General features: G+C 42.5%; 2 protein-coding genes and 1 pseudogene across 3 annotated transcripts; 1 reads left to right on the top strand and 2 right to left on the bottom strand.

Annotated features, from left to right (window-relative positions):
- The first annotated feature begins 3,914 nt into the window (after window positions 1-3,914).
- LOC127755652 (uncharacterized) lies at window positions 3,915-7,002 on the top strand (annotated as a pseudogene).
- A 1,958-nt stretch (window positions 7,003-8,960) lies between these two features.
- On the bottom strand, window positions 8,961-10,597 carry LOC127759885 (E3 ubiquitin-protein ligase SINA-like 7). Of its 2 annotated transcripts, none has more exons than XM_052284102.1 (3): window positions 10,479-10,548; window positions 10,197-10,397; window positions 8,961-10,076 (listed from the first exon to the last, which is right to left on the bottom strand). In XM_052284102.1, exons 2-3 carry the CDS (start codon window positions 10,389-10,391, stop codon window positions 9,372-9,374), a joined length of 900 nt encoding a protein of 299 aa, XP_052140062.1. In that variant the 5' UTR covers window positions 10,392-10,397; window positions 10,479-10,548; the 3' UTR covers window positions 8,961-9,371. The 2 variants fall into 2 exon arrangements, with proteins under 2 accessions (XP_052140062.1, XP_052140061.1); XM_052284101.1 differs by having other exon boundaries at window positions 8,963-10,076; window positions 10,498-10,597.
- A 5,297-nt stretch (window positions 10,598-15,894) lies between these two features.
- LOC127764613 (putative E3 ubiquitin-protein ligase SINA-like 6) lies at window positions 15,895-17,476 on the bottom strand. Its single transcript, XM_052289513.1, has 2 exons — window positions 17,092-17,476; window positions 15,895-17,019 (listed from the first exon to the last, which is right to left on the bottom strand). The coding sequence occupies exons 1-2, from the start codon at window positions 17,362-17,364 to the stop codon at window positions 16,264-16,266; spliced, it is 1,029 nt and encodes a 342-aa protein (XP_052145473.1). The 5' UTR covers window positions 17,365-17,476; the 3' UTR covers window positions 15,895-16,263.
- Between the last annotated feature and the right edge of the window lie 43,851 nt (window positions 17,477-61,327).

The following is a 61,327-nucleotide window of genomic DNA, read 5'->3' as shown; positions in this document are numbered from 1 at the left end:
ATGGCACGCAGCAGCAATTCTTTGTCCCCGCATTACCTCTTTAATTATATTTTCAGATTATTTTCGTCACTTCAGTCTACTCCTCATTATGCTTGTTCATCACTTCAGTGCTGTTGCTAGGGTATTTTCTCCTGTTTAACACTGTAGATGCTGCAGAATACGGTATCAAAGACTCAAAATACTGTTTAACACTGTAGATGCTGCAGAATACGGTATCAACACTCAAAAATACTGTGCTACTCTGCCTTTCCTTACCCCCACCCAAGTCAGAGTATCCTGATCCTACGTTTGGATCTTCAGGACAGCAAACATACAACGATCACCTACTATATTACTATTCCTTCCGTATCATGCTTGTGTTTATTTTGAGACCGAAGATGCTTGTTCATTTTGAGATCGAAGGAATATGTAAGAAGCATTAATAATTTTCTGAAAAAGAGAAATATAATCCCTCGCTTTCCTGTCATGGAGGTTTGGTGCAGGAGAAAATTTATTTTGAGATATACAACTCCGTCAAAAAAAAAACGAATTCCTAGCTACGAATCTAGACACACATGTCTTCTCGTAGGTAGGATTAATCTTTATTGAGACGGAGCCACGGAGGGGTAGAGAATATGCAGGAAGCATTAATAATTTTCTGAAAACGAGAAATATAATCCCTCACTCTCCTGTCATGAGGTTTGGTGCAAGAGAAACCGCCTCGATCGGTAAGGTAAATAAACATTTTGTGACCAACCCGAGCGTGAACACCCTTTATATTTCTCATGTACATATCTACCATAAAAGACAACTAGTGCTTGTCATTAGGTCTCACAGTACTACTTTTACACACTTTAACAAAAACAATCTCTAATATTTTTTGTTGATATTATGGTATAGGTTAATATTTGTTTTAAACAGGTGAATAAATATATTCAAATAAAGAAATAAGTGATACTTCTATATTTGATTTATTTTTTTTATTAATAACATATTATAATATATTTTCTGCTCATTTGCACAGATGAAGTCATGTTTGCTTCATTGTAGTTAGAAAGCACCAAACTAAATATACCCCCCAAATATTAGTGTGAAATCGAGACTGTTAGAAAGCAACATATACCCCAATCGTTCCTGTAAACCTTCATAGGAAAAAATAGAGAAAACATAGGAACAAAAATCCTATGGGATTTGGTACTGTTTTTATCTTTGATTTGTAGGAATTGAATATACGAAAAGCATGGCAACATTTCCTATGACCAAGATTTCAAGGGAATTCCATAGGAAAATTTCCTATGAGTAGGATCGAGGCAAAATACTATTGAAAGATAATATTTATCCTAGTTAAACCATTCAAATTTATATTGCTACTAACTTAATAATTCCTATGTTTTTCCTTTATATCAATCAAAGGTTCATTTCTACAATTTTTCTGTATTTTTCAATCATCTATTTTGCCTATAGTTTCCTATACTATTCCTGAGTTTTTCCTTTTCCTATGTTTTTTAATCTCATGTAACTACATACTACTCTTAGAACTTATTGATAACGCCCTAAAACCAAAAAACAAGGATCCCCATATTCCTTTACCTCATTAAAATTTGAGAAGTTGATAATGTATTTTTCAACAAATAAAAAACGCCCCTAGTTACTATCACCTGGGACTATTGGGCCTTTTTGATTCTTCGGGCTATTAAATATCCATTCGAAATCTTGCTATTTAGGAGTATTAAACGTAGATTACTGACAAAACCCATTCTATAACCCTAAGCTATTTTGCGAGACGAATCTAACGAGGTATATTAATCCATGATTAGAGGATGATTACTGTAGCATCACTGTAGCAAATCATGGATTAATATACCTCGTTAGATTTGTCTCGCAAAATAGCCTAGGAGTTATGGAATGAGTTTTGTCAGTAATCTACGTTTAATACTCCTAAATAGTAAGATTCCAGTGGAATATTTAATAGTCTCTAAAAATGTTACTACTAAGACTACTGTACTACTTAAGACTAGAACATCACAAGGTTAGAAAAATTGCGATTTTCCTCCAGTAGCTGCAATTCAATTAGCTAGCAAAGGCTACATTCCAACAAGTAGTAGCACAAGATATATAGTAGTAGAGCATTGCATACAAGCTGGGTACTAACATGCATTCGTGCAAGCTTCTATTCTTCGTTGCATCACATAAACCACGTCGTGCAAGAGGCAAAGCAAAATTAGTCGTGGAAAAGGATTACCATCTAGTACACAAGAACTACTAAACCTGAAAGCTAACACTAACACTTCATAGATAGAGACTCGAGTGTGGCCCAAAAGCAAGATCCAACCGAAGCATCATCCGATGGTCACCGTGACGTCGATGGTGCCGGACGAGCCCCAAGTAAGCATCCGGCACGAACAGAAACGATTTGGCCTCGAACCCCTCTGCACGCATCGGACGCGCGGAATGGTGCCCGATATCGACAGATGATCGAGCCCGTCCACGGCGCCCACCTTAATGGCGTACGGTGTCCCGCGTTGCGGGTGGCGGCGGCGGCGGCGGAGGGCCGACGGTGACCAGCGACAGCGAACGTCCCATGGGGACGTCGCCGCCCGTTGAGCAGGACGAACACGTCTTTTTATCTTTTTTTTTTATAAAGTTTTTACTCTAACAATTTTTTCGAAGCGTTTTTTATAAGGTTTTTTTTTTCTCGTGCGGTTTATATAAACTTTGATCTCTTTAGGTGAATTTTGATATATGATAATTTCTATGAATAAAAAAAGTAATTCGATTGGGGAAAATTGAATTTGCTTTTAAGTTTCCAAATCTACTTTGAAGAATATTTGGAAAAGCTAAAAATGCCGAACCGGTTTCTTTAACTGGTTTTTTCCCACCAACCTCTTCTTTTTACGAATTTTTGGAAAATCAATCGGTTCTCATGAGGTCGGACATTTTTTTTAACGTTGCACGGGAATTTTTTTTCCAATAACCTTTTTTTAGGAGGACCGGTTTATACGTACTACTTTTGTTAAAATCGAACAGAAATCTTTCTTTCGCACTATTTTTTTCCCTTTTTTTTACGGAAAACGGAAACCTTTTTTCACACTTTTTTTTAATCGGACAGAACAAAATGTTTGCGCTTGTTTTTTTTGGCACTGAAGACGCGATTTTCTTTTTAAATCGGACAGAAATCTTTTTTTCGCACTATTTTTTTTCCTTTGTTTAACCCTTTTTTCCCACTTTTTTTTATCGGAAAAAAATATCGCACTTTTTTCGCGTTTTTTTGCCGTACAGAAATCTTTCTTTCCTTCTTTTACGGAAGAAGGAAATTCTTTTTCACACTTTTTTTAATCGGGCAGAAAAATGTTTTCGCACTTTTTGCACGGACGACGGAAATTTCTCAAATTTTTTAAAGTAAGTAGAGATAAAGATAGAGATATGGATGCATGTTTTAAACGTTCGATATGACATGGTGAAAAATTTTAGGGAGAGATTTAAACAGGACCCTAGTGTAAAATTTTGAAATGTCACACCCAGTGTCGCATGGGGTGTTTGGACTCTCTTCGTCTCAAAATATAAGCACTTTTAGACTTCGACACGGACATGCTACTTTGACCAATGATATCTATAAAAATAAAATGTTTTAAATAAAGTTAGTTATATATTGTGATAGTTTGTTTAATGATAAATATAGTAACATCAATTTTACATAATTTGATCTTTTTTATATTTTTGCATGATCAATTTTACATGATTGATCTTGTATATGTCTACAGATTTGAGGAGCCAAGGTAGCACATCCACCGTCCAGCGACGCCGACTCAGATCTCCATCCGTCCGTCCGTGTCCCTGGGCCCGTGGGCCGAGGATTGGCGTCCGTGTCCAGATCTACAGACGACAAGAAGGAAGGAAGGAAGGAAGGAATTCCCCAAACCCTTATCGCCTCTTCTTCTTCTTCTTCTTCTTCTAATCTTGCTGTTGGAGCCGACGAAGCAAACCCTAGCCTCCTAACAGCAATCATGGCAGACCACCCCAGGCCTCCTCCCTGTGTGTTGCTGGAACGCGTGGTGCGTTTCGTGGAAGCAGCAGGGTTAACCAGCGGTGGCGCGAGCAGAGACGCAGATGTTGCGGCCACAATCGAGGCCGGCGGATGGAGCTGGAGTAGAGTGCAGATGATGGGTTCCGCGGAGGGCGCCGTCCGTGAAACCCGTCGCCTTCCTCGCCGACCCACCTCAAGCAAGCAGCCTACACATGCTGCTGCCGCCGCCGGCGAGAACGACTCTGCTTGGGATCGGCGAGATCTCCGGCACCCACAAGGGCATCGTCGTCATCTACGCCCATCGATGCTACCTCCTCTACGACGCCTCCAACAACCACCTCACCGCTATCCCCCCAGTTCCGGATTCGGTCTTCGTTCCCCTCGGTCGCAGCGCTGTCCTCGTCTCCGCCGCCGGCGCCGATGATGATGATTACATCCTCGCCGACATTGTCACCTCCTGCTCCCGTAGAGGGATCAACCCCGCGCTCCCCAAGGCCACCATCTTCGCGCGGGTCAAGAACGGCGGCGAGTGGATCCAGTCGTCGATTCCTCACCTCCCTCTCCCTCCACATCTCTGTGGCCCGACCTACTTCTTCCACATCGACACGGCCTTCTCCTTCGCCGGCACCATCTTCTGGGTTGATCTCCTCAAGGGCATCTTGATTTGCGACGAAATCTTGTCATCACCGCAAGGCCCCAGGCTAGTGTTCGTCCCGTTGCCACACTGCATCGACGCCCACGACAAGATCCGCCATTGCTTCAGCCCAGATGGACACCGTTCCATCGGCCGCGTCTCTGGTGCCATCAAGTTCCTCGCCTTGATCGGCTACTGCGAAGAAGCTTCTTGTCCCGCCAACGAGGTGAAGCTCAAGACATGGTCACTGTCCCCAGATTTCAAGCACTGGAAGGAGGAAACGACATTGACTGTCGGAGACATCTGGGCGAGCGAGAGCTTCAACCAGATGGGGTTGCCACATGTTCTGCCCTTCTCCCCTCTCCTCGGCGTCAACGAAGATGGCATCATGTATGCCGTCCTAAATCATGTCAAGGAGGAACCAATACCGCGACTCAATGAGTTCGGGGATAGTCTTGGGATTCAGCTGGTTCCCAAAGCAAATTATATGATCCGCTTCGACATGCTGCAGAACAAGGTCCTGTCCTCCACCAAGATTTCTAAAAAGCCCACCTTGCGGTGGTTTACAATGACCTTCCTTGCTTCTGACTTCAGTGCATACCTACAAGATCGCCAGGTACTTAATTTACTAACTACTGCTACACTCATCGCCACCCACTCTACTTCTCGTACTTAATTTACTAACTACTGCTACACTCATCGCCACCCACTCTACTTCTCTAGCTGATCATCCCAATCGTTTGTTTTACTGCTTTACTTTGTTTCAGACTCAATTGACGCTTATATTTGTCACATCAAGTTAGTTTCACTTGTACAACTAACTAGTACTAAAAAATATTGACATCTTAATTTGGCCAACCATTAATTTACATTCAAGTATTGAACACCGCTTAGTGTGTCATATGTGCACCAGCTTTCCCTTCATGAACCAACGAGCATTACAAGGCTCATGTTAAACTTTGCTAGTAATAATTTTTTAAATTAAGAATTGGTATAAGCCTAAGTTCATTCGATGATTGTCTAATTAGTTACTTAATGAATGTAGAGGTTCCAAAATCAATTTTCAAATATATACACTGTTGGTGTTATGTTTCCTTTGGTGTAGAATTATTTCATAGTGGTTTCACTTATCCAATACAAGCTTCCTTCTCTTGTCTTAACCAATGAAAAGTACCTGGCTCATGTTGAACTTTGATAGTTGTAATTTTGAAATTAAGAATTATTTTCAGAGTCTCTCAGTTTGAGTATTATTTTCAGAGTCTCCCTGAGTGAATTGCCTAATTAATGAATATAGAGGTTTTGAAATCAATTACTGAATTCACTATTGGAACAAGCCTAAGTAGATTCTAAAAGATGCAGCATTCTGAAGTGCAAGGTGAAAACCAACAGTGGTCTTAACTGCTGCTGGCAATAGTAACAACCTTTGTAGATTTACCTATAACCACGTATATTGATGCCATGGCTACTAACCTCATTAATTAGCAACATGCCTTGAAGTACTGCTGACTGCACACTACCCCTCTTCGTATAAAACTAGGGTCAGATTTAAATCATAATGTTTAATTGACAGTCATCTTTATTTTATTTTGGCAGAATGCTGAAGCAGCAGGCAAGGTTCCTGCGTAAGCGGATGAGCAGCAGGCAAGCTGGTAGGAGCAAGCGCCAAGGGCAAGCGTAAGCGGATGGAGGAGTCATGTGTGTGGGTTCTTTATTATTTAATGGAAACTTTTAGATTTATGGAACTTATATACTCCCTCCATCCTAAAATGTTTGACGCTGTTAACTTTTTTAAAAATGTTTGACCGTTCATCTTATTCAAAAAAATTAAGTAATTATTAATTCTTTTCCTATCATTTGATTTATTGTTAAATATACTTTTATGTATACATATAGTTTTACACATTTCACAAAAGTTTTTGAATAAGACGAACGGTCAAATATGTTTAAAAAATTCAATGGTGTCAAACATTTAGGGAAGGAGGGAGTATATTTTACATGCATACAGGTCCCAATGAAGTGGTAGGCCTACTTTGGCGTAGAGCAAGCCAGTCACATAGATAGGGTACTTCCTTCGTCTCAGAATATAAGTATTTTTAAAGTTGGATATAATTATTAACGAAGTATGTAGAATTAAATATGGGAGGTTATGACTTATGATTGGATATGAAGTGGAGGTTCGTGGGAAAATATTGAATGGTGAAGGGTTTTTGATTGGTTGATAAGAGAATGTTGGGTAAAAGTTGCTATATTTTGAAATAAATTTTAAAGGCTCGAAATTGTTATATTTTAAGACGGAGAGAGTAACATATACCCCTTCCAAAAAGTATTACTAAAAGTACTACCTTTATATTTTAATGTATGACGCTGTTGATTTTTTGTCCAACGTTTAACCGTTCGTCTTATTCAAAAGTTTTTTTTGTAATTATCATTTATTTTATTGTGACTTGATTCATCATCAAATGTTCTTTAAGCATGACATAAATATTTTCATATTTTCACAAAAAATTTAAATAAAACGAATGATCAAACGTTGCTTAAAAAGTCAACGGCGTCATACATTAAAATATGGAGGGAGTACTACTTGTATTATCTCTTCTAAAAAAATAATTTTGAGGATAAATCAAAAGAGGAAATACATACTCCATAATACTATATACTACGGTGTACTCCCTTTAAAAAAAAAGCAAACTTTTAATCTTGAATCTGAATATAAGTGGTGTCTAGTGTCTACACTGACACTGCTGTCGTGTCACTCTGGAGTACTCCCTCCGTCAAAAAAAAAAAACTTTAAGTTTTTAGTTTAACTAATTTTATAGACAAATATAGTAATATTTATAATACTAAATTAGTTTTATTAAATTAATAACTGAATATATTTTCATAATAAATTTGTCTTGGGTTGAAAGTGTTATTATTTTTTCTATAAACTGTCAAATTTAAAACAGTTTGACTTTACCAAAGTTAAAACGTCTTATAACCTGAGAAACGGAGGTAGTACTATACATTAAGTATCACGCCATGAGTAGACACTATGCATCAAGCATTTTTGTGTAGTATGGTACTCTCTCCGTCTCCAAAATCCCTTGTATTTTAGGACCGGTAGCTGAAAGATTCGTAAAAGAGAAGATAAAATACTTCTGCAGGGAACCAGATCCTCTGACGTCAGAGGGACGTCCAACGGCTCTGGTCCGTCCATTCGGCATCAGACGGAGTCGAGCGAGCATAGCGGATAGGCTCGGCCCATATGGCAGAAAAAACAGCCCACGCGGTATCGACGCCACCTCCGAGCCATAGCAGCCGGCGCCGCTAGGAAGCAAATGGGGGAGGGGAGGCCTCTGCGCCGTCGCCGCCACCGCCGCAGCCTGCACCTCCCGAGCGAGGGCCCCTTCGTTGCCACCTTCCTCTTCCCGCCCAGCAAAATCGTGATGGCTCATGTTTTCCCGTGGTCTTCAGCCGCTCACTACAGCTCGTCGTCTCCTCCGGCGCATGCACGGGTGGAGTGGAGTAGAGGACCACGGAAGAAGCCCCTCCCCTCGTCGCTGCCCTCCTCCCCATCCCTGCCGGCATGTTGCTAGCTCGCTGCCGGCAGTGTACGTCAACACTGAATGTGAAGATTGTAATTGCATCACTGAATGCTTGCTGCCAGCAGTGTACACCTAGATCGAGACCGTAAATTGATATAAATGGATGTTTTAAATTGGTGTGAATTGGGATTGTAACTCAACACTGAATGTGAAGATTGTAGTTGCATCAATTTTTCGTTTTCAAATCAGTACGTCTAAATGGATTGAAGCTTCAGTACAGCAAAAGAATGTCACTTGTGTTGATGATGCTTCGACAGTAAACACTGAACATTACAATTTGCTGTTGTTGCTAGATTGAGCATTTGATTGTTGCACATCTATAGATTTGGTCCCATACTTTAATGTTTGTTGCAATTTGAGAGCAGAGCTGACATGAATACAGACTTAGATCAAATTTGTGTCGAAATTGCAGCACTCAGGATGCTCTTAACAATAAATCTCACAACAATGCATTGTTGCTTTGGACAAGTTGCTTCTTTCCTGCTGCATCTTCCATGACATGTTGACCTCCAACCAGGAGTCATGGTTTCGTCGACGCACACGGTCCGCGACCTCCACGACGGGACGCCGGACGCAGCGGAGGCTTCCGCTCGAGGGAGGACACGGAGGCGGGCGGGGGACGGGGATGGGGAAGAGGAGGGTGGCAACGAAGGGACCTCGCTGGGGAGGCGCAGGCTGTGGCGGTGACGCCGACGGCGACGACTTGCTTCCTCGCGGCGCCGGCGGCTGTGGCTCGGAGGCGGCGTCGATGGCTGATTGGCTGTAGGTCGCGTGGGCCGATTTTTCTGCAACATATGGGCTGAGTCTAATCGCTATGCTCGCTCGACTCCGTCCGATGCCGAATGGACGGACGAGAGCCGTTGGACGTCCCTCGCTACGTCAGAGGATCTGGTTCCCTTCCGCAGGGTAGCAAAGATACCATGAGTAGTATTCCTTGTGTTGAACAGAGAACCACCTCGACACACGGCAAGTCAATTTGGGCATTTCGCCGGTCACAATACATGCTTCATCGAGTCGGACCATGGGTGAACGGAACTCGATCTCGCACCACTAATCTACCAGAACTTACTTAGTGCTACCATACATCCACTCGTGCACTACTAATTATAATTAAGAGTTGATCACTGCCATGTCGTCATGTTATTAGGGTTTATGCCGCGGTGGTGTCCTCCTCGAGCTCGGGCGGCGGCAGCTTCTTGACGTGGACGGTGACGGAGACGCTGCCGCCGGAGGCGCGCCAGTAGGCGTCCGGCACGAACAGGAAACCCCCCGTCGGGTACCTCACCCACCGCCGGACGCGCGGCACGCTCCCGGACGCCGACAGCGAGAGCGCGCCCGGCGCGCCGCCGCTCACCGCCATGGTGTAAAGCTCGGCCTCCCCCGCCGCGGCGACGCACACCACCGACAGCGACCTCCCCTTGGGGACGTCGCCGCCGTTGAGCAGCAAGAACACGCGCGAGTCCTCCTCCCGCAGCAGCACGTGGAACGGCATCCCCCTGGGCAGCGCCACCGGCGTGCACCGGATGGAGCTGACCGCCGACGGTGAGCCGGCCGCGTGCGCGCCCCTGATGTGGGCGAAGAGCTGCGCGGCGGCGCCGGCGTAGGAGCAGCCCGGGAACGGGCAGTGGCACGGCGCGTGCTGGCAGGAGGCCTCGTGGCCATGGCGCTGTGCCCTCTCCGTGTACCTGACGCCCTCCTGGCAGCCGAACCTGGCGAAGGCGCAGGGCACGGTCATGCCGGCGAGGACGTTCTCCAGCGGCCGGCAACGCATGTCGCCGATGGGCTGACGGCAGATGTGGCACTTGTTGTTGAGGCCGGCGAGGCATCTCTTGCACGATGGGTGCCCGTGCTTGCACTGAACATGCACAATGCAGAAATTAGTTCGATCCCCCATGCACAAATTAGTTAACTAACTAACCCAAAGTTTTCTTTTGTCCTAGAGTTAGAGAGAAAAGAGTGATGAGTGCATGCTTGCCTGGTAGATTGGTGGTTGGAAGGGGAGGAAGCAGATGTTGCACTGCAGAGTCTCTGGGTCGAGCCTGACATTGCTCAAGTCAGGGATGGTCGTCGCCGCCGTCTGGTCCTTCTCCGGCGCCGCTTTCTTGACGACCGCCGTCCTCGGCTTCTTCGGTGGAGTGGCGCCGCCGTTCTCCCCGCTGCTTTTCTCCATGTCGATCTGCTAACAAGGAAAAGGAAGGTCACACACTCACACCACATGCACATATATCTATATACGGAGTAGTATATATGTACAGACATGAAAACCAAATAGAAACCTTTAATTTGCTGCTGCGAGCAAACTCTCTGGAGCACGTTATACAACGTTGAACACAGGCAGGGGGCAGGGCAACACTTTAGTTTGGTTTTTATAGACACCAATATGCATGGAAGAACATACACAGATGCATGCATTGAGGTCGGCTGGTGAGGAGGTGTAAATAATGGAGGAGTAGGAGCTACTGTAGCTAGCTAGCTGGAGTACGTTGTGATGAATGGCGAATTGATGCATCGTGTAATTAATCAAGTTTCACCAAAGAGGTTCGCCTCGGAGAGGAGCGCCGGAAAAGGATACCTTAATTCTTCACTGCCAACGCAGGCGTAATTAAATCCATTGTGCTACTGCCTACTTGCAGCCTTGCAGTTGTTGGAGGGACGCTAAAATTGAAAGTTTGGTTGAAATTGTAACGATGTAATGGAAAAGTTGAAAGTTTGTGTGTTTAGGAAAATTTCGATGCGATGAAAAAGTTGAAAGTTTGAAGAAAAAGTTTGGAACTAAACAAGGCCCAAGTTGATTTTATTTACTGTGTTTCACATCTCTTTTAATGTCTCACATCTCTTTTAATGTTTCAGTGATGTTTAATATTTTTTTTTCCAATGTTTCAATGATCAAACATTTAGTTCCATCTTCCTCTTTATTTCGGATATGAATTTTTATCCCATGAGGGGATATCCCCTCGTTGTTTACATATCATCTACTCTCTCCGTCCCAAAATAGAGCAACCTTGTACTGGATGTGACACATCCTATCAGATTCGTTGTACTAGGATGTATCACATCCAGTACAAGGTTGCTCTATTTTGGGATGGAGGGAGTAAATAGTTATTAAAAAATTGATAACATAGATTAATATAAAATATATCATTCCACAAACATGTAAGGCCAAATTCAACTTCTATAAATTGCAACAAAAAAATTAAACTAAAAATAATTATCGTACATTCACAGCTATATTTGTTATTTTTATTGCAATTTGTAGAAGTTGAATTTAAACTTGCATGTTTGTTGAGTGATATATTTCATATTAATCTATGTTGTGATTTTTTTAAAAATTTTTGTTGACTTTTTAGGTGGCATGCATGAAACGAGGGGATATCCCCTTGAGAGATGAAATCACTTTCACCTCTATTTCCTAATAATATTATTCGTAAAGGGTTTGTTATTTGGGTCGAGCACAAACACCTCAAATTTAAAGACAAATTCTGTGAAGAATTCCTGCCGAGGCCAGTGAAGCCCTCCCTAAATCCTATAGCTCAACAACTAGCCTTCCGTTTTATCACAATAACTAGCCTCCCGTTTTATCGTTTCGTAGAGGCAACCAAAAGTAATTATTGGTTCGTCAAGTGGTGAGCATGTTAAATGAGACCCAAGGATACAATCCTCACAGTAAGGCCATATCTCCACGTTGATTTACCTCTACAATTGTTTGGTTTCAATAGGAAGTGCGACCTTAGTGATGGACCGACTCCGGTGGTGTTTGAATCTCTTAAAGATAAAAATAAAGATTAAGTGTTTCACGCAAAACGAGGTGGTAATAACATGTGATTAATTAAGTTTTAATTATTACAAACTTGAAAAAGGGATTAATCTGACATTTTAGAGCAACTTTCATATATAAAGTTTTCGCACATAGTACACCGTTTAGCAGTCTAAAAAACGCCACAAGTATCCAAAATTTATCTCCTCCGTGGACATCACCAATGTATATGATAAAAGTGATCCATATAAATGGGATCCACATAAAAAAACTTTAACTATAGCAATCTCCACGATATATATAGATACAAGGTAACATTAGGAGATGAGAGAGATAGAAATAGATAGTATTATTTATTTCATATGGTTAGTCCATATGCTTATGGATACTTTTTATTATTTTCTCCATATAGACTAGTTGCACAATGTTTATAGATAGCTGAACGGAATATAATATTGGCTATAGACTACTTTTACTCCGTACTATATATTGTAGAATGCTATTATTGGAGAAACGACCCAGGCCTCCATCCAGCGCTTGACTGTACTACTGGAGGGTGTTGGAAATGAGAAAATGTCTACTGCTGCTGCTACTCCCTCCTACTATAGTATTTTCTCTATTTTATAATATAAGATTTTTTTATATTGTACTTCGTATATATTTCTATAAATATTAATATATATATATATAATATCTAAATTTATTAGCATCTATATGAATATGAGCAGCAATATTAGAAAGTCTTGCATTCGATAACGGAGGGAGTACTGTACTATGGCTGCAGCTATAGCTCTGCAAAGCAGCACTGTCTTCATGTCCGTGTCAAACTGTCAATGGGTGTATGATCTCCACTGCCACACGAAATGCAGCAGTAGAGAGAGGGTCAGCGGGCGGTGCGGTGTGCGGTAAAAGTCCCTCGTATATGCTCCTCTCTGTCTTCACTCTCTGCTCCTATTGCAGGCTTGCAGTCTCGGTCTTAGGTCTTCAATGAAATTTCGGTCATCAGAAAGTCAAGACCGAGGCTGTGTTTACATTCAAACTTTATATCTAAACACTTTATATCTAAACTTTCACCCTTTTTCATCAGATCAATTTGTTATACACACAACTTTTCAGTCACATCATATTAATTTTAATCCAAACTTCTAACTTTGAAAGGAAGTAAACACAACCCGAGTAATTCGGACTTTTTCTCGATCTCCTCAGGTCACGACCGAGATTCTTGAGATGAAAAATATACATATAGCCTGCGTTTAGTTCCAAACTTTTAACTTTTTTTATCACATCAACATATCATACACACACAACTTTTCAGTCATATCGTACCAATTTCAACCCAAACTTTTAACTTTGGAAGGAACTAAACACAGCCATAAACAATCCACAATTTCAGATAAGAAAAAAAACACAAAAGTGTCTTCTGAATCTGATCGGAGGGGAGTTGAGGGCGCGAGAGCAGCACGTAGAGGATGGGCGGGCTTCGGCGCTGGTACTAGGATCTTGACGATGGGATGCGGCACTGGATATAAGAGGCATCCCCAACAGTCTCTTTAAATATGACTCTCTAAATATCTATTTAGCTAACTATTTATCTAATTTGGTAAGTCAAACTAGTTGTTTACTCCAACAGCCTTTCCATTCTAAGAGTATGACAGTGGGACCCACGTGTCAGTCCCTACAACGCTTCCTTCTTCCTCACCAGCGAAACAGATCAACCCAAGCCCTTACAGAAAATGCAACCACGAATGCCTCACAGAAGCAAGCAGCGGCCTCGCCGGATCTTGCCAAAGAACATCAAGAACCCCCATCCTTTTAATCAGGACGGTAAGCACGAGAGAGAGAGAATAGCTCTCACCGATTGGATTGGATCCAAAAAGAAACAGCTGCTCCTACGCGGACGCCACAGCTTCCGCGGCGAGGTGTGTGTCAGGATTCTGTTGGGGGGGGGGGGGGGGGGGCGGGGGGTGGGTTGGCGATTTCAGTCCACGAATCCGCCGGGGCATGGACGGCGGAGGCCTCCAGACGACTACGGCTGGCGGCGGCGACGACCTCTGAGACGACAGCAGCGGACGGCGACCTCGGCAACAATAGTGGATCTGGCGACGGCGGCGTTCGTCAACGACGACCTTCGACAGCAGCAGCCGTGGATGGCGATAGCATCTCGACGACGACGCTAGCGGAGAGAGAAAGGGGGAGAGGGACGCGTGTCGGCGTGGGGCCCACGATTGGCTAGCATATTTTGGCTGGCCAAATTTGGCCAACGCGAGTGGGACTTTAGCCAGCCGGACGGCTTGGCCATCTAGTTAGCCAGTCTGTTGGAGCATAAAATTAAGATAAAATTACTAAAATTTAACTTGGGGAGTGAGATAAGGAGGCTGTTGGAGATGCTCTAAGCAAGTGGATAGCGGTCATCGTTCATTGGGCTTTAACATCGATTCGGTCAGCTCAGTTATTTCGTTTTAAAAGACAGTGTTAAATTCAATTAGTCACAACTGATGATCGAATTTCTCGGTCTCTGTTAATTCAGTTCGGTTTTTGGTTTGGTCTTTTTTTTTTTTCTGTCCAGCGCAGCCAACGCCTGCAGTGCAGGACCTTTAACCCTGGAACCAGCTTCTTTCCCATGTGTATTGTGGATGTGTTTAGTTCACGTTAAAATTAGAAGTTTGGTTGAAGTTGAAACGATATGAAAGGAAAAATTAAAAGTTTGTGTGTGTAGGAAAGTTTTAATGTGATGGAAAAGTTGAAAGTTTAAAGAATAAGTTTGGATCCAAGGACTAAACTTTAGTCCATGTCATAACGGATGAATTTGGAGTATTAAACATAGACTATTTATAAACATAGACTATTTATAAAACTAATTACATAAATAAGAGCTAATTCACGTGATAAATTTTTTAAGCCTAATTAATCCATAACTAGCGCATGTTTACTGTAGCATCACATAGGCTAATCATTGATTAATTAGGCTCAATAGATTCGTCTCGCGAATTAGTTCACGGTTATAGAATGGGTTTATTAATAGTCCACGTTTAATATTTATAATTAGTATCCAAACATTCGATATGATAGGAATTTTAGTCCCATCTAAACAGGGTCTAAACTTGCCATGTGTCCAGAAGAGTATTGGTGAAAGGAAAACAAAAGTAAGGATCTATTTAGTTCCTACATAAAATTTTTACACCATGTCATATCGAACGTTTGAATATCTGCATAAAATATTTAAATATAGACTAAAAAATAACTAATTACACAGATTGCGACTAATTTATGAGACGAATCTTTTAAGCCTAATTGCTCCATGATTTAACAATATGGTGCTTCAGTAAACATTTGCCAATAACAGATTAATTAGTCTTAATAAATTTGTCTCGCTATTTACTGACAAATTCTGTAATTAGTTTTTTTATTAGTATCCAAACACCCCATGTAACACCCTATCTAATATCCAATTTGGCACGCAAAAACTGATTTTACACTCTTGGATCTAAACACTCCCTAACTACTGCTTTCTTTTGTACCAGTATCATTTTGTTGTATCTTGTATGTACTGTACTGATATAGAAAATTATTGACAATAGAAATGCTGAATTTTATTCTAAAAAAAAAAGCTGAATTTTATAGGATTTTTTCGCCTAGTTTAATTTCCCAAAAGTACTTGCTACCTAAATACTACTCCTTCCTCTGTTTATTTCTATTTCACTGATCTTTACGTGAGTTTAAAACTTGAGTAACTCATCTAGAAATACGTGAATTGTTTAAATGCATGTTAATGACCACTTTTCCCATGTATTGAAATATGCAGTTTGTTTGGCATTTTCAGTAAGGGGAATATCCCTTTGTTTTTTTTTTCACATCATGTAAACAGTTTGTGAAAAATTTCAAAAATTTTAAATGACAGATTAATCTTTTGGTACTAATAATTTGGGTAACATGCAAAACTTACCCAACAGGTCCAAACAGATGTGATGTGATCGATCTTGTTTATCGGAGTATGTTTCTTGCCCAAAACAATGATCATTCATTCATCAATCCCGTCAAACCTCAAGCAAATGATGATGATCAAACACAATGTACTCCAGTCAGCTTAGTATCCAGCTAAACTAGTACTACTAGTTACTATTGCTTCTACCTTTGTATGATCAGACACATGAACAAAATTAAGGCCAAACAGAACGCAAATTAAGCTCCTCCTAATCACACATTCTTTCTACGCTAGTACGCTACTACCACTAACCTTTTAGCTTGTCTTTTATGCATCGCCCTGATCCATCAAATGAGCAAGAAAGAATTACTTCTTTGTCTGGGCTGCAATGGCGGATCGGTTGGTGGCGCCGGCGCCGAGCTTGTCGATGCGGACGCGGAGGGGCATCTCCATGGACGCGCCGTGGAGCATCCTCGGCGGCACGCACAGCACCGTGCCGTCGTCCATGGCGACCTCGCCGGGGACGGAGAAGCTCCGCACGTTGGCCTCCATCATGATGGTGTCCTTGACCCCCGTCTCCGCGTCCGGCGGCGCCTGCGTCCACACCTTGCACACGTACCGCGGCCCCGCCGCCGCGTTCGCCCGCACGCACGACACCGACACGGTGGCCGCCGCGCCGTGCGCGCCCACGGCGAGGAGGAACACGCGTCGCTGCTCGGCGCCGCCGTCGCCGTCCCCGCGCACGGCCAGCAGCAGGCGCCGCCGCGACGCGGACACGACGAGCGGGTGGACGGCGCGGTAGGTGATCTCCTGGGAAGGCCAGGAGTGGTCGGCGGTGAGGTGGTCGAGGAGCGCCGGCGGCGCGGCGAGGAAGCCGCAGCCGGGCTCCGGGCATGTGCAGGGCGCGTGCGGGCACGCGCGCTGGTGGTCGGCGACGTCGCAGTAGGTGACGTAGCGGTCGCAGCCGTACCTGTCGTTGGGGCACCGGATCTTGGTCGAGCGGGCGATGGCGTCGAGCGCGGGGTTGTGGGCGTAGGCGGCGCCGCCGCCGCCGCACGGCTGGCAGTGCACGTCGGTGAGCTTGCCATGGCAGGCGCCGCAAGCCAAATGCCCAGCGACGCACTGCACAAACACATGACAAGTCTTAGGCGCAGAGAAGACGAAGACGAAACGAATGAATGGATGATTGGTCACCTGGAAGATTGGGGGCTTGAGCGGGAGCAAGCAGAGTGGGCAGTGGAGAATCGCGGCGTCGATCCTCACCGCGACCTCCACTCTGGCGGCGGCGGCGGCGGCGGCGGCGGCGGGGGATTCGTCAGCCGCCGGAGGAGTGGGAGTTGCTGCTGCTAGCTGGGTTTCTTGGTCAGCTGCTTCTTCTTTGACACGCACGTTCGGGGTCGGCGGAATGGGGGAGTCCGACTCCATCCGCGCCTTCTTCTTCCCGCCCACGGGAGCCGCGCTCTCCATCGTCGACCGCGGCAACCACCAAAATCTCAAAGCATTTTTTTTTTTTTGGCGAGTAAAGGAAGTTTTTTTTTTTTCGAAGGAGAAAAGGAAGGGTTGGGAGAGAGACGGAGAGGCTCTGCCTGAGGAAAAGGAAACAGGCGACGAAGACCAGAAGGAGAAGACAATCAATGCCTCAAACTTTGGCTGGTAGAACAGTAATTTTTTTCATGTACATGATAGTAGACTGTTTTCTTTGTAAAAAAATAAACAAACAACGAAAGAGTAAACTTGAACACAGTGGCCACCAAATCATCAATCAATCCAAAGAGCTGCAACAGTACATTATATCCCGTACAACTCATCTTTCTTGGTCAATCTACCTTACAGTTCAACAAATGCTTTCACTCATTCTTTCATTCATCACTCAACGGTTCAGATTATCTGGTGAAAATCCAACGGTCCAGATAGATCACCAGCCTCCCACCTCCATCGAACGCGTCATCGCGCTGCCCCTAATCGCCTCCCTCAATCCCGCGCCGCATCCTCCTCCCTTCCTCTCTCTCTCGCCTATCGCCTCGCCTCCCCCAGACGCCGCCGCCGCCGTCGCCTCCCCCAGACACTGTCGCCTCGCCTCGCCCGCCCTATCGAGCCCAACCCCTCCCTTCCTCACTTTCGCGCCTCACCGGGGGGCGGGACTGGCATCCTCGCCGGCGACGGCGATGGCTACTCGGCCGCCTTCTCCTGGTGAACAGTGGGGGCCCACCTCGCGTTTAGGAAGCCCGTGGTAGTGCTGGTGGTGGTACCATCGGTAGGCCCTGGAAGCGTTGTAGAAGCGGTGGTCGCTGCCATGCCTCCGGCCGAGCTCCACGGCGGTGCCCATCATCCCTTCAATCGTGCCCACTCTCCAGCATCAAAGCTCCATCATCGCCCCTATCCTCGCCGCGTTCTACGCATCTTTTGCTAGACGCGGCATGCTCTCCACGAATCCACCAATGGCATGCCTCGCCTCACTGGCTCGCTTCTGAGAGCAGGTACAATAGCAGGCTATTAACCAGCTATAAACATATTTTAATAAGATAAACGATGAGAGAGAAGAGTAGCGGGCTACAGATCTGTAGCCAGCTGCAGCACGGACTCCAAGACACACTGTGTGTATGATAGGTGGGACCATATATTAATAGTATAGTAAGCAACTATTGTATAAATTGACTATTAGATTGGCTATAGATGAATTGGAGCTATTAGTGGGCTGTACTATTAGACTTGCTCTGAGTCATCGTCCTGACTATGCCGGCTTTGCTCTCCATCTTGTTGAGATTTTACAGGTTGGTTGGCGGCCTTGGACCTTGGTCATTTCTTTTGTTGATTCTTCCCTCATGTTACATGCATATGTGGTTATTCATGCTTTCTGCACAACTTTTCTTGATTCTTCTATCATGTTACATGTATCTGTGGTTATTCATGCTTTCTGCAATCTGCAGATCTCTGATATCCAAATACGACATGTCCGCTTCCCACTATACTGCCAAATGTGGCTAATAGTTTTTTTAAAAAATTTTGCTAGGACTATTACTTTATTTGTTAAGTGATCAGATTTACATAGTATGTTATGCCTGCAAATTAATAGAGAATGCACTGATCAACTTAAATTCCCGCTTTTTTGTTACAGAAAATATCTTCTTCATTTGAATAGAGATGTGACCCTGTATGCTCTTGCTTCGTGCTAGCAGTGCATGGCATGCATTTGACATTTTTTTTTAAAGCGGGCAATTAATATATGGATCCTCTAATCTTTAGTAATTTTATTGGTTTCTTTTCGAGAATAAAAGAGATTGGGCACACTCCAGGACTGATTCACGCACATACGGATTTATGTGGTTGTCTGTCCTCGTAATGGTAATTCTGTGCATTGCACTATCGCAGTTCTTCTTTTTCGAAGCCTTTTCTAGGTTGCCATTATCAAAATATATCTAATTTGCAGAATATATACTAGGTGGTGGAGATTTTATTTCCTTCAGGGCATAGATGTTGCAAGCTATTGCAAAAGCTTATGCCTCTAAACAATCATATTCTTGCAGAGTGGAAATTTAATCCGGGGGTAAATCTTGCATATTTCTTTGTTTCAGCAGCAGTTATTATGCTCACATTTTTTCTAGCAATGTTGGTTCCATGTGCACAACTCACTATTAACTTTCAATATGACAGTTTTAACATATTCGACGACGCTGAACGTAACATCCCAAATCATGAATTGTTGATTGTTCTATGTGCTGGTGGCCAGGTGAAGCCACCTAATGGTTCTCAAATCTAAGTTGTGATGTGGCGGTGATGAGCAAGCTTGGACAAGAGCCCAAATAAGATATGACTTAAAGTGGTGCAAGTTAATCAGGACAGCAAAGACGCTTAGTCTTATGAAGAAATGTCACATATACAGGAAAGGATGAGATTGGCCAAAATGTTTTTTTAGTCTTCTGATTTGCAGATGCTTGATTGGAGTTATCCTGCTCCTGCCACAAACAGGAAATGGTAAGAACTAAGTAAAGTGTATACTCACATGCATATATATATCATTGAGTTGGGTGATTCTAAATTAATATTTGGCACATTGTAGAAAATATTGGTTTCAAGCGTTTTTTTTATCAAGCATACATGACCTAAAAGGCATATGGTTTCTATCGTAACGGTTGATAACTCCATATTGATCTGTTCTTTAGAAATTCATGAAATAGACATTTGCATGACATCTGGAATGGTTATCTTCTTTGTTGAATGTTCTTTCAAGAACTTGCACCTTTTTGTATAATCTTGTAAATTTGATGTGTAATTGAGCTTGTAGGGTGAGAGAATCAAGTGTGATTGAGCAGATCTATACTCTATGTACTTAGATTGTGTAGAGTAAAGACGATGTAGTATTTCCTTTTATAATACAATTTGTCACGCTTCATTTATTTTTCTTATGGAGCACATGTTGATTTCAATCATTGGAATTTGTTCTACCCTTTTGGTATGGAATTTCTCTTACTGATTAAATGATCTTTGAAATACCTGATGTGATGTCCACTGCTAGAGTCCTACTATTTAGCAGAAAATCAGTGAGATAATTGATAGTCCCCCTTGACCATAATGGTGTATCAAATCTGTTCTGGGACAAGGTAGGCAACATGGCATCAAGCCACTCCAAAGGACAAAATGTTGCTTTGTGACAAGTGAATAATACAGCCACTTTCTGGTATCGAGTCTAGGTTGCCCATGTTTTATTTTTCTTGATTTTTTTTCATGTTCATAAAAAAATGCTTCAAAAGAAGGATCATTTGAGATTAAGAAATGATCCTTTGAAGATTTTTGTTTTTTTTGCTGTTAAAGCCTCATCATATATCTTGCTAATTATGCTATATGAGCAATCACACAATCAATTATTTATGCAAAGATGATTAAGTGGGACATTCAAGATTCAAAGTGGTATATAATTAAGTATTCTTGCTGCCATTGCAAGTATATTAATTAGATCACTGCTGGCAATTGGATGTCGAAAATGCAATAAAAATGTTGAGGCATGGAGATTTATGGTATTTGACATTATGGCCCATTTGTTTTATTGGTCAATGGCATGTGTCTTGCCCATCATCACTGTAAATTTGTAGGTTGCGAAACCAATAAACTAATTAGTTGGGCTATTTTATTAGTTACTGAAGTGTGCAAAATGAGCTACAGATCACTTTTTTTTTTCAGGAGCTGAACATCATTTTATAGATAAGCATAAATCTTTTTTATGAAACAACACTGAACTATTTTATGTTATGTGCAAGTGCAACCCCCACAAAGTGATTTTTTTTAAAATATTTTGGTTCCAATATATTAGGTTTAATTTGTATGTTGATCATAACGTGCATCGGTGTGCAGAGGCTATACTGCTCAAAATGGATTTTCTTATGTTCCAAAGAAGCGCTTAAGCTCAAAATGATAAGTCGGTGAAGTGCATATTGTGTTGTTCAAGAAACCTGGAGCGTTTGATCTGCATATGTAGCTGTTGAGCTCTTTTTTTTTTATGTCGAACCTATTGAGCACATATTTCACTCTAAATGGTTTTGGGAACTCATATGTGTGACATGACTGTTCTTTTATTTCCTTCAATTAAGCCTAGCAAGTACATGATTAAAAAGATTGTTCATATTATTCACTGCATATTTATTTCATCAATTCTTTTGTGCTGTTTCTCCTCAGGAGAGAATGAGTTGGTGTAGATGCTTCTTTCCCTTGTCATTATGTTTTCTTCCCTGAATTCTTTTTCTGCTCTTCCATTTCATGCCATGCTGATACCATCCCCATGTGACATGGTGACAATGTTTTCAGTATTCTGCCATTCACTTGTTAAGATTTAGAAGATTAAGGTATTTTTCGAATATCTATTCATCGGTTGCCTTGTCCCTTGAACCTCATAGATGGGAATCGTTATCAATCTATCATTCTAAATATAAACTACTCCTTACTAGGCATGATAGCCATTCTATTTTGAATTTTATAGAGCCATGATACGTCTGCAAGGAGAGAAGCGACGGATACACCACCGCCGCCATCTGTCAAGGCCTCGAGAGGCCGAGAACATTCTCTCTCGGTATTACGAACCAGCTCAGGAACATACTCTATAATGTCCATTCAAAAACATACTCTGTAATTTCAGAGAGGAGTAAGTGCCAATATAATGGTTTTAATTAACATCCAAACAATATAGACAGAATGCGAGCATGTGATACTTCTTTGTTTATAACAATTCTGTGTATCAATCTTTTTTTGCGAATTTATCTCATTCTAGGCTTGGCAAAACATGTCTTCTTTCTTACGGTTGTTCGATATATATCATTAAACATTGCCGTAGCGTTAGCACGGGCAGATTACTAGTACTCGATAGTAATAAAAAGGATACAAGAATGCAGGCATGACATTTTGCCCCTGCTAGTTGAGCTAACACTATTGATGACTTAATAATAGTAGAAAGGCTTACCGGAAATGCTAATGGGCGGGTGATCGCTACCCCGCCCGCCCAGCGATCACCCGCCCGCCCCCTCCCCTATACTACAGTAAACCACAAAAAAAATTTAAAAAAAATAAAAAGTTAGAAAAATTTATGTATAGAAATACTATATATAGAAAATATTTGAATTCAAATTCAAATTTGAATCGGATATAATTCAAATTCAAATTTGAATCGGGTATGTAAACTTTTGACTTATAAACTTTGGATCTATAAACTTTAGGTGTATAAACTTTAGATGTATAGAAATACTATATATAGAAAATATTTGAATTATTTGAATTCAAATTCAAATTTGAAACGGGTATATAAACTTTTGACGTATAAACTTTAGGTCTATAAACTTTAGATGTATAGAAATACTATATATATAAAAAAATTTGAATTCAAATTCAAATTTGAATCGGATATATAAACTTTTGACTTATAAACTTTGGATCTCTAAACTTTAGATGTGTAAACTTGAGGTGTATAAACTTTAGGTGTATAAATTTACTAAAATAGGAAAGTAATGCGGTGCCAAAAAGGGAAACCAGGTGGAGGAAGGGAGAGGGGGGAGGGGGGCGTGGGGCGATCGCTACCCCTATCTTCAAGCAATCGATCGCCCATTAGGATCGCCCAAGGCTTACTGCCCTGATGTTTATATCCAACCATAAAATGATAGCACGACAGGAGGCAAAATCAGATAGATTTCGTAGTCGACATGCCCCAACAATAATTTCAAACGTAACTTCATTCAGATGTCAATTGGCACCTTCAGATGGTAGCAGCAGAGTACTCCTAGATAAAAAGGATACAAGAATGCAAGCATGACATTTTGCCCCTGCTAGTTGAGCTAACACGATTGACGACTTAATAATAGTAGAAAGGCTTACTGCCCTGATGTTTATATCCAAGCATAAAATGATAGTAAGACAGGAGGCAAATTCAGATAGATTTAGGGGCTATGACAATAAGCATTTCGTAATCCACATGTCCCAACAATAATTTCAAACGTAACTTCATTCAGATGTCAATTGGCACCTTCAGATGGTAGCAGTAGAGTACTCCTAGATGTCAATTGGCACCATCAGACCAATACTGAAGAGAGCATGCTACAAAAGCTGAGATACAATTGGTTGCAACAAGTATTTGCCCACTTAAACAGAGGTTATTCAACTATCATGAGTTAAGAACTATCTCTACCATCAGGTACAACAACAGCTACAGAATTGACTCTAATCCTATGCTCAGCAATTCAGCTTTCCTGTCTCATTTTAGTGATATTACCTTCAGGGCACCCATATGAAGTCAAAAAATCTTTGCCCTTGAAGCAAAGAAGCAAATCCCTTTGAGTAAAATTCTCCTCGGCTATCTATATCAGATGTTGAACAACACATCGGCCAAGATAGCCGCAGGCTCAGTAGTAGGTGCAGGTGGACCATGGTGGTTACTGCAAACATGGCTTAACTTAGTCGCCATAAAAGCTGTGAATCGGCCAACTCTGTCAGTCTCAATTTCCAAGACTAGAGCCGATCACAAGTGACGATGGGGAAGAACTAACCCATCGCCGTGCTGCATCGTCGTCTACGGCGATCGCCTCTTGTGTGTGTCCTTGTTGACTGAAAAATACAACAGCATGAACAAACAATCGGTGGTTGGTTGCAGTTTGCAGTAGACGACCAGAGAGAGATCAATGGAGTACTAGAGGAAGTACTATAGAGAACCAAGAGGCATGAACCAGGGGGTCATTCAACAAGCTCCTACCCAATTGTAAAACTGTGAAAAGGCATCAGCTTTGTTGTTGGTGCCTTGGCGAGTAGCAGTAGAGTGGTGGGAGGTGAAGTAGTAAAACTGTATAAAACTGTTGTAATAACTGGCAATGTTCAGTTCACTTTAAACTTTTAAAAATTTCGTCATTATGGACACATACATAGAGCATTAAATATAAACGAAAAAAATCAATTGTATAGTTTACATGTAAATTACGAGACGAATCTTTTGAGTCTAATTACGTCATGATTTGACAATATGATGCTACAGTAAATATTTGCTAATGATGGATTAATTAGGCTTAATAAATTCTTCTCGTAGTTTATAGGCGTAATCTGTAATTTATTTTGATATTAGTTTATGTTTAATACTTTAAACGTGTGTCCGTATACTTAAATTTTTTTTTGCACACGAACTATACTTAAAAATGTAGAGTACGTTCTTTCCAACGTTCTGGGTTCACTCCACGTCAGCAGGGCAGCACTGCTTTTACTTTAGAGTAGTACTGTAGCAGTAACACTCTGAACTCAAGTAAAAAGATAAACCGAACCATTTGTAAGAAAAGAGAAAAAAAGATCTTTCACGAGAAGAGATATGTGTAGGAGTAGGTTGGCACTGTATTAAAGCAGAATTGTGACATCCAAATATGAAAAGAGGTGGCGGTTGCAATAATTTACTAGTAAAGTAGTAGCATGTGTATATTTCAGTGAGGTAAAATGTTCTGAATAACAAGTACAGTAGTAATACTGCAACAAAATTTTACTGCACACCAGCATTGGCTATTGAAGCCTGTACACGATATTTCTACTAGGATGCAACTTGAAGCCTGTACGTACATTTCTGCCACGCTAGAAGCCTCTATACGACTATACGCCCCTTTTGCAGATATCGACCTGAAAGTTGAAGCAAGCTTTGGACTGCAAGTCCCCCCTTCTCTAAATAAGTTTATTTAATTTTAAAATAATTAAACCTTTTAAAAAACATATTTAGATATTAGAAAACTATCCAAATTTCTAGCACTAGCCAATCTGATATTAGGATACGATATATTCTAAATATATCTAGATAGATATATATGTCTAAATAGATATATATGTCTAGATTCATTTAGATAATATGAATGTGAAAAATGTTAGAATGACTTACATTGTGAAACGGAGGGAGTATCAAAGATTCGACGACATTATTTCTTTGCACGGATGTGCAAAAACAAAAGAAACAAATGAAATCAAGAGAGGAATCTTGAATTGAATGAATAATTGCAATGAGGAGACTCAGAAGTGAGACCATGAAGACGGGAGGTTTGAGGGGGAGGAGGCAGGCATGGCAGTGGAGCAAGCCGACGGCGATCCTCACGTCGATCTGCGGGTCGTCCATGCTCATGGTGGTGGCCACCACCAGAGGTCCAGTCTTTGCGCTCTCTTCTTCTTGGCTCACCTCTCCTTCCTCCGCCTCTTCCTCTTGCCGCTCCTGCTTCACCTCGCCGTTGGATATGGCGCGATATTTAATTTTCTTGGGCTCATGATTACTGCTGTCATCCAAGGTAGTCTCTTTGAAAGTAATATGCTTATTGCATATACTCCTGCATAAGCTGGTTTGAACCAATTTTGTTGTGCTTATCAGGGTTGTCAAGTACATCAACTATTTAAACCATTTAACTATTAGTAGCTGTTTGGTAATAGCTTGAGACTTTTCATAATCTTTTGACTTTTATCTGATATACTGGTTCAATAAATGATTAAACCTAGAGCCTATTAGCCTAAGATATCCAACTCTTAATCAGCTGATTGAAAACTTCCCTTTTTTATTTTGTTTGCAAGATTTCCGTCCATCAGTTATTCTGGATTACCACCATTGGGCAACATGCACCGGAAACTCTTATGACCTGATGTTCCAAAGACTGAAAGCTCTTGTGACTGTATCGTGTTGAAATCTTGCATGATAAACACTTACATGGAATTTATTATACTGCTTCGAGGAATCAGCTATTGTGTACATTTTTCAGGGCCCAGCAGCTTTAACATTTTGGAAGGACATTCGAAAGCCACAATGTTTCTTATTTGTAACAATGCTGCACAGGGCATACTATCATCATTTTTCTTCAAATATGCAGGTATATTACCCGCTGAAGGAAAAGGAACTCCTTAATTCTTGTTCGATGTGCTATTAAAATGGCGTTAAATATCGTATGCGTATCTTTGGATGCTTCTCATCCCTTGCACGAGTAATTGATTCCGCATCTAACCAAAAATGTCTCACATAAAATTCAATATGATATTTGAATATTGAGTTCAGAGATTACAAGATCAGTGACACATGCATGTCGGTTGCTCCAGTAATTTAACCAGATCAATGTTTTTTGCAGATACAATTTTGAAGAAATACTCATCAACAATCGCTACAATCTTTACTGGCGTAGCTTCTGCTGTATTGTTTGGTCACACACGCACTATAAATTTTATTCTTGGAATATCAATAGTAATTATATCTATGCATCAGGTAACTTGCTTTCATTCTTGTAGTGAATCTTTAGTGTTAGTTTCCCTTCTCCTAATATTTCCGTTTCCTTTTGTTTGTTCAGTGTCTTTCTAACCAAATTAAGGACGAAGTGCCAAGCACCAAAATTGAGATGTCAGATGGTCACGAAAACAGGTTTGGCATTCTATAAATATCCACTCTGTCATCTACCCATACACCTTCAGGAAACTTGATGTGGTGCATTCTATTTTCTTAAGAGACTTTCAGTTATGTTCATAACTTGTTTGATGGTGCTCTTGGACAACGTTACTTCAATTAATTATTGGTAGTCACAGGCCAACACTTCGAACATCACATTAAGAAAGTCCAAACACAAACATTAATTCTCTCCCAGCCATTTTATTAATGTGCCTGCGCAGCACAAAACACAAATTACAAGCATCCACACCAGCATCGCATGCATGGCGGACCATCTTTGCCAAAGTTGGTGCTGAATATATATGGCCCCTAATCTTTGCCAAAGCATATAAAGTTTAGGGGTTCCATTTCGCACCAACTGTACTCACACCATCCAGATCATTCACAAGGAAGACCCTCGCCCATGCGATCACCCACATCATCACACAGAAAATAAAAAGCAAATCACACGCAGCATCTAGTATGGCTGGGACCTAGCGGACAGCGCGGCGGCTAGGCGGTAGCGCAGGAGGAACAGCACCTACTGGTGGACAACAGGCGCGGGAGGCCCGGAAGACCCGCCGTCGCCGCCATAGCTGCCCTTGCCGTCGGGGCCGGCAGCACCCCCATCTCCACCTCTTCCTTCGTCACCACCCATCTTGCCAGGACCACCGATGCCGCCGTCGCCGCCATGCCCACCGTCCCCACCGGCACCACCTGTACCTCCTAGGCCGCCAGTGCCGCCCTGCTCACCTTCTTTACCATCGGCTCCCTTACCGCCTCTGCCACCCCGGCATCCCCGCCGTCCCCGCCTTTGGAGGCCTTTTTGGGAGGTGCCATCGGGTGGTGGTGGAAGGAGAGGCGAGTAGGGCTTGGAGCGTCGGATGTGGTGAAAGGATTGAGGTGAGCGTCGAAAGAAGAAGGTTTGGGGGTTTTATAGCGGAGGCACCTAGCCCGTGTGTCGTCCGATCCATACCAAGATTCGTGCTGTAATTTACTCCTACCTTGCACCCTCCCCCATGTCCCTCGGTGAGAGTGTTCGATGTACAGGAAGTGGTGGGGCCCATACACGGGGGCTATCCAATTCCAGCCCATCTCTCTCCCGACCAGAAGATTCACAAAGCGGGGGATTTGCAATTATGACATTGTAAACATTAATCATTGCAAACATTAATCCAAACTTGTATCTTTACATCAACGGCTGCCCCTTGTAACTTCTCGGCAAATAGCCATTCATCCATGGCGATGCTCGACGGGATGAGTGGCTTGTTTGCTCCACCGGGATGCTTGTCATACACAGACCTCCTTCGCCCGAAAGTTCGGATTTGTGAGTTGCCCCATTGTACTGTGTACTGCATAGTGGGGGTCTTGGATTCTTGTTTCTTCCCCAATCCCCAACCCCCAATCGAGCAGTACGGCAGCACCGGCTACCTTCTCGACGACGCCCTCGACAACCTGCAGTCCCACATCTATGGCGGCACGGTCATCGCCGTCGCGCTGACCGCCTCCGAGAGCTGCGACGACGCATGGAAGGGGCGAGCAGAATGTCCCCATTCACGGACACGATCCACGAATATGTACCAATATCCCCCAAAAAAATAATAATATGTACAATATAGAAGTATGATTTGTTTGTCCTGTACATCCTATCCAGATTTGAAGCTTCAGCTTCTGTGTTCTAGCAAAGCCTCTATATCCTCCTGATAATGCTCGAGTCTGTGAAATAACACTTGGAATTTTTGAGTTATTTTCATTGATTTTAGCGCTATAGCGCATATCGGTGCTTGGTGTGTTTGCATTTTAATTCTTCATGTCTTGAGTACTGTTTGATCTTAAAATTTCTGTCCTCTTTATTATCTTTTGGCTTTTTCCCTGCTATTCGTTCCACAACTTTTTTTTTTCAGTGAAGCTACAAAGCTAGATTGCGGCTGAAACTAATTTGCTTCGATTTTGTTTTCACTGAGATGGGCATTCATGCAAGGTTGCTCTTGATTCTTGAGGCCAAATTAAGGCATGAGGTCGTTGGATCTGCAAATTCTCTTTGTACTATGTTTCCATTGCCTTTCCTGTCCTCCATAATCCATTTGTTGTGTTTTCAATCTTTTTTTTCCATTTTTTGGTTCACAAAGGCTCGGTCTCGCAGGTCTCGTCCAACTCAACTCTCTTAGAGCATCTCTAACAGTAGTTCTAAATCTAAATCTCCAAATATCTATTTGGCTAACTCTTCATCTAATTTAGCAAGTCAAACTCATTGTTTGCTCCAATAGTCTCTCCATCTACTATCTCCATTATTAGTCTAGGATAAATGGGACTCATGTCATCCGCTACTATCTTCTTCCACCATATTCCCACATACACCTCCCATCTTCCTCCCCTCTACGGCTCTACTTTGGATGCGGTCATGCGACGGTGGACGTCGACGGCGATGGCGACTCGCGGAAGGCAGGCCGCGTGAGGTGATGGCGGACGGCGGCGGCGACTCGTGGGTGCGCAAGGCGACAGTGGCGGACGCGGGAGGCGTGCCAGGAGACAGCAGCGAGCGGCGAGCGGAGCGGCGCTGAGCCGGCGGTGTCACGCCCCGAACTAGTCCCGAGCGGAACTAGCCCGTGACGCTCTAAATTAACCTGTTAGTCGATACCAGTCCCAGGAAACAGTGCTGGTATCACAGGAAGACAGAATATCATAGCAACAGAGGTCTCTTTATTATAAAGTAGGAGTACAGTCATGTTGGGCTGCGGACAGATCCCGAGCTCACAACTGCATTACAAAAGGGAAACGGAAGCCAAGACTTGGACCAAACATCACAGGCGTGACTTGGGAACTAGGCCGAAACCCTAAAACTCGTCGTAGCCGGCTTGCTCCTGGAAGAACTCCTCGTCAGCGGGATCCGCTTCATCTTCTTTAGCAACTGGGGGGGGGGGGATTATTTATATAGAGCAAGGGTGAGTACGGGAGTACTCAGCAAGCCATGGGAAATAAGTGTTTAATGCAGGCTTCAAGGAAAGGCTGTTGTTTTTGCAATTGATTTCATTTTGAACTCCTTTCTGAAACGACTAAGTGGGTGCTTCTCAAACGACACGGATGAGACGGTGCGTCTCGTCCGGTCGGAGTATGTGCAATGTATCAGTCTTTTGAATTGAACAAGATTGGCACCCGGCCAACAGCTTTCAAACGGCCACCCGGGCCTAGCTGATCCCAGCAGCCGCAGATTTTCCAAACATCAAACCCATTCCTCAACAACCAATTTTTCAAGGCAGTAGTCAAACAAAACTACGCTAGGGATCACCTCACATCCGCCCATGACCGTGGGCACGGCTGTTCGAATAGTTCAATAACCTCTGCAGAGGGGGTACACTTTACCCACACGACATTACTAACCCGGATCATCCAGCCCGTGCAGAACGGCCACGACTAGAGACCTTAAGGCTTTCATGACAAGGCATTTCGAAAGCCGACATAGGTTCACCATATGCCAACGAGAGGGGTCCCAGACCAACACCAGATTAGGTCTCAGACCATACTGTGCCAGGAAGCCCAGGGGTCCTCCCCGACACCACCCTGGCGAATCCACATGTCTCTTGGCATCAAGGCTCCCCCGATTAGCTAATTACTCAGCCAGGGGTGTCCCATTCCACCCATGTGGTTGTACTTGTCTTATGTTCAGATGAAATTCGAAGGAAACGGTCCTTAAGTGCAAGAGCGGGAAACCGTACACCCGGTACGTTTCCCCGGTCCGTGATTTGGAAATTCATTTAGTTCGCAAGCACCGACCCAGGTGTCGGGTTTTCCAAGTCTTTTGTAAAACCCCAAGTTTTACCCATCATTGGATATTTTAAATTTGAGGGGAGGTGTTCCGATGCCCGTGCCCGAAGGCCCATGCATCGAAGCACAACAGTCGACAAAGGAGGTTTAAGTGTTCAATAAATCAAGGAGGGTAATTGCAGCAATTAGGGTTGGGGGCCGGCAGGCTATCTCGCGAGCCGCGGCCGAATTACTTGTGTAAATCCTATTCATGCAAAATTTGCGAAAATAAATACTTAGATTTAAATTATAGGTGCAAGATGATCAAAGGTGACTTGCCTTGCTCGAGATCTGGAGCTTGATCCTCGAAATCCTCGCACTGCGGGTCTTCGGGCTCCGAAACTACACGCGAAATGGAACAACTCAACAAACGGCGAAAATAAAGCCCTATTATTGACCTCTAAGCGTGCCATTGGATAGATCTCGAGATTTGAGGAATTTTGGAAGTTGAACGGAGTCAAACGGACTTACGGTTGGAAAGATATTGAATTTCTAAGATTATTGGATTTTTGGTCTAAAGGAAAAGGATTTATTTAAATCCTTTTTGAAAAAGAAAAGAAAAGAAAAGAAGGAGGGAGGGAAGTTAGACTTCCCTCGGGCGGCTAGGGCGCGGCCCGAGAGAAAGGGGCGGCTCGGCCGAGCTTAATGGGCTGGCCGGCCCAAGAGGGCGGCCCAAGGCGCGCGCGCGGGCGGGGAGGGGAGAGAGAGAGCCGGTGGGCTGGGTCCATCCCGCGTGGTCTCGGGTGGGACCCGCTTGTCAGCGACTCGGCTCACCGTGAGCGAGGTGCACACGGGGCGTGCTAGGGTTTGGGGAGGGAGGCGCGGCGCATGCGCGCGGTTCGCGGAGGACGTGGTGCGACGGGCCCATGCGCAGCCTCACGGCTCGCGGTGGACCGCGCGCACGGGGAGGGAAATGGAGGGAGCGGCTGGCTGGGTCAGTCGATCCGGTCGCGGCCGAGGTGGCGCCGACGTGGCGCCTACGTGGCTGCCACGCGGACCGGCGGGAGGTAGATGACGATGGCGGCCGGAACGGACGGCGGACGGCGGTGGCGATCGGCGGAGCGAACCACGGCGATACAGGTGAAAGCGAGCACACCGGGAGGTTGCACGGGACGAGGGGAGACGAGCCAACGGCTCAGATTCGCCGGGGGATGCTCGACGGCGGCGGCAACCGGCAGCGGGAGAAGGGGGAAACGGCGATGAGGTCACGAAGGGCCGATTCCCGGCGGTGAGAGCATCTACGCGGCTACGGGTACCCATTGCTAGCGTCGGATTGGGCGAAAACGCATCGAGGGAGGCCGGCGACGAGAGGCGCTTCCGAGCTCGGGCGGCGATGGCGGCGAGCACACGGCGAGCGACGGCAGCAGTCGGGGCGGCGCCGGCTAGCTACGAGGAGGCTACGCATGCTACTACCGAAAACTAAGGAGGGGAGATGGAACGAGGAGGGAGAACGGAGGGCGACACTACCGCGACGAGGTGGGGCGCTGTGACGAGAGGCCGACGGCACGGGAGTGATCTCTCCGGCCTCGGGCCGGGGAAGAGGAAGAAGACGAGCGCCCGTAGTCCCCTTCCGCGTCCTAGCGCGCACCGGCTCCTCCGGCACACGCGACGGCGGCGGTCGGCGAGAGAGACAGCAATGGCGCGGGCGAGAAACGGGGAAGATTGGGAGGGGAAAGAGGAAGGGAGGCGCTTGGGTTTATAGGGCGGCGATGTCGGTTTGGAAACCGACCTTGGGCGGTCAAGGGAGCGAGCTGGCGCTCGGCGCTCGCGGCCAAAACGGCGACAAGAGGGGGGGAGATGACGCCGGCAGGAGGGAAAAGGGAAAAAGGGGGGAGGGAAAGGGGGCTTGCCTCCTTGCCACTTCGGGAAAAGGAGGAGGGAGAGAAGGCGACGCGGCAGAGGGGGCGGAGGGCTCTGCCTCCGTCCCTTGGAGGCACGCGCGGGGAGTGGCAGGGCCGAGTCGATGACGACGGCGATGACGGCGGACCGATTTTGGAGTGGAGCAGCGACTCGGCGGCAGACGCGGGGCAGGCGCGGCAGAGGCTGACGGCGGCGGCGACCAGGCGGTCGGCCACCACGGCGCGCGCGGGAAGCAATGGGCGGCGCGGCGATTTGGGCGGCGTCGGCGGGAGACGGCAGCGAGGGCGGGGGCGCTCGACTCGGCGCGGCTCACGCGCACGCGTGCGCAGCGCACGGGCAGAGCGGGGAGAGGGTGAGAGAGAGAGAAAGAGAGAGAGAGAGAGAGAGAGAGAAAGAGAGAGAGCCGGGGAGGGAGGGGGAGATGGGCCGAGAGGGATTCGGCCCATCGAACCCTAGGGAGGCGAAATAGACTTTTGCGGAGGGATTTGATTTGGGAAGGATTTGGATTCGGGATTGAACTTGACGATAGATCGGGGATTTGAGATCTGAGATGGCACGGACACTAGACAACAAGCAAGGAAACGGATTTCGCAATTAGGGTTTTTAAGAGATAGTTTTCCTGCTAGGCGCCACGACGGAACGGGCGCTACAGGCGGGCTGCAGCGCGTGGATCCGCTCCTCGCCGGCCTCCCTCGCTCCTCCCTCACCGCTGCGCCCTCCATCCTCGCCGAAGGAGGCCAGCTCACCCGTAAACGACTGGCACCGCCGCCCCTCATCCCTTCTCTCTCCGTCGTTGGAGGCCGGCGGCGACGAGCGGGAGGCTGCGGCGATGCTCGCCGTCGTGCTGCCCTGCTGTGTGCGCCCTCTTCCCTAGGTTTTTCCTCTGCACGGTTACACACGGATCTCGTGGCGGAGAAAATTGGCGCTAGAGGTCGTGGTGGCGGACATCATCGATGGAGGCCGGCGACGGCAAGCCGGAGGCCGAGGCAACGCTCATCGTCGTGCTGCCCTGCCGCCGCGCCATCTTCCCTCCTCGCAAACGGCAGAGACAGGCATGTCGATGCCGGGAGGGATGGGGATAGCTCGATAGAATGGGGGAAAGGCATGGGGCCCACAATTGGCCAGTCAGTTTGGCTGGCCAAGTTTGGCTAGTGGGAGGTGAAGTTTGGCCATCCATTTAGTTTATCCATTCAAGTAAGGAAGCTGTTGGAGAGAGATTTTTTTTAAAAAAAAAATTGCTAAAATTTAGCTTGGAGGGGCTAGTGAAGAGGCTATTAGAGATCCTCTTATTCATAAAAAAAATAAAAAAATGCTTGCGCGCGGCAAGCCGAAGTCTTCACCGGGTTCACCGGTCGGCCTAATTTTGAATAGTCAGCCATCTAGTTGCTTGGGTTTCGGTCGGTTGCCATTTTCTTATTTTTCTTCCACTTCCGAAATGCTGCAAAATTACAATCTCTTCCAGTTTTTAACTTTTTTTAGCAGTACTTTTTAACCAAATTTTCTTCATTAAGACATGCAATTTTTGTTCCAGTTTAGCTGAATCCTGCTATACATCCGACGCAAATCGTCCGACCAGCATACGACTGGAACGGCAACCACAAAACTACGCGACGGCGTGAGTCAGACTAGCTATATGGATCGGTCCTACGCCATGCACGTCTGCCTCCACGTCATATATATGCAAGCCCGTATATAAGTCCCTGTTGGATGCAATTTGCAAGTCCAAACTATAGAAGACAACGTTGCATGACGCTTCTGCCGGAGTTGAGGTCTATCTGAATCCACTAAAATACTGAATCCACTGTCTGCTAACTTGACCTCAACATTTTCTCGTGTTGTTTTCACGGCTGCAAATGCAAGGCACTATATGGTTTCAAGTTCAATTTTCATGGCCATAATTCCCCGAAAAAAAATCATGGCCATAACAGGATGCAAGAAACAAAATATAAACAAATGAAATCCAAAACCACAAGCATAGTATCTATTCATCAAATAAAAATAAACATGCAAACATGTTGTTTTGTCTCGTTCGTCGATTGAAATCGCAAGACATAACCAACATCTGATCCCTCTTTGCAAGCAACATAAGCTACTACTTGGACTTTTGGAAAGGCCCAACAAGTTGGAAATTCACATCGGAGCCCAAAAAGATCACGTCACATACGGCAGTAACACCGCGGACGTCGCATAACGGCATAAGCGATCGTACAAAGAGTCGGACGACGCGGACGTCGCATAACGGCACAAGCGATCGTACAAAGAGTCGGACGGCGGAGTCGTGTGTATAGCATTTTCGAGTTTAGCTATCGCGTTCTCTCTCTCTCTCCCATATTTGCCCCCCTCTCTTTCTTTGATGCTTTTGTTAACGAAAAACAGTAGAAAGATTACCAGGTCATAAATTCGTAATGTCCTGCCACGTGGGCTATCCTGTTTAGGTTTAGGTTTGATCGGCGTATTCGTTGAACACTCCGCTAGTACTACTAGAGTACTAGCGAGGAAATGTTCAGGCACGACATTGCATCATATTTCACCCGCGTTGGCTGGAACACTGCAAAAATACCAAGTTTTAGGAAATGTTCAAACACAGCCAATTGGATCTGAATTTCACGTGGAGCAACCAGTACAAAAGCGCCAAGTACATATCAGAGGCCACTAAACCCGTGCTCAAGTTATGCTCTCCCTTGATGTGTCATAGTTAGCGTCAACCATTAGTAAAAGGGTTAATTTGATCCATGCCACTGCAAAGTTGGCCATTTAAAAAAATATTATTACAATTCGTTTATTTGTAACTGTGTCATTGAAATTATATAAATTTACAACTATGCCACTGCCGTCACGTTTCCCATCCATCTCCTTTTTCCGTTTCTTTCTTCTCTCTTCCGTCTTCTCTCTGCATCTCCCCTCGAGCTCGAACATGGCTACCACTGCGACGCCTCTCGCTTACCTTATCTCATGGCCGTCGTAGCGCCTCCTTTCCTTACCCTTCCCCAACCTCCTCAGAACCCCACCCCTAAACCTCACTGCCGGCCGCCGCGAGACATCGCCTCATGGACATCCGCCATCGCGCGGCCGGTGATGCAGGTCGACCTCCCCGCGGTGGCCGCTGCGCTCTCCGCCAGGCTCTCCTCCCCCGCGGCGCCCGCCCCCCAACGACGTCACCCTTTTCACCATCCTCTACGCCTGCGCCGACTCCCCGTCCTCCGTGCTCGCCTGCCGCCATGCGCTCCCCGTCCACGCCCGCGTGCTCAAGCTCTTCCCCTCCCACCTCCTCCCGCCTTGCGTGTTTCTACTTTGCGTCCCGCCTGCCTCACCTCGCCCTCCAGCTCTTTGACTCTACGCCCGTCAGGTCGGCCGTCACCTACAACACGGTGATCTCCGGCCTCATGCGGAACGACCTCATCGCCGCCGCGTTCGAGGTGTTCGACGGAATGCCGGCTCCGGATAAGGTCTCCTGGACGGCGTTCATCGACTGGTGCCACGACGAGGTCATCAACTGTTTCCACGCCATGCTTCTGGACAGCGTCGACCCGGACTGTCATCTCCACGTGCGCCGAGGTCGGCGCGCTCGGGCTCGAGATGTGGGTGCATTGGCTCGTGGTACGGCAAGGGCTGGAGCGCAACTTCAGGATCGCCAGCTCGCTCATTGACATGTACGCGTGGTGCGGGCAGGTGGAGCTTGCACGTCCTTTCACGTCCGCAACAACTTGGAACTCGCGCGGTGGGGGCAGGTGGAGCTCGCATGTTCTTTCTTGGCGGCGGAGAACGGCGAGGCATGCCGCCGGCACGCCTTGCCGTGGACGACGAGAACCGCGCAGCCATCGGCGTGCTCAGCACCATCCTGCCACGCTGGCTAGAGGGACAACAGCCTGTCGCGGCCATCGCCGTCGAGGTCGAGGCGGCCAGCGAGGACGAGCTGATGGAGGGTTCGGCGCCGACGGTTGGGGAGGACGCAGCGGGAGCAGGAGCTGCGCGCGCGACGAGCACGACTGTGGCGGCGGAGGCGCCACCACCAAGGTGGGGCGCCGGTGGCAGAAGCCGCTGCTGCGGTACGAGTGCGCGGCGCAGTCGAAGAAGGGGGAGGACTTCTTTCTCCTCAGGACCGACTGCGCCCGGCCCTCCACCTCGTCGTCGTCCTCCTCCTCCTCGGCGTCCTCACCTCCCCACACCTTCGTCGTCTTCGCCGTGAGTCCACCCCGGCGGCGTGATTTGGCATTTTGGGTGTCCCTCCTCCCTGAGAACGAGCAAGATGCAGAGAAAAGACGGAAGAGAGAAGGGAGAAGGCGTTTCGAAACAGAGGAGTATTATGGGACGGGGAGAGTAATCTTTAGTTGAAAGATTAGAACAGTTTCCTTCTCGTGCTCGATCGGTGAGCCAGCGACGAGCACATCAATGCAACCTCCTCCTTCTTGGCAGCTGCGTGCGGCGTCCTCATGCGCCGGCGACAAGCTAGTCAACCTCGTTGTCCTCGTGCTCAGTTCAACGAAAGACGTACTGTACGTGCTGAGAGAGAGTACGCGGATGCGATCGAGGCTGCCGAAGAAATGGAGGCGAGAATGCGTCGAGCCATGCTGGGGATTTTCTTCGGGCTATTTCTTCCACGGCGCCGACCGCCGAGGGTGCTCAGTCCAAGGGATTTTCCTATGCTGTCCACGCGTCGGCTATCAGGGCAGGTGCTGCGTCGACCTCGATCTGCATTGCACGATGAGTGTGTATGCTCTTGTGTTGATCGTTCTCTGCATCTGTGTATAACCCATACTCCTACTTTCGAGTACGCTAGTCGGCTTAGGGTATACTGTATATATAATGTTTACTTTGACCTTAAAATTCAGACTGTTTTTTTATGTAAACTGCACCTAGTCGGCATCAGGGGCGACGCTACAGTCAGTTATCAGGGTCTATCGACCCCGACGATTTCGGGCAAACATCTTGTATCAGAACTAATTAATTTACCGGCTATGATCCCTGTCAAGGGAACAACTAGACCACGGTACGGTGGACGGTGGTCCGGTGAGATTGTTCTATTCAAGCCCAATTAACAACTAAACAATACTAACAAGTACTCCCTCCGTATTTTAATGTATAACGCCGTTGACTTTTTAATAAACGTTTGACCATTTATTTTATTTAAAAATTTTCTGTAAATATGAAAATATTTATATGATGCTTAAAAACCATTTGATGATGAATCAAGACACAATAAAATAAATAATAATAACATATTTTTTATGAATAAGACGAATGGTCAAACGTTGGATAAAAGGTTAACGAAATCATATATTAAAATATGGAGGTAGTAGTTAATAGAGAATTAGCCTGCACTTATTATATAAGCCCAATATACGTACGAGATTTGAGCCCCAAAGGGCTAGCAACCAACAGAAGTCCACATATCGCCTTGTTGTGCTGCTTCGTGTTCCTGTTGTAGTGCACTGATCTGGCTCCAAGAGCTTCGCCCAATCTGTTGATGCTTTTTTGGCTAACAGAAGATCACTTAATGATTTGCGGTGTACTCAATAGAGTCGTCAAAATCGTTAGATCAAAACCGGCTAGCACAACCAATTTCTAGATTAATTCATTTTCTTAGAATCACACGACTAATTTACGAGCAAATTATCAAAGAAGATAATACTAGAATGGATACCATCATCTCAATCGAGCGGTAAAACCCATCTCAATCGGGCATGGCGTCCGTCACAGGCTAGAAGTTACAGATGTGAAGAGTTATCTCAATCGGGCAAACGGCCGTCACATATGAATCTATCTCAATCGGGCCCTAATTAAAGCCCGTCACCGATAGCTTTGACCCAAACGACCAATCAAACTATAGCCCGTCACGGATGACCTATCTCAATCGGGCCACAACTAGCGCCCGTCACAGCTGACCCTTATCTATGACGAGCATTAACTATAACCCGTCACAGATGAGTCATTTGTGACGGGCATTAACTATGGCCCGTCACAGATGACCCTCATTTCAATCGGACCTAAGTTAATGCCCGTCACAGATGAGTATAATCCGAAAAAAATAAATTTTATTTTTTGGCTAGCCTCAGATCTACTAGGCCAGTCACTCATGTGCACCCACCCCCGAAGTTCAAACTTCCCGGTCGGTCACCTATCCCGAAATTGCTCCAAGCCAAGCACACTTAACATCAAAGTTCTTTGGAGATTGGCTTCCGAAAAAGTAGTTGTAACTTGTTGGTATGAGTATTCTATTAATCTTATTAAGCCCTAGGCCAGGATGTCAAATTGGGGTTATTAAATGATTTCAAATGGAAAAGTCACCAAAACCAAAGTTGCAGAACTCATCAAGGTGCAAAATTTTTATTTTGGTCATTTCTCCATATGACTCTATTTAAACAATTTGAAATTTAAAATTCAAAGTTTGAAAAGTTCAAATAGAATTTTAGATCAGTGAACGACTTCAATTGAAAAATTCATCAACAACAAAGTTGTATAACTCATCAAGATCTATAACTTTTATTTTGGTCATTTTTCTATATAATATTTTTTGAACCGTTTGAATTTGAATTTGAAAATATGACAACTTCAAACAAAATTTTCAAATACTAAATGATATCAACTGAAAAAGTCATCAACAACAAAGTTGAATAACTCATCAAGATCTAAAACTTTTATTTTGGTCATTTCTTCATACGAGAAAGTGATAGTAGCATTGTTTACAAAATCGACATATCTCTTATCTGGTTTATAAATTATAACACATATATGTAAAATTTGTGAATAATATTACTAACATTTCATCGGATGAAGAAATAACAAAAATAAAAGTTTTAGATCTTGATGAGTTATTCAACTTTGTTGTTGATGACTTTTTGAATTGAAATCATTTAGTATTTGAAAATTTAACTCACCGGATACGTTTCCATCTAAACAAAGTAACTGCCTAAAAATATGTTTCATCTTCTTCCGCGGAATACGGCTCCCCCATCCATGCACGCATCAGAATTTTTTTTTGGAAATAATATTATTTTAATGAAAAATCGCAAAAATATAGGTCGGTTAGGCGAAATCGTAAGTTTAACACCCAGTCAAAAATATATGGGTCGGTTAGGCGAAATCGCAAGTTTAACTGACCTTTTCTATTAAAATAATATTATTTTCAAAAAAAATTCCACGCATCACGGCCCATCGACACAGCATGCAGAGGCGCCAACGAATCCTCCAGGTCCTCCATGCACAGACCCCACGTCGGCTCATATACAGTAGCCTCCAAAACACCAAGTACAGCAGCTCCACCATGCATCCACCAGGTTCCATCGTTGCACCATCACTGCATCCTGGAACAAGCCAACAGCACTAACACAGCTGAGCAATCAATTTGCATCCATCCAAGCTCCAGATTGAATGCTACGGCCACCCCCATCAGTTTCACATTCCTGCCCACACCAATTTAACTGATCTTTTCAGTAAACCACTCAACAATTGCACCAACTATTCTAAATAATCTGGCCCGCTCAAATGAAATCAACTATGAGCCAAATTATGGCGTAAGCACAATCATCGCCGACTGACAAGGGTAACCCAGTAACCCACTAACACCATCACAATTTCATAATTATTATCATCACAAATTGGATGTAAGCATGTTTCTCAAGTCCAAAATTTTGGAAGTTAAGGTTCTGAAATATGACATTTGAATTTATCTAAATTTATGTTACAGAAGCATAAATTTATTCTCATCAGAAAAGTGAAGGTAAGAAATTAGTGATTTTTGATAATCTACAGCAGCGTGGGTACTTTGTTTTACAGATTAATCATTCTAGTTTTTAATAAATTAATAGGCAAGCAAAGTATAATGGAGTGATTCTTGAAAATAAAAAATACCCACTTACCAGCAAAGTAGGAGTATAATGGAGAGGTTCTTTCCGGTAATAGAAGTTGTGAAAGACAATAGTACGCAGTCATATCGTTGATAAATATATGAATTACTCCCTTCGTACGGGTGTGTTTAGATCAGATGGGGTGTGTACGTGTCACGTCTCATATACGAATAAATATTTGAAATATTAAATATAGTCCAATAAAAAAAATTACAGATTCCGCCTGTAAACCGTGAAACGGATTAATTAAGCCTAAATAATCCGTCATTAGCAAATATTTACTGTAGCACCATATTATCAATCATGGCGCAATTAGATTTAAAAGATTCGTCAAGTAATTTACATGCAATTTGTGTAATTAGTTATTTTTTATTTATATTTAATACTCTATGTATGTGTTCAAACATTCTATATGACAAGGTATAAAATTTTGCCAGAGATCTAAATAAGCTCTAAAATATAGGTACAATTCCAAATGATGACGATGGTGTGGTTGTTCTCTTTCATAACATGAAGGATCGTAGCTCGTAGCTGTACTCATGAGTTATAAGTTTGTAACATGTAAAGATAACCCCTGTACTACAATAAGATTTTTTATCATATTAAATTATCATTAAATTTGTTCTATGTTAGTGTTAAGATCGTTATATGCTATAGTCAGTTAGTGGTGATCCTTCGTCTCTGCTCGGCATAGATAGGAATTTACTCTGATGTGGCTTTGTGGTTTGAGCGCCTGATTAGGATGCAAAACAACCATTTGCGAGTATAGTTGATTAATTACTACTTCAGTACTTCCTCTATCCCTTAATACAAGACGCACACGTATTTTAAGATTTAACCTTAAACATTTAACCAATAGAAATACAATTTATTTGTTAAAAATATATTATTAGATTTAGATTTAAATTTAATTTTATATGGTTATAATTTTGTTTATATAAATTTTATAGTATATAAGAAATTATGAACTAAAGATTACTTTTGGAGACATGCCATGTCAACTTTGGGTATTATAGGATAGGGGGAGTAGTTTCTACTCCCTCCATCCCAAAATAAGTGTAGTTTTACACTATTCACATTCAACGTTTGACCATTCGTCTCATTTAAAAATTTTGTATTAGATAATAAAATATGAATAATACTTTATGTGTGGCTATTTTTTTAATTATTTTATAAATTTTTTAAATAAGAAGAACGGTCAAACGTTGGACACGGATATTCACGGCTGTATTTATTTTGGAGCGAGGTAGTAATTAATGTCGCGCACGGGTTAAGCAGCGGTAAAAATGAGAACACAACAATTCACTCCGTAAAGGGACAAAAACCGCACGCCTCAAAACGATAATGCAAGGCTCGAGGAACGATGGCTCGTGAGGTTTTCCAGCAGACATGACGTGTCGCGTGTGTATGCATGCATGCATGCATGCCATCATCGTGCGCCGCGCCAAAGACGTGAACATGACCTTCGAAAGAAAGAAAGAAAGGGATACTCATTCACAGCTGGAGCTTTGCACTCCGCTGTCCGTTCTGGATGGCGTAAGGCATTACTCGATCCTGGCTACTCGTAAGGGCAACAATAGCAAAAATAATCCATATAGATGAGACCTATATATATGGACTATAACTATTGTTATCTTCACAATGTATATAGATAGCAACTAGTATTAGGAGAAGAGAGGAAATAGAGACAAATAACATATTTTATTCTATATAGGAAACCCATATGTTTATAGGTAGCTTTTGCTATTTTCTTGCTATGGACTAGTTTCACAATGTAGTGAGGTAGCTGAATGAAATATTTTATTGCTTATGGACTAGTTTTAGACTACATTGTGGATGCCCTAAGAGCAAGTTTAATAGTATAGTCAACTACTAGCTTCAAAATATTTATAGCTAATTTATACAATAGTTGCTTATTATACTATTAATATATTATCCCACCTGTTATGCACACATTTTGTCTTGGAGTCCGTGCTGCAGCTGGCTATATATCTTTAGCCCGCTACTCTTCTCTTCTCTTTTATCTTTTTAAAATATATTTATAGCTAGCTTATAGTATATTATTGTACCTGCTCTAATGTGCTGTGTTTGGCAGGAACTGAGAGTTTTTCGCTAACAAATCTCAGTAGTACCAGCAAGGATCTGGTCATACTACAATTTGTGAATTAACCAAAGACTGGTGATCAGACTCCAGTAATTTTCTTGGTCCATTGCAGCCGATTCAATTCCATGGCAACATGCTAAATGTCCTATATATCCTCGCTCAAGAAACTGCTCCTGTGTTATACAGCCAGCTCTAGGTATATCAAATTAAGCCACAAGTACTCGCTGTTGTCTCTCCGTCAAGTACCACCCTACGGTGCCAGCTGTAAACGAGCAGACGAAACCGGGGTCACACTGTACATTTACTGCGTAGTGCGTACATTCTGCGTTCGGGAGCCAGGCACGGAGGAGCAGCGATCAGCGCATAATTAATTAAGTATTTACTAATTTTTTTAAAATAATTAATATGATTTTTTAAATAACTTTCGTATAGAATTTTTTAAAAAAAAACATAAAGTGTAGTTGTTTAAAAAGTGTACGGGCAGAAAACAAGGAAGGAAAGTTGGGAACAAGTGCTCCCGAACTAAGAATAGTTTCGTATTATAGGAGTACGTACAACGCTGCAAACGAGATTTACGACGCGCACTGCACAGTACTCTATCCGACTAGGACCGCACTCATGCCTCATGCCTAGAGCATGCAGCAGTACGACTCATGCCTGGACTGAAAACGAATCTAGCTGCTTAGAGCAACTTAACTTTCTCCACCCTAAGCCAATACTTGCTCCGTCCCAAAATAAGTTGATTCGTGTGTTTCCGTATACAAACTTTAATCGTCCGTTTTATTTAGAAAAATATGAAAAATTTTGAAAACATAAGTTCCGTATAAAGTACCACCATTTATGTTTTATCATCTAATAAAAATAAAAATATTAATTATAAAAAATTTTATATAAAACAGGCAGTTAAAAATTAGATATGGAAACCCACGAATCGAAGGGAGTGTGCCCATGCATGTATGCATGCAATCATATACTAGTAATACATGACAATTACCGAGATCACAGAAAGGACCAGAACTACTCCACCAGTCCCAAAATAAGTTGATTCGTGGGTTTTCATGTACAATCTTTCATAATTCATTTTATTTAAAAAAATTATAAAAAAATTTAAAAAATAAGTCACATATAAAGTATTATTCATGTTTTATCATATAATAAAAATAAAAATATTAATCATAAAAAAGTTCATATAAGATGTACGGTAACATGGCAACCCACGAATCAATTTATTTTGGGAGTGCTGCTCTCTCGTACCTTTATTTCAAAAGCTACGTACTCCCTCCGTCCCATAATATAAGGGATTTTGAGTTTTTGTTTGTAATGTTTGACCACTCGTCTTATTCAAATTTTTTTGAAATTATTATTTATTTTATTTGTGACTTACTATTATCTATAGTACTTTAAGCACAACTTTTCGTTTTTTATATTTGAAAAAAAAATTGAATAAGACGAGTGGTCAAACGTTGTAATAAAAAACTCAAAATCCCTTATATTGTGGGGCAGAGGGAGTAAGAGAGATAGGCTGTTGGAGGTGACAAGTAATTACTACGGGTGTCACTACAAACATGATAATAACTGATGGTCGATCTTCCGCTCTCACCTCACTGGAATGACAGTGAAATAAAGGAAAACTATGCATAATACCTGTTTTGGACATGATGGGTTACCAGCGCCCATCCATCTAGCGTGGCATTGAGAACGTCATTGCTCCGGCTGCCGCATCACATGATAAAAGACTGACTTTTTACCAATTTCATCGATCTTTGGCTGAGGCCGTGTTTAAGTTTTTCTTCAAACTTTTAATTTTTTCCATCACATCAAACTTTCCTACTCACATAAACTTACAACTTTTCTATCATATCATTCCAATTTCAACCAAACTTCTAGTTCCAATCCCATATAAACTGCCACTTCACATGATAAAAGACTGTCTACCAATTTTTGGCTCTCAGCCTCTCACCTCACATGATTCCTACTGTTTGGATGTGCCGAGTCTCCAGGATTGCAAATACCGCATTGATAAGATGAGCATCCAGTCCAAATTAGGAGTGCGGAGGCGGAGGCCTCTGCGGGCAACGGCAGCCAGATTTGTTCCTTCTTTTTTTTTTAATTTGTGATTCCGGATCTGATTTGTGATGTGTGATATATTTGAGTTGTGATGTACTCCGTATTTGATATTGAATCTAATATGTGATGTATTTGATTTGTGTTGTATTTCTTTTATAATTTGTGATGTAGTTTTTGGTTGAGAATTTGTGATGTTAATCTATGATCTGTGATGCTACTTGGATTTGTGGATAATTTGGGAATTTGATTGGGGATATGTAGGGAGCAAATCCATTTGAGCACAGAAACAATAAAAAAAAGGAAAAGAAGTAGTGACCAACCAGGACTGCCCCACAGCATTTTTAGTCCTGGTTGGTAACAATAACCGAGACTAAAGATGGGTTCTTTTTTCGGTTATTTTCCGGAACCAGAGATATCTATCTTTAGTCCCGAAATCTTGGTCCCGATTGTATAATCGGGACTATACAGGGTTACGTACCGTGGTTAAAAACCACTCCTCTAGCAGTATAGTCATAATTTATATAATTAATTATTTTTTAATCTATATTTAATACTTCGATGGGATGTAAAGAGGCATAAACAGGCCTAAAAATGGCGATGGATCGATCACTTCAGTAGTACAGGTGCATGCGCTGCGCTGGCTTCTTTTGGCGCCACTCACCACCTGATCCTGCTCCGGTGCTCCCCCCTCACCCACCCTTTTTTTCTACTACTTCCTTCTCGCTTAATAACTAACACTATTACTGTATTAACTTAAAAATTAAAAATTTAGAGTAATACAAGATATACTACTCCTGGAATATGTAAGCTTAAATTCAACACATACAAACTGTTATAAAAGCAAATTTAACTGAAACTAGTTAATGTAACTATTTTTAAGATAGAATTTGAACGTATGTTTAGGATCTTTTGATTCGTAGGAGAAATATACAAATTTTGTAGGATTTTAATTCTATTAAAATATTTTCTATGAATGTATTTGAAATAAATGATTAAATCCTATCCTTCGTCTGAAATACATGTGAATAAAACAATCATATAAAGATTGTGGAGAAAGTTTAGCAAGGGCTTCAAATTCTTAAAAAAAATTTTAGTCTTTCTATCTCATTCGATTTCTATGTTTTTACTATGGTCCAATTAAACGGCCATTCCTATTTTTTTTCTATGTTTTATAATTACCTGTTTTACATTTGTATATCTATCAGAATCCCATGTTTTTTCTATTTCTTCGTTTTTTTTTTATTTCTGCGATTCAAAAGGACCTATATTTTATATTATTATGTCTTATTGATTTTTTATAACTATTTAAATGACATATAAGAAACAACATATATCCTCGTGAGATGAACTCATGAAAACACTTCCCTACTGCCGCCTCTAACAAGTACCTCTACTTGGGGGCGCAATGTTGTTCTAGCCTTGCATATTGGCTTCGGTGGCGACAGCCGAATCGATTGTTGTGTTGTGCTCCGACGAAGTTTGTTGTGTTGTGCCGTTTGAAGATGCAGTGGCCCTGTAGTTATGCTGCATGTGACAGGTACAAACAAACTGGCCGACATAAATATGTCAAACAGATTGCCCGCCGTTGGTTCACGGGCTTATGGAGATGGGAGTGGGAAGCCGCCCACTGCCCCAGGTGCCTGCTCACCCGTTCTCTCGTTAATTGTTGCTCCTTTTACGTACTTCCTTCGTTCTAAATTTTTAAGGTTGGCACAAGTATTAATAAAATATATGAGAATAATTGAAGAAAGTATGTGATTGGTTGAAAAGTGAAAATAGGTGAAAAAGAATGGTTGCGATTGGTTGAGAGGAGGAGGTAGGTGGAGAAATATATTCATTTTAGAACAAAGTGCTGTGATAGAAATAACTACATTTTAAGACGGAAGTATTAGTATTGTACAACTTAATTGATAAAAATACACTGCTCATATAAGTAGTTATAGAAAATACTATTAAACTTATGACGGTGTGTCTCGTGACAGAAGCCGAAGATATAATCCATTTCCATTATCTAAAAATATAAGTAGTTATAGAAAATACTACCTCCATCTAAAAATGACCAACGTCATAAAAAAAAGCAAAAGGAGGATAATGCGTTGCCATTGATAAAAAAAGTAGATTAAAAATGTTCAATCCGATTTACCCCCATTAACTATCGCAAAACGATGGATTTACCCTCCTCAACTATGATACATGATGACTTACACCCCTTATATTTTTAAACACGACAAAATAACACTTTAGCCAAATGCAAGGGAGGATTATGTGTTGCCATTGATAAAAAAAATGTAGATTAAAAATGTTCAATCCGATTTACCCCCATCTACTATTGCAAAAAGATCGACATATCCTCTCAACTATGATATGAGATGACTTACACCCCTTATATTTTTAAACATGACAAAATGACAAAAGAAAGTTTTAGTCATAACTGGTGAGAGAGTTTCTCCGGTGCTTTGGAAATGAAGATGACCGTTGATCCAGCCTAATCTAATGCTTTACATTACAAGGTACCTATAAAAGACACTACTTAAAAATGTGGACCAGGTATAGGAAGTTTAGTTCTTGATAAATCTGCTGTTTGGGATCATGGAGCTTATACTTCTAGCCTGCTGCTATTGTCGACACCCCAATTATTATAGCGAGTAGAAGCAAGTATGAATTAGAATTGATTAATACTACACTATATCAACTCCTGCGTTCGGGAGTGCATGTTCCCAACTCCTCTTCATTTTCCACGCGTTGGGGAGTGTAAGAGATGATGCTTTAAGCCCGTTAAAGATAACTAATCCCGTTCTAATATAGGGTGTTACCTGAGGTGTTTTGATACTAATTAAATTTGTTCCCAACCACCCAGAACGACGGAAATTATTTATAATCAATTTAATAGTCAATTTAAACAATAGTTATCTATAAACATATACACACTATCACTATCTGGTATAATCTGTATACACACTATTAATATATGGTATAATCTGGTATATACACACTATTGATATGTAGCCATGCGGCCATGCCTAGATTTCTTTACTGTCGTCCAAATCGACGAGATTGGCAAAAAAAGGCAGTCCTTGTACTAGTAACCTGTCACGATGGCAGTCGAAGCAATGGAACGATGGATGGATGGGATGCGCGCTGGTAACCTGTCACCTCCAACAGAGATCCTGTTCCATGCTCTGCAGTCTGCACACATGCCCATCTCTCTCTCAACTCCGTTCTAGCACAACGAGCTCCTATTGCTTGCAGATCTGCCAGTGTGCTACTCCTACTTTACTGCCCACTACGCTAGCTGTTGTGTCGGTTCAGGCGTTCAGCTAGCTGCTTCACCACCGTAGCCGAGCGTGCAGCTGAAAGAAAGTTTTGGCGTGTCATATCGGTACTTATATACAGGGTGTTACATGAGGTGCTTGGATATTAATTAAAAAACTAATTATGGTTTCCGTAAGTAATCCGTACCAGACGAATTTATTAAGTCTAATTAATTCATCAGCAGTACATATTTACTGTATCACCACATTTGAAAAGCGTGCCAGAAAAATCTTAATCTTCATCCAACTCTTGTTGGAGAAAAGAACGGAACCTATAACACTCAGGCCCCCTTTGATTCAAAGGAAATTCATAGAAAATTTATAGGATTTCATTCCTATATAAATTTTTCCTATATAGCTTTTTGAATCAAAGGAATAGATCTTATGGAATCCTATGAAATTCCTATGGAATGCCTAATCCCATGTAAGTTTTGGAGGAATTCTAACATGAGGTAGAACCTCATGGAAACTTTCATTTGAGTCTTTATCTCTCCTCTAATTCCTACGTTTTTCCTGCGGTCCAATCAAACGGCTATTCCTGTGTTTTTTCTGTGTTTTGCAATACTTTATTTTACACTTACATTTCTATCAAAATGCTATATTTTTCCTATTCCTACGTTTTCTCGTTCGTCCCTCCCTCCACCATCGCCTTCCTTGCTTGCTGGTTGCTGCTGCTCGTCCTACTCATCAGTCTTCAGTAATAAACGTCTCCATCACTCACTCACCTGCTCTTCTCTGCCTGTGTGTGTCTCCTCTGTGTAGTGTACCTGTGTGTGCATGCACAGCTCACTGCATACGCAGTGGTGAGGCCCCAAGGTGTGTTGGTGCCGTTGCAAGACCGACATGTGGACCCATGTTAGTGTTCCATTTGTGTGAACTATGCTGCTACTGTTTGATAGATTATCTTTGGTGATAAGCTTGGCAGTTTTAGGAAAGGAAGTAGTAACAGGGTGGCAACACTTCTGCTAAAAGAATGTACCTTCATCAGTTCAAGTGTTTGTTAATTGCCAGAAAGGAAAAGTAAAGGTGTTTTTACATATAAAGTTTTGGAATTTATAATCACTTCCAGTTTCCCATGTGACCTTGTGCTCTCTATGTTCAACTAACAATGGCTTGCCTTAAAAGTATGGTTGTATGCTAACTAGAAATTTGACATCTCTATTGAACTAAAGTAAACAACTTTTAAGGTATTACTCCATCCATTCTAAAATATAACAACCTAGTACCAGATGAGACGTATCCTAGAGCCATGTCTAGATTCGTAGTACTAAGATACGTCTCATCTGATACTAGGTTGCTATATTCTGTGACGAAGGGAGTACCTTACTTCCACAGCCAAAGAGAGAATAAGTTTGCATTAAAAAGAAGAGAGAGAATAAGTGGCTTATTAAGCAGATCTGACCAATTAGATTTGTAAAAACCCAGCAAGCAAGTAAATAAATGCCAGTCCAAAGAATCGTAGTTGTAACCATCTTCTTATGAACCCTACATGCTCCTTTAAAACACATGATTTTTATAAAAAATAATAATATATAAATATTAATTAAAATTTCCATAAAAGTTACACGAAATTTCCATACAGAGCTCCTGTTCATTGCTCTGAAGTCTGCACACACGTCCATCTCTCTCTCAACTCCGTTCTAGTACAACGAGCTCCTATTGCTTGCAGATCTGCAAATGTGCTACTCCTACTGCCCACTACGCTAGCTATTGTGTCGGTTCAGAAGTTCAGCTAGCTGCTTCACCACCGTAGCCGAGCGTGCACCTGCGGAAAGTTTTGGCGTGTCATATCGGGTATTATATAGGGTGTTACATGAAATATTTGAATACTAATTAAAAAACTAATTACGATATCCACAAGTAAACCGTACTAGACGAATTTATTAAACCTAATTAATTCATCATTAGTACATATTTACTGTATCACCACATTGTCAAATCATGGAGCAATTAGGTTTAAAAGATTCGTCTTGCAAAGTAATCATTATCTGTGTAATTAGTTATTTTTTAGTCTATATTTAATACTTATTATGGGTGTTCGAACGTTCGATATAATAGAGTGTAAAGTTTTAGGGTGTGATTTAAACACCCCTAGTATAGGGCCTGTTTAGATCCAATGCCAAAATTTTACACTCAGTTATATCGAACATTGGGACACACTTGCATGGAATATTAAATATAGGAAAAAAATGACTAATTACATATTTTGCAAGTAAATTTGGAGACGATTTTTTTAAGCCTAACTAATCTATGATTTGACAATATGGTGGCAGAGTAAATATTTGCTAATGATGAAATAATTAGGCTTAAAAAATTTGTCTAGCAGTTTACAGACGAATTCTATAATTTATTTTATTATTAATTTATATTTAATATTTTAAATATATATCGGTATATGCGATGCGATGTTACACGTCAAAACTTAAAAGAGCTGCACTGCCCCACTGTGACAAACACACCAAAAGCACGCTACCAGAAAATGGAGAGAATCCACCGAGCAAGTGCTACGAGAAAAAGGAGAATCAGCTAGCCGTGCTCCTCTCAGCAGCTTTTATTTCCCATCACATCAATTGGCATCAGCTTTACCATCACATCAATTGAGCAGTCATGGTCATGGGGTCATGGTCATGGGGCCATGGCTTACTCCCTAGCTCCACAAAGGTAGCACAACGCAGAGTGTTGGGGCTCAGTACGGTGGCATCTGCTTTTAAGAACAGCTAGCTTCAGCGCCATTGGAAATTTAGGGTAAAATTAATTTGGGCTGGATGCTCATCTTATCAATACAGTATTTGTAATCCTGGAGACCCGACACATCCAAACAGCAGGAATCATGTGAGGTGAGAAGCTGAGAGCTAAAAACGGGTAAAAAGTCAGTCTTTTATCATGTAAAGTGGCAGCCGGAGCAATGGCGTTCTCATCGCCACGCTAGATGGATCATGTCCAAAACAGGTATTTTACTGCCATTCCAGTGAGGTGAGAGCGGAAGATCGACCAGATTAGTAAAAAGGCAGTCCTTTATTTTACTGCCCACTACTCCGCTACTACTTTACTGCCCACTACGCTAGCTAGTGTGTCGGTTCAGGCGTTCAACTAAATGTGTTTGGATCGAGGGTGTGTTTAGATTTTGGCCAATCACAACGGTATTATACATGGTGTCGTATAGGTCATTTGGACACTAATAAAAAAACTAATTACATTATCTATAAGTAAACCGCGCGAGACGAATTTATTAAGCCTAATTAATTCGTCAATAGCGCATGTTTACTATAGCACCACATTGTGAAATCATAGAGCAATTAGGTTTAACAGATTTGTCTCGCAAAATAGTCGCAATCTATTCAAGAGTGCTTATTTTTTAAGCATATATTTAATACTTTATACAGGTGTTCAAACACTCGATGAGATAGGGTGTAAAGTTTTGGGAGGCATCTTTGTTGTTGGAAACTCGCCGTTGTAAATTTCAGTGCAACTGGGCAGCATGGATATAAGAGCATACGCAGTGCAACGTGTTGCACTTAGAGCCGCATCTACACACTGTGATATGTTTTTTATAGCCGGTCTCAAGCAAAAGCTAGGTACTAGTCATGGGTGTGTTTAGATTTTGGCCAATCACAACAGGTATTATACATAGTGTCGTATAGGTCATTTGGACACTAATAAAAAAACTAATTACATTATCTATAAGTAAACCGCGCGAGACGAATTTATTAAGCCTAATTAATTCGTCAATAGCGCATGTTTACTATAGCACCACATTGTGAAATCATAGAGCAATTAGGTTTAACAGATTTGTCTCGCAAAATAGTCGCAATCTATTCAAGAGTAGTTATTTTTTAAGCATATATTTAATACTTTATACAGGTGTTCAAACACTCGATGAGATAGGGTGTAAAGTTTTGGGAGGCATCTTTGTTGTTGGAAACTCGCCGTTGTAAATTTCAGTGCAACTGGGCAGCATGGATATAAGAGCATACGCAGTGCAACGTGTTGCACTTAGAGCCGCATCTACACACTGTGATATGTTTTTTATAGCCGGTCTCAAGCAAAAGCTAGGTACTAGTCATGGGTGTGTTTAGATTTTGGCCAATCACAACAGGTATTATACATAGTGTCGTATAGGTCATTTGGACACTAATAAAAAATTAATTACATTATCTATAAGTAAACCGCGCGAGACGAATTTATTAAGCCTAATTAATTCGTCAATAGCGCATGTTTACTGTAGCACCACATTGTGAAATCATAGAGCAATTAGGTTTAACAGATTTGTCTCGCAAAATAGTCGCAATCTATTCAAGAGTAGTTATTTTTTAAGCATATATTTAATACTTTATACAGGTGTTCAAACACTCGATGGGATAGGGTGTAAAGTTTTGGGAGGCATCTTTGTTGTTGGAAACTCGCCGTTGTATATTTCAGTGCAACTGGGCAGCATGGATATAAGAGCATACGCAGTGCAACGTGTTGCACTTAGAGCCGCATCCACACACTGTGATATGTTTTTTATAGCCGGTCTCAAGCAAGAGCTAGGTACTAGTCATAGGACCTGATTTTACTGGAAAGAGGATATGATAGAGCCCACGAGTCATATAAATTACGCACACGATTCTACTGGAAAGAGCATATGATAGGGCCCACGCGTCACATAAATTACGCGCACACACACCCTACTCCTATGAGCACCTCCGAAAGACTGGGCCGGCATATCTTGAGATTGACGAAGTCACCACAGGTGCCTCGCTGTCGACGGGTACGTCGTCTACCACTGAATGAATAATTAGCCGTAAATACGAGCACCCATGTCAAATCTAAGATTTGAACCCCCGTGGATTGGTTCCACCACGAGGAATCTAACCAGTTGAGTTATGGTCACTTCGCTTCTTTATCTTATTTTAATCTATGTGGGGCCCACAATAAGTACCTTTTGCCAGCTTTATGGAGTAGTACACTGCATCAGTTCTCACGAGGTGCTATAGCTTATATGGGTCCCACCTTTAATACCGATGCATGCATGATAGACTACAGATGCTCTAACATTTCTCTCTTCTCTCTGTGAGCGTCTCTGGCAGTATGGATACTTTTGAAGTCTCTGTGCAAGGGTTGGCTTTGATTATTCTAAGATTATTTTAGTGACTCTAGAAGGTTGGAGGCGGCATTTAATTGTTACTCCCTCCGTCCCATAATATAAGGGATTTTGAATTTTTCTTACTCTGTTTGACCACTCGTCTTATTCAAAAAATTTGTGCAAATATAAAAAACGAAAAGTTGCGCTTAAAGTATTTTATATAATAAAGTAAGTCAAAAAAAGTAAATAATAATTCCAAATTTTTTTCAATAAAACGAGTGGTCAAACGGTGTAAGTAAAAACTTAAAATGTCTTATGTTATAGAATGGAGAGAGTAGTTATTTCATGACATCTTCTCTTTCAATATACGCTGGTTTCTCTTTTCTATGCTTACTGCCCACGCTAGCAATATCATATTTTCTCAGACTGATTAATCATGCTCACTCGGTCCAAAGAAAACTCAACCTACTAGGAGATGTGACCAGTCCTAGTACAGTAGATTAAAAACTACTTGGAAATCCCCCTTTTCATATCATCCCATTAAGGAAGCCATCGTTTGGCTTATTCACATCATAAGACAAACGGCATATTTGTAGGCGAAAATTAATTTATGAATAAATTAAACTTTTACATACATGTTCTTAACGATCTAAAGGCAAATACTGGAAATATAGTTTCAACTATATGAAGAAAAAACTCCAAATCAACTCTGAATTTAAGGTTGAAAATTCAAATTTTGGTTTATAATCTTAAACATTGTCGAGGAGTGATCCTCTCTAGCGGGAGATCGTGAGATCCCCTTTTGTGAGTTCGGCCGGGGGAAGGGCTTGCCTCTAGAGATCGCGTATCCGCCCTGAGTGTTGCTAATCGCGTGTGGGCGAGAGGATTATACAGGTTCGGGCCGCTATGGAGCGTAATACCCTACTCTTGTGTGTGGAATTAAGGTTGAGAGTTACAGGGTTCCTGAACTCCGGAGAGCGTTCCCGCTTCTCTTTCCCTAGAGCTCAGGTCTGTTGAGAGTCGTCCCCTTTCTCGGTGGGCAAGGTCCTCCTTTTATAGCTCAAGGGGATACCACATGCACTGCCTCTGCCTACTCTTCTATAGGGTGGGGACCCACCCTACCTTGACCGGATCTCGATCCGTGCCTTCGTCCGGAAGCTAAGCCGCAGCTCATCCTTGAGCGGGACCCAGCACCGTCCCCCGCCTAACACGGGAGACAGCCTTATAATTCCCTCATAAATGGGTGAAGACTTGTGGGGACCGTCCTTCTCGTGGAGGGAGCTCCAAATCATACTCCGATGGGACGGGTCATACCTACCTCCACTCCGCTGGGGACAAAGGCGACGTGGGGGCACAGTCGCCCGTCCAGTCAGACGTGACCGGCGACAGGCCGGTCACAGACCGGTCATTCCTGACTGATGTGCGTCACTCGGACGGCACCGCATGTCTGCCCCTACCGCATTTAATGCGGCGAGGAGCAGTTGGGGCGCCGCACGCATTGATAGCGGTACAGCCTGGGTCCCCTCCCCACTCGCTCCCCCCGCCACATGGTAGCTGGGCGGGGGCCTCGGGGCAAAGCGGCGCGAGGGCCCGAGGGGCATGACGTGGCACCCCGAGGCCCCCCGGCCGCTTCTGCGATTCGCGAGGTGCGGGGGTACGGCCACGCGGCAGGATGGGAAGGTAAATTCCCCTCACTCCGCATACTCCCGGGCCCATATCTCTGACAGATATAAACGAAATGATTCCTCCATAAGATTGTACATATGTGCCCTTCATATCGTCCCATTAAGATTGCTCCGATTGCCCTAATTTAAGTATATATGGTTTCTAGATTTCTCTGAGCTGGGATGCAGTCAGGACTTCAGCTTATAAACTCAAGGATGAATCCCTGTATGCAGTTGCAAATAGCTGCACAAATCTGAAGGCGTGCCTTTTTTTTCCCTCTGAATCTCAAGTACTTCAGTTCATGGCAACATCTCATGTTTATGCAAACCATTTTGTTATTTCAATTTCTTATGTTAGGTCATCTCCGTGTTATATCACAGTTCTAGCAGATGCTCATATGCTTTTACCAGTTCGATATAATTGTTGCTGTTTGTAGTACAGAATTTCTCCAGATTTTTAACAACCTTATCATTTTAAATATTTGCCTTCATCATTTATGATATTTGTTCTTCAAGAACAAGTCCAAAGTAAGCTACGTGCATTGGCGGCTTGGCACCAATCTTACTAACCGATTTCAGGGTACCATCCCTGGCACTTTATTGGTCCACGTGGCATCCTGAAAATCAAGCGTACATCGTCTAAAAATTTTCCACGTGGTAGAGAGGATGGAGCATGAGCACAGCAGAAACATTTCCGAAAGGCCGTATGAACTTTCCAGATCACTCCACACATGGAGAAGGCAAAGAGCTGCCCCTTCAATATTCACATAATTAAGGCTACTATTTAATACTTCATCTATTAATTTTTATTGTCATATTTGCTTTAGACAGCAATACCAAGAAGAGTGCCAAACTTTATTAGGGCAGTCCCAACCCATAGTGTATATAAGTAGTGTCTATGGTGCCATATCAATAAGACATCACAATAGAAACCACACTCCACAACTCATGGTTTCTTAAAGTGGGCCATTAATAAATATATCATCTCTCTTCTCTACCAATTATATTTATTCTTCATTTATTATGAAGACACAATTATCTCCAAATGCAAAACTTGATAGTGTCTGGTGCATAGGTTTTCGTGTTGAAGCTATATCTTGCATGAGACCCAGTTTCTTTCTCTCTTCACTCTCTCTCTTTTAATTAATATAGTGCCACATAAGCTAAAAGTCCTACATGGCAATGTAGTTAATGCCATAGACACCATCCTAGGTGGAGGGTTAGGACTGCCCTTAAGGCTGTGTTCGAATGGTGATATTGGAAACTAATCTCTAGCGCATGCAAAACTAAGCAACCCATTAGCATATGATTAATTAAATATTAGCTACTCTCTCTATTTTAAAATATAAGTATTTTTAGAATAGTGCCAAGTCAACTATTTTTAACTTTGACTATTAATAGCAAAAAAAAAACCAATCATGTAAAATTGATGTTATTAGATTTATCATTAAATAAATTATCATAATATGCAACTCTTTTTATTTAAAACATCTTATTTTTATAGATATTGTTGGTCAAAGTATAATCTCGAAGACTGTGTTAAAGTCCAAAAATGTTTATATTTTGGGATGGAGGGAGTATTTTTTTAGAAAAATGGATTATATGATTTTTTTTAAAGCAACTTCCGCTAGAACTTTTTTTCCCAAAAAATGCACTGTTTATCAAATTGAAAAACGTTCACACGGAAAACGAGGGAGGTGAGTTGGAAAACTTAACAAACGAAATAAGCCAACTCCACATTAGTTCAGTCACAACATCACTTCGTTAATCTACACCCACATTCAATCCCTACATCCATTCCCGCAGTTTACCATTGCATGTGTGAAAGAAAAACGAACAAGCGTTCGCATGCAATCAAAGGGCTTGTTCATATTGATGCCATTTCAAACCATACCATTTTTTTTAGAGTTGCCAAATCTGTGTGTCCATTTAGTTTCTTGCCAAACTTTAGTAAATATATAAGAAATCCTACCTAAATTTTAGCATTGCCAAAATTTAGTAAGGTTTATTTTGGCTACAATTTGAACAGCTCTGAAGATAGTAATGAGGTGGTTAAAAGGAATATGTTCATCAATATTTGAATACTTTTTGGCCCTAAATTTATCAATCGAAAGTGAATAGAGAGAGAGAGAGTAACAAATGTGAAAGAAGCAGTCAATGAACCCAAATCACTCCACACATCCATCCGCCGCCCCTCAATAGCAGCAATATGCAATTGTCAAATGTTCTTGACTTCCTATTATTAATTATTAGCCACCTAACTATAACCTTATCTATTTTTTTCTAGCTATATTTAATTTATTGGCCACCCGGTCAGGGTGCAGGGACCCGTTCAGGCCGGGGACGGAGTGGGTGGGGGGGGGGGGGAGCTTCTGCCCCGAATGAGAGAGCGGGGTGGGGAATGAAGTCGTGGGACAGGGCCGTTCCACCCCAACACGACCTTGACCCACCGCGTTATCAACCCTAGTTACTACATGATCTGAGAAAATGTAGATTATGCAGTTACATCCTGCGGTTTCAAAATTGTGGTTTATGTACCTACATAAGCGATTTTACTTACATTGAAGCATCAAGACCCCATAGCAAATCTGGCATACAAACGCTTTGATCAACAAGATTGCAACGGACTTTGCTTGGTAAGCTTATGTTACCCCCATACAGCTCTCGCGAAGCTCATTTTCAGGTCATTGCTGCAGAAATTATACTTTTGAAATTTGGAAAGCAAGAATCCAACTTCAGGCGAGCCCACATTGAAGGCATAGTACCAGAAGAAATGGCCTGCAAGGTATCTCGTATTCTCGTATGAAAATCATACTACCTTCTTTTCAAAAATGTACGATGTCATTGATTTTTCGCATAACGTTTGACCATTTATCTTATTTAAAAATTTAATATAAATATAAAAAAGTATAAGTTAATATTATATTTTATTTGATAATAAAACAAGTGACAACAAAATAAATGATTTTCGTGAACGCACAACAAAATAAATGATATTCATATAATTATTTTGAATAAGACGAATAGTCAAATGTTATGCAAAAAGTCGACGGTGTTACACATTTTGAAATGGAGGGAGTATTATGCTATTCGATATCTTTGAATTACAAACTAAAAGTTCTGCCGAGTTATGTTATGGTCTTACAATTTTTAGTACACCATATGACATTTTCCTTATGCTTTGTATCTATTGGGGCCAATCTTTGTAAGGACGTGGCGCAGTTTTCTAGTACTCCCTCCGTCCCGGTTTAGTTGTCGTTGGGCCGTAGAGTTATTGTCTCAGAAAGAAGGTCGTTTAGGCGCAGGACAGCTAGCAGGCTAGCCACTATTATGAGTACTTCTATTAATTTTCTTCCCCATGTTGGTTGCAGATATATCGGAATGACAGACGTAGTACTAGTTTTGTGTTAATTTTTAATCATTGAAATGATTAATGTAGGGGCACGTTGGTCATTTCTCCAACACCATATTTTGTCATCTCTTTCCTAGAACGACTAGTAAACTGGGACAGAGAAAGTATGAATCAAGAAAGGAGATCTTTTTTTTTTGAGGGGGGTTGTGTTGCTTATTCTGAGAGCTCTCTCGTTTCCCCTTCTCGAGCTACAGTACTTCAATTGCTCGTTCGGCCCCTCCAGGTCTGCGTGTTGACCATATTTCCTTTCTTCGGCTAGTTTCTTCCCCGGCTGGTACTCCTTTGATACTTCTCCAGCAAACGATTTTTTCATCAAGGCGTTTATGTTTCCAAGGGCAGTTTTGGATTGAAACCAAAACATATCCCTACCAAAATTTTAGATTGAAGCCAAATAATTGATAGTGCCTATGCTCAATTTGGCTATATTCTAGAATCTTTTTCACCATCCTCCTAAAATTTGAATTTATATTGGTATTAAACCAAACATAGACTAGCTAACTTTGTCCTATCAAAAAATTGGTAGTGCCAAAATTTGCCTAGATTTTAGCACTACCAATTCATTGGTAGGGTAAAGAAACAAATAGGCCCCAAATTTAGGCTGTGTTTAGTTGGATCCAAAGTTTGGATTTTGGTTGAAATTGGAGATGATGTGACTGAAAAGTTGTGTGTGTATGACCGGTTGATGTGATGGAAAAGGACTGAAGTTTGGATCTAAATTTTGGATCTAAATACAACCTTAGTTGAGATGGTCACAATCTCCCACGATTCAGGTATGCCTCTAAGGCTGTGTTTACTTCCAACCAAAGTTTGGAATTTGATTGAAATTGGAGACGATGTGACTGAAAAGTTGTGTGTGTATGAAAGGTTTGATGTGATGGAAAGTTGGAAGTTTGGAAAAATACTTTGAAACTAAACACACCCACTGCAAATTTCTGCGTTTTCTCTCAAATCCTCGCCAGTGGGGTAGTTCTAGGGTTCATCCTTGGAGTTTGTGCCTGCAAGTCGACTTTCTTCTACTGATCCAGCAGATTTCTATGTGAATTCCAACATCCAAACCTCCTTCGCGAGGCCCTGTTTGGGACAGTGTGTTGGTTCAATCTCCTCAAGCGCATCTGGTTTCCTCCGTCAGAGTCAAGCTTCTGGATCTCACCGTCCGCGTTGGAGGCAGGAAAGGGGAAAAGACTCGATTGCTTTTTCCTGTTTTTCTAAGTCCTTTTCTGCACATTGCTAAGCTCAAGTGTAATTTGCCCAGTTCTAAGGGGCTTTTCTGCAAATCTGGTGGTATTCAAGTGTCCCTCTACCTAGATTTTTCACCTTTTAGTCTTTTTGAAAAACAAACTTATACTGCAAATGATCCTTTTCACGGCGCCAATGTCATTGGTGTCGTGGTCCAATATGATGGCGACAATGACGTTGGCATTGTCCAGTCCAACCCAAGGTGAAAGCTAAGTCACAAATGTGAAGGATTGAAGGGGAAGGCGCAAATGGCATTGGCACCGAGGAGCAATTTGTAAATAAAATTTGAAAAAGGACATATTTGTAATAAAAAGGATCCATTTGTAAATAAAAATATTTACAAATAGGTTCCCAGCGCCAGCGTCATTAGCGTGGAGGATCTATTTGTAAATATTTTTATTTATAAATAGGTTTATTTTTTTAATTTTTTTACAAATTGGTCCTCAACGCCAATGATGTTGGCGCCGCTCCCATTCACATTTGTGACTTAGCTTTCACCGGGGGTTATGGGGACGGCGCCAACGCATGTTGGACCACGGCGCCAATGCGCAAAAAGGACTTTCTAAAATAAGTTTTTTTAGAGGTCTATTTATAGAATAAGTTTTCTAAAATGATCAAAATGTGAAAAATCCAGGTCCTCTACTGTATGCAAACTTGTACTCATGCACTGCGTTCCTATACTTATTTAAAAGATATATGAGTTATAAAAAAAAAGAGATAGAAGACGAGATGTACACTTCTAGAGAATAATGTACTATCTACCTTTGTAGACGTGTTTAAGGTGTTTTACATTTCTTGAATTCTTCTTTGCAAGTCCCATATTTACGACTGCCTGCCAGAGAAAAAAAAACTATTTTACTAGAAGATCTAGTCCACCAGTATAGAGTTTCACGTTTTGCTCAGTGCTCCTATTTTATTGCTAATTTACCTATGAAGTTTGGAAAGGAAAAGCTTTTGCTGATATTTCAGTGGCCCTTCTATATATAGTTGCTGGAACTGAATGGTCAACTATTGATCAATGCTATTGTGTCAGCTAAACTTATATCGCAACACTATCATTTTGCAGGACAATAAAAAGCATATATACCTACAATATATTGGTACTGCACTAAAAATTTCAATTTTGAAGAACAATGCAAATGATAACAGTGAGAACCCACGAGGGCGGCGATGCCGAAGCACGCTAGACGGTGGCATTGTGCTTCAAAGGGCCGCGCGACGAGGACAAGCTCGGCGAGGGCGGCCCGGGCGTAACGTAGCTGCAACAGTTACTTAATGTGTCCTGTAGTGTTAACAAGGACGCTGGGTCAAGGTTTTCAGCAGTTTTACAAGCATAGAGTGTAGAGACAAGGAAAAGAACGATGTGCAATGACGTGAATGCACTAGTGATAAAAAAAGTTATGTGGGTATGTGTTAACTACAGAATTAGCATTTTTAGATCAACACAAGATCACCTAACGATTTGCAGTGTAATCAACGGGTCGCTAAAATCGAATTATCAAAATTGGCTATGGGAACCAAATTCGAGATTAATTTATTTTCATGGAATAAAACGAATAATATATGCAGGCAGCCTAATCTTTCTATCCAACACAAAAATAGCAAGATTCAACTAAAAGAGAAACAAACTGAAAAAATGTAAAATCTATATTTCTTCCTGACCGCCACAAGCAGTAATCACGCTTCATCGCCATCCATCACGCAAAGCCATCGATCCTCCACGGCTCCCACGTTGCTTCACTCCATTCTTTAATTTGCATGCATCGACGCTTCTATGGCAGCAACAAAAAAATTTGCCGCACTTAATCCATCCTGCACTTCCGCCTGCATAACCAGCCCAGGCAACCTAACCAGCTGCAATACTCCATGCACATAATAACAAGCTAGATCAGATGTTGCAGACTTGCAGCCACCTTCTAATTTGCATGCACAACTATCCACTAAACCATAAATTCCTGCATCTGATTGTCCGAACAAAACACTGAACAATTACACTAATTATTCTAAATAATTTGGCCTTCCCAAATATTAACAGTGAAATTTGGTAAGCCCCAATGAGAATTATCACATCGTCAATAGTCAGATTCCTGCAATATTCGGTTAAGAAAATTAATCTATTAAAGGAAGCTTATCCAGAAGTGACTGAGTTCAAGGAGGATACGGCATGACAAGTTATCTATTAAT

Source organism: Oryza glaberrima, chromosome 1 (assembly GCF_000147395.1).
Source record: "Oryza glaberrima chromosome 1, OglaRS2, whole genome shotgun sequence".
Taxonomy (NCBI): domain Eukaryota; kingdom Viridiplantae; phylum Streptophyta; class Magnoliopsida; order Poales; family Poaceae; genus Oryza; species Oryza glaberrima.
Note: the sequence above shows the minus strand (reverse complement) of the source record. Positions and strands in the feature narration are given on the sequence as shown.

What these genes read in the sequence shown, in the direction of transcription:
- LOC127764613 (XM_052289513.1), bottom strand. Translation starts at nt 17,364, where the DNA reads ATGGAGAGCGCGGCTCCCGTGGGCGGGAAGAAGAAGGCGCGGATGGAG. An exon ending in TCAAGCCCCCAATCTTCCAG is followed by an intron (nt 17,020 to 17,091) that starts GTGACCAATCAT and finishes GTGTTTGTGCAG; the next exon opens with TGCGTCGCTGGGCATTTGGC.
- LOC127759885 (XM_052284101.1), bottom strand. Translation starts at nt 10,391, where the DNA reads ATGGAGAAAAGCAGCGGGGAGAACGGCGGCGCCACTCCACCGAAGAAG. An exon ending in TCCAACCACCAATCTACCAG is followed by an intron (nt 10,077 to 10,196) that starts GCAAGCATGCAC and finishes GTGCATGTTCAG; the next exon opens with TGCAAGCACGGGCACCCATC.